The 72,089-nt window shown below is 40.7% G+C and overlaps 1 protein-coding gene across 1 annotated transcript; it reads right to left on the minus strand.

The window, feature by feature from the left end:
• Positions 1-16,989: 16,989 nt before the first annotated feature.
• Positions 16,990-59,333, minus strand: LOC111143263 (SSX family member 2 interacting protein). Its single transcript, XM_022496883.1, has 14 exons — positions 59,268-59,333; positions 39,635-39,766; positions 38,552-38,721; positions 37,868-38,080; positions 35,395-35,505; positions 33,600-33,735; positions 31,648-31,723; positions 31,388-31,565; positions 28,155-28,305; positions 25,832-25,968; positions 25,323-25,496; positions 22,224-22,338; positions 21,761-21,926; positions 16,990-17,840 (listed from the first exon to the last, which is right to left on the minus strand). Exons 2-14 carry the CDS (start codon positions 39,675-39,677, stop codon positions 17,672-17,674), a joined length of 1,839 nt encoding a protein of 612 aa, XP_022352591.1. The 5' UTR covers positions 39,678-39,766; positions 59,268-59,333; the 3' UTR covers positions 16,990-17,671.
• Between the last annotated feature and the right edge of the window lie 12,756 nt (positions 59,334-72,089).

Consider the following 72,089-nt stretch of genomic DNA (forward strand, 5'->3'; position numbering starts at 1 on the left):
TTTTCCCAGACACCCACGACCTGGGTCAAAGTCTCCATTTCAGGACAAGGTAAAACCACTAAAAGCTTTTGCTTTCCCTGGCGAAAATACTTTAACACCAGCTAATGTTAGGTTTGGGGGAAAAGTCATATTTAAGGTTGAGGTTTCCATTACTACTCTGTAATACAGCAGAGCCTGTGCCCAGAAAGCCTTCTGTCTCCCTCACCATCCAGGAAGCTGCCTTGTCATTACGCTGCCCAGCCTCGGGGCTTGGGCAATGCCAGCAGGTTAAGATCCGTGTGGTAAGGGATGGCAGATCAGGCATGCCCTCTCCCACAAACAGCTTTCAACTTCTGGGTGATTTAATGCCCTTTCTGATTGCTTTCAAGAAATGCAATGTTGATTGTTGGTCCCAGTATCTGCTTCAATTCTAGAAAAGGCTAAAAAATTATATATAGCATCCCTTTAATTTTAATTGACTTCTTAAAAAAAGATTTTATTTGAGAGAGAGAGAGAGAGCATGAGTGAGAGAGAGGGGCAGAAGGAGAAGGAAAGGAACAAGCAGTCTCCTCACTGAGCTCAAAGCCAACTTGGGGGCTCGATTCTGGGACCCTGGGATCATGACCTGAGCTGAGGTCAGATGCTTAACTGACTGAGCCATGCAGGTCCTCTTGAATTGATTCTTATTGTCCTTACCCTTCACCTCTGCTTCCACTCCTTGACCCCTCCCCTTCCCCCCAACATCTGCTGCCCCCACCCCTTCTCAACTTAAGCAGTTGGCTAGTATAATCCACTTTCAAAGCACTTATTTCTTGAAATGCGATGATCATAATTTGGAAAACCCTTTAGGTGAAAGAATATGATAACAAGATGCTCAATTCTTTGGGTGGTCACTAGCAAAGTGCCTTCAACTGATAAGAATCTAACTAAAAGGGTCTTCAATTACCTAGAAAGCACTAAAAGTCCAAACCCAACAGAAACAACAAAAGCAATCTAAAATTAAAATAAATGGTGGTTCAAAACCACAATGAGATGCCACCTCACACCGGAGACAATGGCTAAAATTAACAACACAGGAAACAACAGGGATTGGTGAGGACATAGAGAAAGTGGAACCCCCTTACACTGTGTTGATGGGAATGCAAGCCTGCAGCCACTCTGGAAAACAGCATGGAGGGTCCTCAGAAAGTTGAAAATAAAGCTACCCTATGACCCAGCAATGCTCTACTAAGAATTTACCCCAAAGATACAAATGTAGTGATCTGAAGGGGCACGTGCACCCCAAAGCTTATACAATGTCCAGCAGCAATGTCCACAATAACCAAACTATGGAAGAGCCTAGATGTCCATTGACAGATGAATGGATAAAGGAGATGTGGTATATATACACAATGGAATATTACTCAGCCATCAGAAAATGAAATCTTACCAACTGCAATGATGTGGACAGAACTAGAGGGTATTATGCTAAGTGAAGTAAGTCAATCAGAAAAAGACATTATCATATGACTTCACTCACTTGTGGAATTTAAGAGACAAAACAGAGGATCATAGGGGAAGGGAGGAGGAAAATAAAATAAGATGAAATCAGAGTGGGAGACAAACCGTAAGAGACTCCTACCTATGCACATGGAACATTCTCCAGAATAGATCACATCCTGTATCATAAATCAGGTCTCAGCTGCTATCAAAAGACTGGGATCATTCCCTGCATATTTTCAGACCACAATGCTCTGAAGCTAGAACTCAATCATAAGAGGAAATTTGGAAAGAACCCAAATACATGGAGACTAAACAGCATCCTTCTAAAGAATGAATGAGTCGACCAGGAAATTAAAGAAGAATTGAAAAAATTCATGGAAACAAATGATAATGGAAACACAACGGTTCAAAATCTGTGGGACACAGCAAAGGCAGTCCTGAGAGGAAAATATATAGCGATTCAAGCCTTTCTCAAGAAACAAGAAAGGTCTCAAATACGCAACCTAACCCTACACCTAAAGGAGCTGGAGAAAGAACAACAAAGAAAGCCTAAACCCAGCAGGAGAAGAGAAATCATAAAGATCAGAGCAGAAATCAATGAAATAGAACCCAAAAAACAATAGAACAAATCAACGAAACTAGGAGCTGGTTCTTTGAAAGAATTAATAAGAGCGATAAACCCCTGGCCAGACTTATCAAAAAGAAAAGAGAAAGGACCCAAATAAATAAAATCATGAATGAAAGAGGAGAGATCACAACCAACACCAAAGAAATACAAACAATTACAAGAACATATTATGAGCAACACTACGCCAACAAATTTGACAATCTGGAAGAAATGGATACATTCCTAGAGATATATAAACAACCAAAACTGAACCAGGAAGAAATAGAAAACCTGAACAGACCCATAACCAGTAAGGAGTTTGAAACAGTCATCAAAAATCTTCAAACAAACAAAAGCCCAGGGCCAGACAGCTTCCCAGGGGAATTCTACCAAACATTTAAAGAAGAATTAATTTCTATTCTCCTGAAACTGTTCCAAAAAATAGAAATGGAAGGAAAACTTCCACACTCATTTTATGAGGCCAGCATCACCTTGATCCCAAAACCAGACAAGGATCCCATCAAAAAAGAGAATTACAGACCAATATCCTTGATGAACACAGATGCAAAAATTCTCACCAAAATACTAGCCAATAGGATCCAAAAGTACATTAAAAGAATTATTCACCACAACCAAGTGGGATTTATTCCAGGGCTGCAAGGTTGGTTCAACATCCGCAAATCAATCAATGGGATACAATACATTAATAAAAGAAAGAACAAGAACCATATATTACTCTCAATAGATGCTGAAAAAGCATTTGACAAAGTACAGCATCCCTTCCTGATCAAAACTCTTCAAAGTGTAAGGATAGAGGGCACATACCTCAATATTATCAAAGCCATCTATGAAAAACCCACCGCAAATACCATTCTCAATGGAGAAAAACTGAAAGCTTTTCCACTAAGGTCAGGAACACGGCAGGGATATTCGTTATCACCACTGCTATTCAACATAGTACTAGAAGTCCTAGCCTCAGCAATCAGACAACAAAAAGAAATTAAAGGCATCCAAATCGGCAAAGAAGAAGTCAAACTATCACTCTTTGCAGATGATATGTGGAAAACCCAAAAGACTCCACTCCAAATCTGCTAGAACTTGTACGGGAATTCAGTAAAGTGTCAGGATATAAAATCAATGCACAGAAATCAGTTGCATTTCTTTACACCAACAACAAGACAGAAGAAAGAGAAATTAAGGAGTCAATCCCATTTACAATTGCACCCAAAACCATAAGATACCTAGGAATAAACCTAACCAAAGAGGCAAAGAATCTATACTCAGAAAACTATAAAGTACTCATGAAAGAAATTGAGGAAGACACAAAGAAATGGAAAAATGTTCCATGCTCATGGATTGTAAGAACAGATATTGTGAAAATGTCTATGCTACCTAAAGCAATCTACACATTTAATGCAATCCCTATCAAAATCCCATCCATCTTTTTCAAAGAAATGGAACAAATAATCCTAACATTTATATGGAACCAGAAAAGACCTTGAATAGCCAAAGAAATATTGAAAAAGAAAGCCAAAGTTGGTGGCATCACAATTCCAGACTTCAAGTTCTATTACAAAGCTGTCATCATCAAGACAGTATGGTACTGGCACAAAAACAGACACATAGATCAATGGAACAGAATAGAAAGCCCAAAAATAGACCCTCAACTCTATGGCCAACTAATCTTCGACAAAGCAGGAAAGAATGTCCAATGGAAAAAAGACAGCCTCTTCAACAAATGGTGTTGGGAAAATTGGACAGCCACATGCAGAAAAATGAAACTGGACCATTTCCTTACACCACACACAAAAATAGACTCAAAATAGATGAAGGACCTTAATGTGAGAAAGGAATCCATCAAAATCCATGAGAAGAACACAGGTAGCAACCTCTTCGACCTCAGCCGCAGCAACTTCTTCCTAGGAACATCACCAAAGGCAAGGGAAGCAAGGGCAAAAATGAACTACTGGGACTTCATCAAGATCAAAAGCCTTTATGCATAGCAAAGGAAACAGTTAACAAAACCAAAAGACAACTGACAGAATGGGAGAAGATATTTGCAAACGACATATCAGATAAAGGACTAGTATCCAAAATCTATAAAGAGCTTAGCAAATTCAACACCCAAGAACAAATAATCCAATCAAGAAATGGGCAGAGGACATGAACAGACATTTCTGCAAAGAAGACATCCAGATGGCCAACAGACACATGAAAAAGTGCTCCACATCACTGGGCATCAGGGAAATACAAATCAAAACCACAATGAGATACCACCTCACACCAGTCAGAATGGCTAAAATTAACAAGTCAGGATATGACAGATGCTGGCGAGGATGCGGAGAAAGGGGAACCCTCCTACACTGTTGGTGGGAATGCAAGCTGGTGCAACTACTCTGGAAAACAGCATGGAGGTTCCTCAAAAAGTTGAAAATAGAGCTACCTTATGACCCAGCAATTGCGCTACTGGGTATTTACCCTAAACATACAAACATAGTGATCTGAAGGGGCACGTGCCCCCAAATGTTTATAGCAGCAATGTCTACAATAGCCAAACTATGGAAAGAACCTAGATGTCCATCAACAGACGAATGGATAAAGAAGAGGTGGTATATATATACAATGGAATACTATGCAGCCATCAAAAGAAATGAAATCTTGCCATTTGCGATGACTCGGATGGAACTAGAGGATATTATGCTTAGCGAAATAAGGCCATCGAAGAAAGACAACTATTATATGATCTCCCTGATATGAGGAAGTGGAGATGCAATGTGAGGGGTTTGGGGGTCAGGAAAAGAATAAATGAAACAAGATGGGATCGGGAGGGAGACAAACCATAAGAGACAAACTCATAAGAGACAAAACAAACTGAGGGTTGCCGGGGGGAGGGGAGTAGGGAGAGGGTGGTCGGGTTATGGACATTGGGGAGGGTATGTGCTATGGTGAGTGCTGTGAAGTGTGTAAACCTGGCGATTCACAGACCTGTACCCCTGGGGCTAATAACACATTATATGTTTATTAAAAATTTTTAAAAAAAAGAGACTCCTACCTATAGGAAACAAACCGAGGGCTGCTGGATGGGAGGGGGTTAAAGGGACGGGATAACTGGGTGACAGGCATTAAGGAGGGCACGTGATGTTAGGAGCATTGTGGGTTATATCCAACTCTATCTCTGAAACTAAGAATATGCTATATGTTAATTAACTGAATTGAAATAAAATAAAATTTCAAAAATAATAAAATAAATGGTAGTATCCTTGTCTAACTTGGAAAGTTTGGGTACAGAATTAGTGTTGGATCTTAGGATTAGTATAAATTAGGAATTAATATAAATTCAGCCAAACATCTACTATTTCTCATCTCAGTGTACTTGGCAGTGTTCACTGATATTCAACATGATAGCCCGAAAATAGTGTAAGAAAATTTCCTATCAAATAAAGACTCATTTATGGTCCTCATGCTCTAGTAGCTAAGACACAAAAATAGGCAAAATGCAAGCTGCTAACATTTTCACTTTGGAAACATGGAAAATTAAAGAAAGTATGGTAAAATGTTTTAAAAAGTGAAATTTATTTTTTTAAGACTTTTATTTTGAGATCATGTCCTGTTTATGTCAGCCTGTCATGTCTTATACAAACAGTAGTGACAGCAGATGACAGGCTCTTTTTGAATGACCTTACTTGGCAAAATTAAAAGCTGGCACACCATCTCTGTCTCTAAATTTATTTCAGAATTTTATTTGTTGGTGAAATGTCAAAGTCTGGGAATCCCTGGAGTTGGATTAGGCCTTTCCCACAATCTTGGAAGCAAATGAGGTTTTCTATGGATTTCCTGCAATTTGTGCTGTGGGTGGGGGGTGGGGCGGTGAGGGGCGTGTGGGGGTGGGGGGAAGTCTGGTTCTCTATCCTCTCTCACCCTGTGCTGATCATGTTGGCTGGTGCTGAAATAGGTACTCAATAAACGATTTATTGGAAATGGTTGATCACCAGGGAATGGAAAGCTTAAACAGGGCTCTTTGTTTCCTCCACTAATTATCAAAATGTCAAACATTTTAATTTCTTTTAAAGTTGTAGTTTTAAAAATATACGTGTTCTTAATAAATCGGTTAAATATACAAAAGTCCAACCAGACCACCTTTGCAAAGCAGCTTTAAAAGGGAGGCTTGTAGGCTTTGCACACCTGCCCCCCACAAATATCCTGGGAAGACCTGGTTGGGCTCCGTGTTTTTAGAACGGATCACCAACCCCTTTTCTGCTTTTCAGAAACCAGGAAGGAGAGAGGAAGAGACTTGTAGTTGCTACATAACTCTCAAGGACAATAAAGATTCAGGGTTGGTTAGAACCAGCTTTCAAATCGGAACTTGGGTTCTCTGGCCTCCAAAATCAAAGAAAATTTTAAAAATCACTTTTCAAGGATCACAAATTAAAAAAAAAAAAGCCCCTTCCAATAGGTTCTCAGTCCAGAGAGTTTTGATAAAACCATCATCGCGATTCTATTGTTATTTCCCAGACAACGGGAGCATTTTCCAATGAATCGGCCCTTCAAACTGGTAAAAACGTAGGCAGGAGCCAAGTCCTTTAGAGTCGCTAATCACAAAGTCACAACCCTGGGCTCTGTTACTGGCCCCACTCCCCCAGGGCCGCTTGGTGAAGCCGAGACGTGATATTGCCCGATCTCTCCAGGCAAGAGACCTGGAGCAGCCCGCGAGAGAGTCCGCCCTTCGCAGAGGTCAGGGCAGCCTCATGATGCGTGCGATTTAAATATGGTAACAACTCTCCTCCCACGCACAGTTTCCTGTAGAACACTCAGAAAAGAAGAATCGTTCTAATTCTACCACCTACAGATTACCTCCGTTAACGTTTTGATGAATCTTCTTCCAGGCATAGATGAACACATGGACGGCTGGATGGACAGACATACCGAAAGCCACAACGATAGACTTACTACATGGATAGAAGTGCATTTAAGAACCTGTTGCTAGTTATTTATGGAGGGGTGGGTGGGAAGGTGGTGGTGAGGGGAGGCTGGTGTTTTAATGCACACAGACATGACTAGGGTTTGTCACGACTACATATTACTGTGTATGTTTTACTTCCCTAATTTTTTAAATTGCGAAAGCCCAGAGCAGTCCCTCCTAGGAGCAGTGGGGTGCAGTCGCGAGCTCCCCTGGGTGTGCGGTGGCGGCGCGGAGTGAGCCGGCGGGCTTCTGCGCGAGGCTGCAGCGCGCGGGGAGAGGCGCAAGAGCCCGAGGCAGCCCGGCTGCACTGGCGGCTGGAGCTGCACCGTGGGGGGAGGTGGGAGGGGGAAGCTTGGGCCCTGACGGCGGTTACCTGTGCTCGGCGGGGTGAAGTGCGGCGCGCGTCGGCCGGCGGCCACTCCACCCCGAGTCGGCTTTGCTGTGCCGGGTGTCTCGCCTCCGCGCGGGTTCGCCCGCGGCCCGGGCTGTGAGCCGCCAGGGCCAGGACGCGGGGCGGCGGCCCCACGGCGCCCTCTGGCGGGCGGGTGCGGGGCAGACGCGGGCCCGTGGGGCAGAGCGTGGCAGCAGGAGGGGGGCAGGCTAAAGCCAGGATGCGGAGGAACGGGCTCCCGTCGGGAACCTGGACTGGTCTTCTGAGGTTTGGTTTGGTTTGGGGTTTCCATTTTCTCACAGCCTTGCCTGTCCATCCATATTTCCCTCCACTCATGTTGGCTTTTTGTTTGCAACACCAATAATGTTCTGTTCTCCGAAGGAATGCTTATTCATTGTTAAAAAAAAAAAAAATTGAAAGCGCAGAAAATTACAAACTTTAATCTCACCATTCAAAGATAAGCACACGCTAAAGTATTTTTCATCTAGTGTTTTGTTTTTTCCTGTATCCAGCAGTGTCTATTATGGTGAGTGTGAACTTAAACTGAGCAATGCTGTTTGAGAGGTCAGGCCTGGTGTTGAACTGGCCCTGGGAAGAGAAGACAGAAAGGCCAAAGGGCAGAGAGTAAGGGCCTCCTGCCCTTAAAAACCAGGCGTGGCTGCCTCTTGGCTTGATAAACGGGTTAATCTAGCCCCAAGGAAGCTTGTCTTTTTCATCTCAGCTGGGGGGCACATAAGCTAAAGCTGCTGTTTTACAGGGAGCAAGTAGGCGGCAGTGGCCAGTGGGTTGGGGAGGAAAGGAAAATCCTTCTCACTGTTGGCTTTACCTAACTAGAAGTTTCCATGGAGTGTGGTGTGGTTCCAGCTCCTGCCCGGCACCTCCTCCCAGGCTTCTCCCGTTGCTGTTTGACTCATCCTGGGTGGTCTCCTGCCTCTAGGCTGTGAGCTCCGTAGGGCAGGAGTAGGTCTCAGGGCCCATCTCCCACACCTGGCAGAACACTGAAGTCTCTCTTCTTTTTCCTCCACATACACTCACATCACCCAAACAGTGTGCTTGCTTTACAAACACAGCTTCAAGGCAACTCCCACCGCCTTCGAGTCACACTGGGGCCTCCAAGCAAGACTCTCCTTTATGGGAATTTGAAAGTTGTCTCTCTCCTGGGTGTGGCTGGCTGTCGGACTGCAGTAGAGAACCCACGTCAGAGTTACATGCGGCATTGTAGGTGTTTCTCCCTCCCTCTCTGGGTTACTTGGCTGGGGCTGAGGCAGAGAGAGGGCATTGTAGGAGCCCAGTCTGTGGCGGCAAGGATGTTGTGGGGCATGGGGGTACAAGGTCAAATCCTCTGGCCTTCATCTCACCTCGAACTGAAAATCTCGAGATCCATATTGCTCAGCAGTGACTGGTAGCGTTTCCCCCGTGAGAACGCGAAGAAGGGCTGAGTTTCCCCTTGACGTTCTGCCCAGTGAAAATAAAAGCTTCAGGGAGTAAAAGCCACCACCTCCTAGGGGACACTGGGTAAGCTGGCTGGGCCATGCTGGTCTTCTCTCTTCTGGGGAATCAGATAGAAAACCTGTAACACCCAGAGTTAAAGGCCTGGGTTCTTTTTAAAATTTTTATTTTTAGAGAGAGAGGTGGGAAGGGCAGAGGGAGAGATAGAATCTTAAGCAGGCTCCTTCCCCAGTCCGAGGCCCAACGTGGGGCTCGATTCCATGATCCCGAGATCATACCCTGAGCCAAAATCAAGAGACGGACGCTTAACCAACTGAGCCACAAGGCCTGGGTTGTCCTTATGCTACGTACTAGCAATGTTCTTAGAAGTAGATGATCTGACCTCTCCTAATCTGTTTGTTCATCTCTAGCAGGGAATGGTAATGTTAACTAGAGGTTATGTTTCGTGTTTGCTGTTGGGCCCCAAAGAGTCTTGAAGTTACATTTGCAAATTTTCTCAACTTGTTTGATGGTCCTGCATCAATGTTGAAACCTCTGAGCTAGGAGTATGGGCAGCTTGATGGAGGAGACTTTGAACTAGATGATCCTTCTAGTGGCACTGTCTCAATCTTATCAAGGACTGAGCTGGAATCGTCTATTGTGCAGTTGAAAAAACAACAACAACAAGGCTCAGAGAGGTTGAACAGCTTGCCCAAGGGCACACAGCTTGGCCATGACAGGGCCAGGACTGGAGTATAGTCCATAACCAACCCGCCCTTGTACCATCTCTAGCAGGAGATGGGAAAGGAGTGTTTTCTTGGAATTGTTGTGCGGTGTGACACCATCCCCATGCAGGAGACACTGAGAAAGGGGTAGAGGATCTCAGACTCTGCTCTAAATGTTCAGGAGTGGGAGGATGAGCCCATTATTCTTTATACGTTTAGAATCTTTTTAATAATGCTCTTCACATGCCGTAACAGAGCTGATGCTCATATAAGCCACTTGAAGATTCTATACACTGAGACTTCAAAATAGACAACTTAATAGGCTGCTTCTATATTAAATGAGTCACTTGAAATGAAGATTCTTTCTACATTTCTCGGAACTGGTGGGATGATTATCTCTGTAAGACACTGTTGGGAGAGATACTCTGACCTGAACTTTATTTATGAAGACTGAACTTTCTGGTAGGCACACAGCTGCTTTCTTGATCAGTTTCAGAGACTGAGCCCTGAGCTGGGTTAGGACACAGAAGGAATCTGTAAGACTTGGATATTTAATCTTGATCCCACAGAAGATGGCCATCTGATTTTGACTTGGCTGAGCCAATGGTAAGAATGTTTCATCACATACTTTGCCTTATCCTTTTGTTATTACCGCAGACACTGGCTGTTCATAGAGCACACACTCAAACGGAAGAGAATCACATGTCTCCTGGTAGCGTCATTTGATTGTATTATCCCAAAACATCAGACCGACCTCTTTTAGGGGTCAAACTGGACGGCCGGGGCACCCTGCTCTGCCCCTCTCCGCACCCAATTCTCTGCCAGGATGCCTGTGGACAGGGGGTGATAGGTTCTCCAACTTGAACGCAGGAACTGCAAACATTTCAAATGCCGGCTGGGGGACAGGATAAGGTGAAAATACAGTGCCCTGGAAGGACCAACAAACAAACACAAGAAGAAATGAGAATTCTTTTGGAATCCTGTTTGGGATTTTATTTTTGCCTCTTTCAGTAACTCACCTAAAGTAAGAGTTTTCACATTGGGTTTCTTCTCTTTGAAAGAGAAAAAGTTAAGTCCCCAGGTGCGGAGGAGAAAGAGTTTGTTTTTTTTTTTTACCCCCCAGCAAGCGATCCATTGCATCCAGGGCTGACTCTCGTAGGCTGCATCTCCCGTTCCCTGGGCCTGCAGGTTCCAGGAGGAGTTCAGATGCCCAGTACCTGCATCTAGAGCTCCAGCCGCCTTGCAGGACCCCGGGGCCCAGCCCTTCTGCTGCAGGCCCCTCAGACACCCTCCCCACCCGAGTGTCCGCTCTAGCTACTGCAGGTGACAGCCGGCACAGAGGACTCTGCCAACACAGAGATGTCCTAAAGTACTATCCTACCCTGGGGGAGAGAAGAAAACCAGCCTCCTGCAGAAGCCTTGCCAAACAGCCAGGGCTAACTCCATTTTCCCAGATCTTAAACTGAGCCAATTCTGTGATGTGAGGTCAGCCTCTGAAAGCACACTCTGCTTTGGGAGCTGAAGAGAGGACTTCTGCACAGGTGAATGTTTGCAGACAGAGCCCTGTTCTCCCCTCTTCATATCAACAGAACAGAAAGTAGGCTTTAAAGGCGGAATCCTCAGAGCTGCTCCTGTCACCTGCCATCACACCACTGCCCCCATTCTTCTCGCTTTACTGTGCCCTTGCATCTCCTAAAAGGGTAGCCTGCACAGGCAACTTCCAGAAAGTCAACAATAGAATCCCAGTCGCCTGGCTTTGGGGACCTCATTTCAGATCTCTTCCCACTGCCAGGGTCAGCCAGCAATGGGTCAGACTATTTTTCTGAGGAATTCCAGGAGAAAACGTAGGCCAGGAGAAAAGTTTTGGAAGACTCTTCGAACTTCAGTGGGAAGAATATTCTGTGAACTTGAGGTGGAAGTGGTGAACTTGAACCTGGAGGTTGAGAACCATCTCGTTCCAGAGCAAACCAACCAACAGGGGCAGGCAGCGTGGGATCATGTTTACACGTGCCACTGTGTCTCGGGTGGGCAGCGCTGCCCAGTGCTGCGGGCCCTCTTGATCGCAGTCTGGCTGCCCAGGCTAGTGTTTTTTTCCCCCCAATAGGCCTCTGTTATTCTCAAGAGACCTAATGAAGTGCAGTTTGTGGGAAGGGTAATAGGGATATACTTGAATACTTGAATGTGCTCTAAGGAACACCGAAAAAAGGAATTCATTTGCAAGCATTAATACCCTACTGTCACTTATTTCTTGCCACATTAGCTGTGGAGGAGAACCACTGGCCTGGTCTCTAGGACTGGGTTTCTGCTCACATGGGCCTGGAGTCCCGGCAGCCTCCACCGGCCTTGCCAGCCCCTTCTCCTGATGGGAGGGACCCTTTGCCCTGTATTTCCAACCACGGATTTGGCATCGTGTTCTGTTGGGGCACGTCACCAGTGTTTCTTTGGTGGTTTATGAGACAAGCTGCCAAATTCTCCTTTTATCCAAGTTACTTCCAACTGGGTTTCCACCACTTACAGCCAGGGTCAGGCAGAAGTCTGCTGTGATGATGGCATTGGAACTGCCGGTTATACCCTTTGTGGAACAGTCTAGCAGCTGGGATGGTGACCCCAGGCCCAGTCAAGCCCACTCCTGTCACCCCCAAAAGAAGATCTTGAGGCATGTAAAAAGTGAAGATTCAACCTCAGGGACCATAACTAAAGGTTTGTGCTAACACAATCATTTTCATGTATTTGCCCACTGTGATGGTGTTCCTGCCAAGATGGCAGAGCAGAGGAGCTGGGACAGGGCCCTGTGTTGCTTTGCTCCACTGCTACTTAGAACTGCACCACGAGGGGCGTCTGGGGGGCTCAGTCCTTAAGCATCTGCCTTCGGCTCAGGTCAAGATCCCAGGATCCTGGGATTGAGCCCCATGTTGGGCTCCCTACTCAGTGGAGAGCCTGCTTCTTCTTCTCCCTCTGCCTGCTGCTTCCCCGACTTGTGCTCTGTCAAATTAATAAAATCTTAAAACAAAACAAAACTGCACCCCAATGCCCATTTCACCACACAGTGACATTTAAAAATTCTCTTTACTACTTGTGCACAGTGTTTCTGGTCATTGTGACTGTGGTCACAGAGGGAAATGGCACACGAACAGAGTCCAGAGTGAACAAAGACAGGGCATAAAGGTCAGGTTGTCTAGGTATATCTTGGGATTTTTCAGTGGCCCTTAGGTTATGTCCTATGAACTATTTCAATTTAAGATCCTTAATGCCCCAGTCTTGAAAAGATAAATGTTCAATTCTGAATGGGATTATCATGATAACTATTCCCTAAAACAAGACTGAGCCTAGCACCCAGACTGAATGATCAATACCTTTAGTGCAGAAAATTATAGTGGCGAATTATGGATTAAGAACCAAACAATTTCACTTAAAAAGGGATCCCAAAAGGCACCGTAGCGGCCTGGAATAAGCTGGAAATTTAGGGATCAAAAGATTGGGGTTTCAAGCTCCCATTTTACCAGTTATCAGCTGTGTGTCTTAGGTTCTGAGTCTGTTACTAACTCTTTAAAAATAGGAAGGTTAATATTCTGTTATTCAAGGAATCAAAAGAGGATGTGAATGTTGAACATTTTAGTACCTGTAAAACTACCATCTGGACACTTCAGGACTTTTCATGATAATGAAAAGTTTAGAGAAGGTAAAAGAAGGCTTAAATACATTCCTTAAAATATATTCCTTTCCAAAATTAAGAATATTTGACTCTTTTGTAATCAGTGATAAATCCCTCGCACCAGGTAATAGGTTTCGGCGGTTATTTAAGTAAATGACCGAAGGGATGAGCTATCAAACGCACCTGCATCAGGTGCAAACCGTCAAGCGCCCAGCACGTGGCTTCGAGGTCCATACCTCTTAGTCTCAGGGGAGGTTAGGCTGGTTCCGTATGTCTAGGTTCTGGACAAAGCGAGGTGGGTGTAAAGCAGGTCTCCTTCAGTCTGGTCTGTAGAAACACCCAGCACCGCCTGCAGGCTGCGGTTTTCCTGATTTGACAAAGTTGGAGACCCTGTGTTCCGGATGGCTCACGTGAAGATGGAGGAAGACTGCCCCACCCACATCAGCAAGAATTTCATGAGCAAGAGTTGAGTTTTTGTAGAGCCACACTGATTTTGTGGGGTTTCGTTATTGTTGTTTTGTTTTTTTGTAACATGGCCCATTCTGTCTTAAATAGTTTACACAAACAACTAAGCTAGATGGGGCTGGAGATAGGACTCCCACCCTCCAACCCCCCCTGCCAAATTATAAAACAAGGTTCTTACACTCTTGAGAATCTGGTAGTGTATTTATGCCAGTGAAGCAATGTGCTAAATTATTTATTTCTTGTTAACAAATTATCTTTTTACCATGTGTCAAGCATCATACTAGGTACAAATATTTCTGAATCTTAAATATAAGAAGACCGAGGTGGACCTTTACCAGGGACTTATTACTGGCATTTACAGTACTTTCTGAATCCTCTGAATTCACTTATGTGTAAATGTCAAGAACATAAAATCTTGACCAGTCAAGTGAAATAGTTTTTAAATTTATCAAATAATTTATCAATAGTCCACTTCATTTTTGTATCCCTCCTGAAAAATATATTTAGAAAAGAACTAGAATAATCTATTTTAGTTTCCTTAACATGTCCCAAATCTTTGCAAATGCATTTTCTATTAGATAGTAATATATGTTCTTGTGGGGAGAAAAATCTTACACTGCTTTGCAGGACAGTATTTTTTTTATTAAGATTTACTTTTTTGACATTGAGTGAGCACAAGCAGGGAGAGCAACAAAGGGAGAGGGAGAAGCAGGCAGCCCGATTTGGGACTCGATCCCAGGGCCCTGGGATCATGACCTGAGCCGAAGGCAGACGCCTACCCAACTGAGCCACCCAGGCATCCCTGCAGGACAGTATTCTGATCGTAGAAAACAAAATGAAAACGCAGCAAAACAAAATGATAAATTACACAGTACGTTCCATAGGAATCATGTAAAGACTTTAAATGCCCAGCCACATCATTGTCATGTGCAGAAAAATCGCTCCAGGCTCTATTACAAGACCAAATGCCTGAATGGCATGTCCCGTTCTTTGTTCTAGTTTAGGTTTAAATAGCCAGTCTCCCATTCAACTCAGAGGCTCGCAGTGGTAGCGTTTGTGCACCTAACTATCTAGAAACATAGCAGTACGTCCTGACATACAACAGGTACTTCATAAATGCTTAGGAAAACAGTGATACAAATTAAGGACAAATACAGAGAAAAGTGTAATTTACGAGCCTGGGTGACCCATACTTACCTTAAACTCAACCTAGGAACAGACTCTGAAGATCTTACAACAGGGCAATCACACAACGGGCTTGCCGGCTTACACTTTCTGGTCATACACACCTACGACCTCCTAGCACCATCACACAGCACGGAACGTGTTTTCCTACAATAGCCATGTTACTACAAACCTAAACCCAAGTCTGGTAAGCTAAGGTAGGAAACATGGAACTCTTTTGAAATAACAAGTGTTTTAATTATACCATAGGGAAAACAATTGCTGTGGACTATTCTGCAAATCTAAATATGTATTACATTGCTTCTACCAAAAAAACCCAACACCTACTTATTCAGTTAAATTTTAATCTTAATTTTCTGGTATGATGATTCTTCTAAGTTTCTCATCATCATAAATTCAAGATAAAAAATTTTAAGGAGTAGGAAATACAAGTTTTCTCTTAATTTTCATGGCCGCTTTTATCCTTTGGAAATTCAAAATGAAAAAAGGAATTCAAAATGGATGGCATGTAAAAACAAACGAGGTGCAAGGTTGCGGATTTACATGTTGATGAACAAGAAAACGTTTAAGAGTATTAGGAGGACTTGAAAGCTAAGGTTCCCTGTGGTACCATCATTGAATCATGGCTCAACGTAAGACCGCAGCATCGCTGGATTGTTAAGTACACTGCAAATACCCAGAGAAAGGGAAGGAAAGCAAAATCCCAGGAGTTGTAAGTGTGAAGTCAGGAGTTTTCCAACATAGAAACCATTCCCATAATCTGGGAAGTTTAGTGTGACTGGGAATCCCTTTGGAGCTGGAATTTACAGTAAAGCAAAATGGATGCTCCCAGGTCAAACATGCAATTTCTAGCTATCTGTGCAGACTTCTGATCAAAAGTACAATGAACCGGGCTTTTATTTCACTGTATTTTTTTCCCCACACCTTAGATTTCAAAGTAAGTGGGACTTTTCCCTTCCAATATGAGAATGCAACCAACTTAAAAAATGGAAACAGAACAAAAAATAGATGCTCCTTTGTAGAAATCCATTGTCATGGAATGCACTATTCCCTAGAGTGAGACTTACTTCAAACACGAAAGTGTTCTTTTCTGGCAAAGTTTATGAGGGAAACCCCCGACAAAAAAGTTCCTGACAAATGTATCATGGACTATTTTTAAAATTTGATTGCTTTTCTTTGATCATGTGACTGCTCAATCATAAAAAAAAAAAAAAAATTAAAGCTCAGCTGTTTCTTCTTTTGGGATATGGTATGATCTTGGAAATTTTATGTCATTTCTAATATTTAATACTGTGAAGAAGTGACCGTGCATCACACTGAAGGTCGTGAGTGACTGCTTTGCCTTTAAGGGCCAGCTTTTTGAGACTATAAATGTGGTTATCGAGTTACAGGCAGTTTCACTAATGTCTTGTCTGATACTCAGTGATAGTCTCTCAGCCCTGAAAAAAATGGCTGCTGCTACACGAACTCCTATATAGTGGGTGGAGGACAAAAATAAGACCATTTTTCATATGCTGACTTTAAATAGAACAGCCCTACAGGGTGCGTTATGTCTGTGGCTGACTACTCACTAGAGAATGGGAAGGCAGGTGAGCCCTGCAGGCTCGAGCCGGGCTGATCTGTGCAGGCTTCTATGCGCACACAGGGCTCGGCGCCGAATCTCTGCGGTCCAATTTCTGGGAACGAGCCCGGGCCTACAAGTATCGTCGTCACTAACAACATGCAGAAACACGCAAGCAGTTCTGAAAGCGAGAGGACTCAAGTTTGTCCAGAGTGGTAGGATGTATTTAGACAAAATTGGGTGCTTTTCACATTGTCAGATTTATCATGAGCAGCACATACCCCAAATTATACCAAGCCCGAGGTTGTGGTTGCGGGACTGGTCCTTATGTAGTAAAGAAAATATCCCCATTCAGGTACCTTAAATATCTTCTCTCACCCCAAATATCTTAAAACAATATTCTTTGTTTTATCCGAGGTACTTTTATTGTCTTGCTTCTCCTACCTATCATCAGAAGTTCTTCGAAAAATTATAATATCCAAAATATATAAAAGTCTGCTGCTCTAGAGATCTCAAAAATGTAATGTTAGTGATAATTATCTAAAGAAGTCAGCTTCATGGAACAGCTTTTGAGTATTTATTGCTCAGATGCATTCAAAAAATTCCTAAACATAATGTGGCAATGGCTCTAACACATCTGTAAACAGAATACCACTAAAAAAATTTTATTGGCATGAAATACTATAATTATGGATGTGTAAAATTTTTAAATCTTAAAGCCTCTTAACATAATCATGTATATCTATGTACAAAACATAAATTTCACTTTATTTAAAACATATGAAAGAGGAAATTTCAAATCACACTAAACATAATAAATATAGAACTTGCTTTGTTAAAAATCTACAGTGTACATTCAAGTAAAGGCTAAACTTCCAATGCCAACTACATATGAGACAAAATTAAACATTTACAATAATCGGTTTCCTAAAAGTGCTATTTTTTAATACCTATAAGAGGAAACTCATTCTAGTGCTTCTGTTCCCATCCAAACATATACATTCCTCTATTCACAGAACCAGATGCTTCTGTTACTAAAAATACATATCCAAAGCTTTTATATCCTTTTAAATAGATTCAACATTTTAGCTCTTTGGGGGAGGAACAGGAAAGTCCAAACAAACACCTCAGACCATCTTAAATTATCAGAGACGACGGACTTTATGACACACCCTGTTTCAGCTGAGATATGCAATCTGGTGAACGTGTTTGTGAGAACAAGCCCAGGCTGCACGTCTAAGGTAAGTCATCTTTTTCTACATGGGAGTTCGTGTGGGTCAAGGAGCAGCCACTGTAGCAACCTTCCTGTGATCCAGGGGCCGTGCTCCATTTCTGACTTGTAACTTCTCCTCCAACCTGATTTGGTTTAGTTTCCTCAGGAGTTATGTTCAGTACACTAATGGAGCTGTTGGGAAAAGAAAGATAGATCTTAATAATCATCTCCTCCTTCTTTTATACTTAAGCTCTGCCTGAAGGTCTAAATTCCAACTGCCCCTTGTCCTATGCTGAGTAAAATCTGAGGACACACAGATTAGGAACAAAGAAGTGTTTCAAAACGTCCTAATTTATCACTTTTAGCCTATCTATCTACCTTTTTATCTGTTTACCCAACTACTTACTTATTTCTTTGGTCTACTCTGAAGTTCTCTACATAGCTGAGGCCTAAGATAGAACATGCAGAATTTGAAAGCTCATATATCCTTATGTCCCCGTCTTCCTGCCACTATTTAATAATCTTTTTGTTTTATTCCTCACACATCCATTTGCTCATGCAAGCTTTCCTCCACCCAGCCATTACCCTGCACAGCTATTTAACGAGTGCTGACACAAGCAATAAGGAGTTGAGACTCTAAAGTCAGAGGGTTTAGGCTCATCCCCGCTGGCCTGTTCAGCTCACTAGTCATTGTTTCTTCAGCTTCCTCAGTTGTAAGATGGAAATAATAATAGCATCTACCTCATAGGGGCAGGTGGAACTGAGTTAACACACATTAAGCACTTACACCAATGCTCAGTTGTGTCTGGGGGTAACAATCTCAGTGTCTGAACACAGACACAGCTGCTACCCTTCAATGACACAATCTGAGAGGTATTCTGCGACCAACCTCAAAACAAAAAATCTGGCATGCCTGGGTGGCTCAGTTGGTTAAGAATCTGCCTTCAGCTCAGGTCATGATCCCAGGTCTTGGGATGGAGCCTCAGGGCAGGCTCCCTGCTCGGTGGGGAATCTACTTTTCCCTCTGTCCCTGCACACCACCCCCTTCACCCATTCTCTCTCTCAAATAAAAAATAAAATCTTTTTAAAAAATTTGCCTAAATGAAAAAAAATCTGCCTAAATGACTACTTTCAGATCTAAGGAGTTAAGTCAACAAATGAAACATTTTTACCAACTAAATATCCTATATAATTTTTTCCACAAATGTACATTTTTTCCCCTAACTATGCATTTTTTGTAACTTTGGCTTACTAACTCAAACTCAATGTGCCAATCCTTAAAAAAAAAAAAAAAAAAAAAATTGTTTTAATTCTAAAAATCGAAACCCAAAACAATTAAAAATTTTGCTTATGCTTATTTGCCAGTACTTAAAAGAAAAAAAGAACTTGCTTATAATTCAGCCCTGGGAAACTCTGCCATCTCAGACAAAATGAGCTCAATGATCAACTAAATTTTCTCTGTAATTTCGTACCTGAATTACTTTGTGTAAAATTTTCCATTCTACAGTGAAGAAGCAATGAGGTTGTTGATGTAGAAATTAGCTATAAATACTCCTATCATTTTGTTATAATCTTATTACAAAACCAGATCCAAGGTGCTTCAAGAGCAAGGAGTCCAAATTTACCAAATAACAAAATTTTGAGAACTATGTCAAGCTCCACAGCTTCTCTCCTGATAACTAGTAACTCAATTCTGTGTTTTATCTTCAGAGGCCAATGACCATGAACATGAATAGCTCAGTGGAGTTTCTTTATGCTTAAAATTCTGTTTCTAGGTGGCACCTGGGTGGCTCAGTGGTGAAGCATCTGCCTTCAGCCCAGGTCATGATCCCAGGGTCCTGGGATCAAGCCCCGCACCCACCGGGCTTCCTACTCAGCAGGAAGCCTACTTCTCTCTCTCCTACTCCCCCTGCTTGTGTCCCCTCTCTCCCTGTCTCTCTCTGTGTCAAATAAATAAATAAAAATCATAAGAAAAAATTGTTTCTATGTCAGGGATGTTGTTTAGCCCTCAGAATACATGAAGGAGAAAAGCACTTTTATAATCCATATATGTTTACATGTATTTTTATTTTCATAGCCTGCTACTGAAGGCTGATAATGGACCAAGTACTGTTTTAAGTGCTCTAAATGTATCATCACTGAAATCTCCTAACACCCTGTGATGTAGGTACTAAATGCTGGACTTAACTTTATTAGCACAAAATAATGTCCTAAAGGATTATTAATGCAAATATTTATTAACTAAAAATAATTAGATTAAAAAGTAAGAATTGTAGAGACATAAAAATAATCGAGGCAACTGCTATGTGCTCTCTCGGATACAGAACGCATTAGCTGAAAACGGTAACTAGAATCTGTGTTATTTATACAGGTGGTTCTGATTGGTCAAATCTGGGAGTTTAATAACATTCTGTATAAGACAATACTGACCTTACATTATTTTTTGATTGTAAATCAAACTTTCACTCCCCAAACTCACCCATTAGTCAATCTGTTGGCTCTAACTGCAAAATATATTCCAAATCTCATCATGTCTGCCTTCATGTTACAACCCTTGCCTAAACTGTGACCATCTCATTGCGACTCCCCAGACGCCTCCTAACTGTGTTTCCTGGCTTGTAGCATGGGCTCCTACAGTCTTTTTCCCACATAAGAAAACAGTCACCTTTTCAAACAGATTTTTTTTTTCACTTTCCTGTTTACCCATCTCCAATGCTTTTCCTGTTGCCCTCAGAACAATAATCCGACCCTACAAATACAGACTAAAATACTTCACAAATGAGAAGTCAAGTATGTGCATGTGTGTGGGGGCAGCAGAATGGGGTTATGGATGAACAACATGGTCACAAGTTGATAATTGTTGAAGCTGGGTGATGGGTACACAGGGCATCATGACTTTATTCTCTCTACACCTGTAGATACCTGAACTTCTACATAATAAAGCTGGTATCCTCATCTACTCACCCAGGGCCTTACAGGATGTGACGCCTGCCCACCCTCCACCATCCCTCTCCCCTCTTGGTCTTGCTCACTAACACCACTCGTCCTCCACAAACACACCAGTGTTCTGCCTCAGGTGGAACACTTGCCTGGAGGACTCTTCCCACGCTCTTTCTGGCCCCTCAATATTTAGGGTCCTACTCTTTTTACAAGTCAACAATATATACAGGGTCTTATTCTTTTTAAGCTTCATATTTTCATTCTGAAATTCTTGGTCCACGGGCTAATGGGCTTCTTCAACACTTAGGTCCAGACTAGCCTCTCACAACCATAGGTCAAGCATACCAGAGCTCCAAACCCTGCTCTCTAGGGAACCTGCCAAACACACCGGCCCTCATGCTACCATCTCCCACTTTGGTTAAGAGAAGAGATCACCACCACACTTTCCAAGGTATCCTTTTGCTCTTTTCTATTCCTCTCTCACTAGGAATGTTCTATGTGCTTAGCTAATTAACCTTGGAATAGGCTCTGAGGCAAAATGTTGATTTTACACCTTATAAGGTGATTTAACAACTTGACACAGAGAAAAATACCAAAATGTATCAGTTAATAGAGATACATGGGTTAAAAAAAAAAAAAAAGAAAGAAATATATGGGTTTCCTGGGGTTCGGGAACAACTTTTTGTGACCCTGTCATCCTTGAGCACAGATTTTTACCAGTCACTATGAGGACATTTTTCTCAGTTCTTTGCCCTTCAACACCAATAAAATGGGAATAGCAAAAGAAATTTTAAAATATATATTCTACAAAGATGATGAAAATATCCTTCTATTTAATAAAATTAAAGAATTCAAAATACTAAGTGATTCCTGTAAATAAGACTGTTTTTTAAATTGTACTTTGGATGTGAAATGAAAGGAATAACATCATATGATCTCGCTCCCAGCAGAATGGGACCAGGTCTACCTTGCTCACTACTGTCTTCCCAGCACCTAACAAGTGTCCTTACACAATGGCCACCCAATAAATACTTGCACAACAAATGATCAACCTACTAAATCCTCTCCAAAGCCACTACCATTGCTAACACCACGGAAGTGCCAACTTGCCCTCAGCAGTGCAACTCCAGCAGTGGGACAGAAACATGCAAACATCACCTACAGACCAGTACCTATGCTCAGACGCACAGGAACGTGTCTGGCAAAAGTCTGAAGTAGAAGGAGAAGCGGGAAGAGACTTAGTAAGTTTGGATGCGCAAACCAGAGATCCGTTAGACACGCCGTGAGGCTTCTTCTGCCGTGGCCTCGAGTGCACTGTTAGACTATCCCGATCAGAAGCTGTAAAGAGAGAAAAGAACATAGGAAGTGTGTATGGTGAGGTATCAACAAGGTGAAGGGTACTAACTATGATGATCTTCTGCAGGGGGTGAGGTCTGGGGTAGAACAAGTTAAGGTGGGTGGCCCCTTCTAGCCCTTGACTCCGGTTGAGCTAATCTCGCCATCTCTTCTGCATATTCCATAAACATTTAAGGATCTAGTTTTAAAAATATTTGGTGATCTCCAAAGTTGCCTATTAATAATGGACAGTATCTATTTACATGCATTTTCTGATTAAAGAGTTAATGAAGTACTCACTTCCTGAGAAGGCACTGAAAAGTTTCATATTTTCTGAGTTCTGGTGGTCAAAGGTAGTCATATTTAAAAACTGTTGCTTTAACCAACTGGCTCTTTCTTCTTCAAATGCCTTTCTCTATCATAACAAGCAAACCAAAGAAATATTGATCAATATTTCAACATTCACATTGTTGGCATTTCCCATGACTTCTGTAGTTGTTGGTGTTTGCTTTCTGGCTATCATACAGATTTTGTAAGTCAAATGAATTAACCTAGAAAACTAAGAAAAATTTTATTTAAGTAAATTATATTTAAGAAAGAAAAAATCACCCATTTCACCTAATAAACAACTCATCACTATTTTCACATGTTTTGAGTAAACTCAAATGGACAATCCAAAAACAAAAATCATAGCATATTAGCTAAACTCCTGAACATACAGAACATTATAAATATAGAATTACAAACAACAGAAAAATATCCACTGCAAATGAATCCCTTGAGAAAAAGGAGCTGTAACTTTACCAGGCATTGCTCTGAGCCTCTACATCTACCAGCGTCGGCAGCCATCACCACTAAACCACAAGAGGGCACCTGTCAGACCTTCCCCTTTCCAACAGTTGATAATCCTAAACTCTCCCTCAGCCCTCAGGTCGCTCACGCTTCCTTCCCATCCTTCCCTGGCCCCAATGGCCCCAGTGCCCAGAGGCAGACAGGTTCTCCTACAGAGAGCTGGGAACAGGACACCAAGTAACCAGAGTATCTCTTGGAACAGGCTGGGAGACAGAGACCCAGAAATAGGTTCCCTGAAGTTAGGAGAAAATGCTGGTGCAAATTTTCTGAGAAAGTTAGCTATTGATGAGACAGATTTTCACAGCTGTGGAGGACTTCCATGCTAGTTACTTTAAACAGAACATAGTCTTTCATTCCTAAATTCAATACAAAATCATGCATCACCAGACATTTGAAGAAAACTAAGAGCATGAGAGAAAAATAGCCAAAATAAAGAGACTTGACCAGAGATAAGATAGTTCAAGAGGCCCTTTTAAAAAAATTCTGGTACAAATGATAAGATTTATGAACATCTGTAAAATAATATAGTGCTATATAAAGAAAAGCAAAAAATGAGGACACAAGAAAAAAGACAAATCTAAAATAAAAACTCTGTGGATGAAGGGAAGAGTTAAAAGTGAGAAAATAATCCCTGAATTCAGAACATAAAGTTAATCTATAGATATAGTCGGAGGCCAATCATTTGCCTAGTAAAAGCATTCCAGAATGCAAGAAAAGTTAGAGAAGGAAAAAATACAGAACTAAAGAAAATATCCCTAAATGGAAGAAATACAGTGTCTTGAGGTTGAAAAGGAGCTACACCTAGATATATCCTAGTAAAATTTTGGAACTTTAAGAAGATAAAAAGATGGAGAAAAGAAGGAGAGAAGGCAAAAACAAAGCAGGATATCCACAAAGTACTGTATAAGTAGGCTATATAATAACCAGGCTTCTCACTAGTAAAACCAAACAGCCGAAGAAAGGGAATAACTCAAAGTTTTGAGAGAAAAAGTTGGAAACTAAATTCTGTATCCAGCCAAACCAATCATATGAATTTGTTTTTGGATATTCTAGAATTCAGTATACTTTTCACTCACACAATACTTACGAAAAAAATTACTCAAGAAGGTAATATAGCAAATTGAAAAAGGAACCCAAGAAAGAAGATAACATGAGACATAAGCTGAATGTGAGTCAGGAAATCATAAAGGTACAAAGAAAGTCAAGGGATTCACTACACAGGGATATATGAAAGATTCTCTTCCAGGCAGCAGTCTTAATAACACGGAATATTTTCCATGTGGCCAAATGTATTACTAGGTTAGAGAATGAACATTTACAGAATCACGATGTTGTCAGTCTTCTTTCAAGTGTTAAGTCTCAATCTTGCCCAAAGTACTTACACCTGTATTACTTCACAGGCTAACACTTGACAATGAAAAAGAAAAGCACAGACAAAAACTGGGAAGGAGAGGGACAAGAGAAGTGGAACAAGGATGACTCCAAGAATTTCAGCTTTCATTGAGGGGATAAACGGACACTGTCTCAAGAGGAGCAAACATGAAATGGAAACATTAAATATAATATTTAAAGAAAAAAAAAGTCAACCATAAGAAACTGTTTTTAAAAAGGTTAAAAAATAATATGATGAAGAAGTCATATATATATATATATATATATATATATATATATGACTTCTTCATCATATTATTAACCTCACCTAAATTATTCACCTAAATTATTAACCTCACCTAACTATATATATATATTTATAAATATATAAATTTAAAAATTATAAATATATGTATATAGTTAGGTGAGGAACAGTGTAGATGGGAGGTATGATAAGGATAGAAATTCTTTATCTTTCACAGCAGGGGAATCAACAGACTGTTATCAAGGGGAAAAGGCTGAAGTATATTAAAGTTAAAATTGTACTTCCCAGAAGAATTACAAGTTAGTTGTTACCTCTGAGGAATGAAACTGGCGGTAAGAATGGGTGATATTTTTTCACTTTGTGGCTTTTTATACGGGTTTCTATTTTTGAAACCATGTTCAACACATTACTTCTATAATTTTTGAAAGGGAAATATGTAGGTTAACACATTGTTCAGTTAAAAAGCGAGCTGTAGAAGGGGTATGCACATATCACTGGGGTGGGGAGGAGAGCTTCCATTCATACTCCCCTCCCCCACTTCCTAAACAACAAACAGGCTCTCAGTCGCACTGTCTTTTGATGCTGTAGCTACTGACAGTGGCCAGATCACAAGTGTCCAAGAGAGATCTCCTGTGGGAAGCTGAACACTCACTAGTAGAAAGCCCACCCAAAGGGGATAATGGGTGCTTATGGTTTCCTAAAAAGAAAAGTTTCAATTCCCAAATCTGGTAAAGGCAGAAGTAGTTCACGTGCTTACAATCCCTTCCAGTTATAAGATCACTGGTAAAATACTTGCAAAAAACAAACACCGGATAGCAAAGGAACAACCAAAGGCAGAACTTGGATGCAGTCTGCTGCGCCTCCCTAGAACTCCCCAAAGCTCTGCAAGGAAAGCTACTTGTTGAAAATACCTCTAGGCCGAGGCGAATAGCCGCTTCTGTAAAGCTTCGTCTTTCCTTCTCAAAATTCTTTTTTTGCTCTTTAAACAGGGACCACTCCTCCTTGAGGCGCTCCTTCTCTTCCAGCAAGTAACAGTCGCGTAGCAGGGAGGTGGTGTCGTCGTCACACGCCGTAGCGAGCTGCTGCTATTAAATTTGGAAACATATTAAGTTCCAGGGGGTCCCTGCAACGCTCCCCGTTAAAATTGGAGCAAGGGAAGCAGGCTCAAACTTTCAGGGAAGGACAGAAATGATGAAAAACCAGAAAGGCAAGCAAGGATTCTCATTTTCCAGCTGGCGAAGTCCCGCCTCAGGAACAGCGTGCGTTGTTACCTGTGAGCAAGCCAAGAACTGAGCTGAGAGCAGAAAAAAGACCAACGCTACAGATCTTCTGAGACGCAGGAGCAACAATCTAGCAAGGCTCAGTTAAAATCCTGACCGCTCTCACAGGAAAACAGCTTGAAAAGGCAACTCACACCAACCTGTAAAAGCTGCTGCTGAGTTTTAATCATTTCTTTACACTGCTGAATTTCTAACTCGAGTTTTTCAGTTTCTTGTTCGTGGTCTTGTCGTGAGATGACGTCTTCATCGTTAAAACCTTCTAGGTGTACCTTCGAAACTAACATAAAACCAGTCATTTGATATAGGTTTTTACACCACTCAGTTTATGGTGTTTTCTGAATTATAGTTAAAAATCAAGGCTCTCAGAACTTCTCTTTCTGGACTCTCATAGGTTTTCCTAAAAGGTACTTATTCCCTTTGCCCTTTAAAAATGTCATAAGCTGGGCACCTGGGTGGCTCAGTGGGTTAAAGCCTCTGCCTTCGGCTCGGGTCGTGGTCCCAGTATCCTGGGATGGAGCCCCACATCGGGCTCTCTGCTCTGCAGGGAGCCTGCTTCCACCTCTCTCTCTATCTGTCTGCCTCTCTGCCTACTTGCGATCTCTGTCTGTCAAATAAATAAATAAAATCTTTGAAAAAAAAAATGTCATAAGCTATAATAATACAACTAAATTTATAGTATTTTAGCACTATGAAAAAATTTAAAAAGCAAAGCAACTTATTATAAGGGATTCATGACAACTACAAATTCGTACTATTTTTGGACTAAAATGATATCTTTACTAATAGTTCTATTATGAACATTTAATCTGTAATCCCTATTTACCCAAGACTATGTCCTAATTAAAACTGGACAACCTAAAAGCATCTGGCTTCAGCTCAGGTCATGACCCAGAGTCCAGGGATCGAGCCCTGCATTGGGCTCCCTGGTCAGCAGGGAGTCTGCTTGTCCCTCTGTCCCTCACCCTGCTAGCGCACGCTCGCGCACTCTCTCTCTCTCTCTCACTTGCTTGCTCTCTCTCTCAAATAAATAAAATCTTAAAATAATGGACAATCGATATTCACAAAAGAGAAAAATAATTAACAAATCCATAAACTACTTTGGACTCTTCTTCAAAGATCAATGCAGTGCTACAAAGCTTGCAAATTCCTATTCAACAAAGACTAAACAGACTTGCCATTTACTAAGAGATGGTGATTGACATCAATAAAATCTCATGTAAATTAATTTTGGCACAAAATTTTGCTGATTACTCTTTACTACTGAAGACAACTGACAGTGATTTTATGACTTCTGACACTTAGAATAACTTTTCTTTCAACAGACTTCATTTACTGAGCAGAAACTTTTTCTTGATTTAAAAGCATGCAAACTTTAACAAATATAAAGAATACATTCATCAGTGTAAATCTATACTATCTGCAGTGACAGGGAATGGTGTCTAAAATACAGTGTTAAATGAAAAAAGCAGTGTAGAAAAAATATGTAATGTTTAATTTCTGTTTATATATATATATATATATATATATATATATATATATATTTTAAAGATTTTATTTATTTATTTTACAGAGAGAGAGCGCAAGTGCATGTGCATGAGCAGTGGAAGGGGCAGAGAGAGAGAATCTCAAGCATTCCCCACTGAGTGCGGAGCCCCACATGGGGCTCAATCCCACAACCTTGAGATCATGACCTAAGCTGAAACCAAGAGTCAGAAGCTGAGCCACCCAGGCACCCCAGTTTTTTATATATTTTTAAATAAATATTTTGTGGGTGCCTGGGTAGCTCGGTCAGTTAAGTATCTGCCTTTGGCTCAGGTCATGATCCCAGGGTCCTGGAATCAAGTCCAACATTGGGCTCCCTACTCAGTGGGGAGTCTGTTTCTCCCCCTGCCTGCTGCTCCCCCTGCTTGTGCTCTCTATCAAATGAAGAAATAAAATCTTCAAAAAATATATATTTTGTAAATGCCTACAGAAAAATCCAGAAAGATAAGCACCAAACTGTTAAGTGTCATGAACAAGAAACAGAAACCTGAATATTCTACTTCATATACTTCCTAATTGATATTTTATATTAAACATCTATTATTCTGAAAGTAACTTAAAAATAAATTAGTAGGAACCAGGAGTATGCAAGTATCTAGGAATAATAAGCAAAAGGCTCATATTTATACCATATCACGAATAATAATTCTTAATTTCCAAGATCGGTAAGAGACTCAATTCACTTATTCAATTGTACGTTGCACTCAGAATTGATGGTTCAGAGAAAGATTCACTGAGGGGAAAGTATTTCTCAGTGAGGTTCAAACCTCACCTCCAGAAGTAGATAGAAGCTTGATTATCAAACCATCAAACTGAGCTCCAGTACTTCAGGGTCTGAGCCCCTGACGTGACTTTCCAAGTGACTGAAATTAAGAACCGAGTGTCACAACTCACTTTGCAGGCACCAAGACAGTAAGTTACCTTGGTTATCAAGTTTTTCTACATGACTTTTCAAAATTCTCCACTGTTTTCTGATGCTGTTGGTAAGCTGCTCTCTCACAGTCTCACAGGAAAGGTCCCACAAGCTTTCCCTACTCAGTTCCCCAGCATCTTCTTCAGCATCAGAGATAACCTACGAGCAAGAGAGATTGAGAAGGAAAGACTAGTATCTTAAAATGGCTCCAGATACTCAGGCAGTAGTAATCAAACTGATTATCAGAGATACCCATCAAAATCATTTCTGTGCTGTCTCTTATGCATATGTGACCTAATATTAAAGACAGAAATTCTCCAATTCAGGCCTCATCATATATGACTTTGAATCCAAATATAGTTAGTGACAAGAGTCACGGAGCTGTGTGAGGAAGAGTTATTCCCTACTTGTCCAGTGTTATGTTAGAGCTCTCATATGCTAATTAATTCCCAAATCATGTTACAATGTGGGAAAAATGATGCTTAGAGAAGTAGAGATACTGCCCATTTATCATATAGCCAAGAGGTAGAACTGAGATCTGAAGTTAGATCAACTTATCTCCCATCCTAGTCTGTTTAAAAAAATAAACCAGTGAGGTTATCTACAAAATAAAAGCAACTGTGAATCCTATTTTTCTTATATAATTTAAAAAAATAAAACTAGAGATTCTTTTTCTTTTTACTCTACCAAGACACTAAATCATAGGAAAATACAGCAAACCACTGACAAAGAATCATACAGAATCAAAGCAGGATAAAGAACATAGGCAAACAGTACTAACATATATTATGTCAAAATAATCTGCAGCTACATAAATAAAAATATGTATTATACACACACACACACACACACACACACACACACACACACACACATCTGCATAATAATCTGCAAAGTCCTAAATTTGTTGTTAACATCCAGGAAAGTGGACAGAGATATACTTCCTTAATATGAACAATAAAATATCTTGCTGGGGAAAAAAGAAAACAGACCAAAGATGAAAGAAATGCTGATCAGACTGTTCCCACAGGCAGGTACGGCAGGAATGAGGGAGCACCTCAGCGGGGAGAACTGTATCAAAGGCTGCCAGAGGTCAAGGTCTCCCAGGGGAAGCAGGTTGGAGCTACTAAGTAGCCTCTGGAGCCACTTGCCAGGAATTCTTCCAAGGAGCCACACCTTCTGTGTGTTAAAGCATGCCAGAATACTATAATTCCATTATTTAAAAAAATGAACACAATTGCTTCACACTGCCCAGACTGAATCAAACTGAAACCACACACTGAAAATAAAAAATTAACTTGAATTTTGGCTATATGTTAAGGCTATACTTAAGCACAATAATAAATTAATGAAACCTCAAGGCTACCTAGGCATTCTAAGGTTAATCTTATTCCTCTTGCTGTAACAGCTCCAAAATCCGTAAAAGAAAAGAAGGAATAGAATTAAATTGCAAGAGAAAAAAGTTCTAGAAAAGCAGATCTTTTAAAAACAAGAAATCTACTTAAGAGATTATTGCGTCTCCAAAGGTAAACATCTGAATTTTTAAGAATTATACGCGAGACTCCCCACTGGCTGTGGTGGCAAGGAGAGGGGAATTGAAACATCTGAGAAAGGTCTCCTTGAGTTACTCTTTACTTGCGCTGAATACACAGTGGTAATGTTAGTAAAGGTGGGGCCAAAAACTACAGACGCTGCGGGAGAAATGGGAACTGCTCACTCAGGAGAGGGCTTTGTGCACGTACACAACAAAAAGTGACAGACTTTGACAGAAAAGGCAGAGGTCAAGCAGGTCCTGGACTGGGAGTTTCAAAGACATTCAGGTAATGTTTTTTTTTTTTTTTTTTAAAAAGAAGGAAAAAAGAGGTAGAAGGTAGGATGTGCTTAATAATTAGTGATACCACAAGGTAAATAATCCCCTCATACAGGTTTATAAAACAAGTTCTGATGACTTGCTGATAATTAGCAGTTCCCATCAACTTTATTTTTAGATTTTAGTCACTTGCCTGACTCTAGAATTTAAACATGTAAAGCGATTAAGTTAAAAGAAATTTTCCCCATTACATGATTTGTTTTCAGACCTCCACACATATTACTCCCCTTGTGTCACACACTTCTACCCCCAAACTTTAGGAGCCAATTCAAAGGTCACTCTTGTCTGTGAGGCCTTCCTTGATTGCCACACTTCCTCTGCTCAGCACATTTGTATCACCCTGTTACAGCTCCTAAGATGTGTAACCATTACTTTGGCCTATGCCCCATCTCCCCAAAAGAGTTTCTTGAATGATGCAATGGACGGAATGTTCATGTTCCTCAAATTCATGGTGAAATTCTAAGGCCCAATATGCGGGTATTCAGAGGTGGGGCCTTCAGGAAGTGAGGAGGTCATGAAAAGTCATGTCCTCATGCATGGGATGAGGGCCCCTAAAAAGGGACTCCGGTGAGCTCCTCTTTCCAGCATGGAAGTGGGGGGAGGGGGTACAAAGAGCTGGCAATGTGCAACCAGGAGGACATACTCTCCCCAGACATTGACCCTACTAGTATCCCGAGTTTGAACCTCCCAGCTCCAGAACGGTAAAAAATAATTTTCTGTTGTTCTTAACCACCCAGTCTGTGGTAGTTTGTTGTAACAGTCCCAAATGAGACAAAGGAAGGAGTCGAAATTCCTTTTTGCTTTTTCTTTCCGGGCACCAGAACATAAAGTTCATTCTGCAAATTTCTGGACTGAATGATGAGTTGGTTCCCAAAGTTAATAAATATTTCATTCCGAAAGTCAAGCCTGGTTAAAGTACACAATACCTAAACTATTTAAAGGATACTCAGCGTAGTGGTTAAAAACATGAACTCTGGGGTGAGACAAACTTGGATTTAAATCCTAGCTCTGTCACCTGTGATACTTGGCTAATGAGATGACTGCGCCTCAGTTTCCTCAGCTATAAAATGGGGATAAATATGATATGCAAAACATTGAATTAGAAAAATGAAATGAGACATGTTCATGAAGTGCTTATCACAGTGTGTGGCACAGAGTAAGTCCCTAGAAGGTCACTCACATCATTTCCCAAGCCATGTCCAGAGACACACAGGGACATTCTGTTGTCGTCATCACAGTGACTAGCGGTAGCAGAGCAATGAGCATTCTGTCCAAAATACCAAGGATGTCCCCAATGGGAATACCTAGCTACTGTCTGAATTGTTTGACTTAGCAATCCGAAACTCTATTAGAGAGGAAAGAGCCACTTACAGTTCCTGTACTATCATCTGCTCTTTCTCTAGGTTTCTGCTTTTGGGGAGAAAGAAGAGAAATCATTTCCTTTTTCATTTGCTGAAGAACCTTCTTAAGTTCAGCATTTTCCATTAGGATTTGTTTCTGACGATATTCATAATCATTCAAGAGAATTTTATACATTTCATCTTCATTCCTGAGGAAGAAACTGTCAGTATGAAAATGCAGTTATAGAAAGGACACACTAATGAAATATATCAATTTAAATTGGACCTTACCTGGCCTCAGTTTTACCCGTCCTCCAGGAGCCTCTTTTTCCATCAGCTCGCCCCACATAATTTAAAACTTCCATAGCTACAAACATGAACATGCAAAACAAAACCAATTCTTACCATACATATGTTTAAGTGTATAAAACCTTAACACACTCTATACAGACTGAACACACAGGTCAACCTGGTATAGATTAGGATTTGGGCTCAAACAGCCCGGACGTCAAGTTCCAGTTCTCCATCCTTGAGAAGCACTAAGATCTTGACCAGTTATTTAACTACGAAGCCTGTTTCTTCATCAATACAGAGGGAATAATGAAAGTATCTACCCAAGAGTTGTTGTGAAGAGTAAAAGAAGTTGTTACAACACTTAACAAAGTGATTGGTAAGTATTATTTTATTATCATTATTCACTTTATCATTGGGGTTGGCAAACTATGGTCTGCAGGCCAGCTGCCTGATTTTCTAGATACATTTTATTAGCACACTGCCAGACCATGTGTTAATACAGTTTTACGCTACAAGTGCAAGGGTGAACAGCTGTGACCAAAGACTATAGACTCCACAAACCTGAACATGTTTACTATGAGAATCTTTACAGAAAAAGTCTGCCAAGCCCTGTGTTGTCATCATCAAAGGAGTCAAGGTCCCTGTGTATTACTTTCTCTTCTGTCTGGCGGGGGGATGGAAGCAGTTGGCATCAGAAGGAAGTAAGAAGACAGTAAGTTACTGTAATTTTAGACTTGATAAAATCATTATGAAACTGTCACTTCCAGTTAGGTTTGGACTAGGAAACAGTCAGACTCCCATAAAATAAGGGCTCTGTTACCAGTCACATCTTTAAGAAACTTCTCTAATCAGGTGTTACATTTTATAGTTCCAGCATTTCCTCCTGCTCTGTATTTAATTCATGAATGAACATGAGGTTAACCAACGAAGTTTAAATTTGATTACCTAAAGATTTTCCAATGCTGTCTTAACTGCTTATTATGCTTTCATTTTTCAGTGATTTTTATAAAATAAGCTAGCCGAGTGAGTGCGAGAGCTCTGCTCCACTAGATCCCTGGGATGCCACCAGCACCGAGCCACCTGCTGACAGCAGACGCGGCCCACCACAGGACAGCCTGAGACATCTGCTCATCAGCTGTTTTGTCAGCAAGTCCCACCAAGCTCAGCTTCGGAAACCACAGTTCAGGGAATTACCATACGCTGTGGCTTAGAACACGACCTACAGTCCACCTGGAAACCACTGTCTGATAAATCAGTGCCTGGATTTCCTGTGCCGTATCTTCCCAGGCCAGCAAAACTGTATCTGCGCAGCGATAGTCGTGCGTGCGTGTGTGTGCATGCTTGTGTGCACGCGTGCATGTGCACATAGTTCTACTTTTCCACCTATGTGATTCCCCTGAAATTATGCACATACTTGGATGAAGTTGCAAATTCATTTTCAAAAGAGTAACACTAGAAAAAAGTTCACCTTAAGCACAACCATAAGCATAACATTCACAGTCCATCGTTCAGACTAGATGCTCCAAAAATGCACAGCAACACTTATTTAAAGGAACTGATGTAAATGATTTGGTCTGATAAATAATTTTATGAAGTTAATTCTAAAATCACACTTGTTTTGACACTCAGACACTCATCTTGAGTTTTCATATGATCAGTTCTTTGTTATGGAAGATCAGAATATCCTCTGGCTTAGTTTTTCCACTGTGGAACTACAACTGTCATATTTTTAAAAAAATTGTAATTATATGCAACAAAGGAAGCAAAGCAAAATTATTATTTTTGCTAGTGTGCTGCCTCGATTTCTAGTTTATATGGATACACACCATCTACAAACAACTGCATAAAGCATAAAAATAATACTTCATGAGTTATCATGCTCCATCTATTCATTTATTTTTTAGCATATTAGCTTTATTCTCCTTTATCTTAACCAGTTGGTTTCTTACCTATTTTTTTATCCTTCTTGTTCATAACAAGTTGATGTAGACGTTCCTTTAATTTATTATATTCACGTTCTTTTCTCTTCATATCATGATTATACTGAGTAGCTCGACTTGCAATGATATTTTGTAATTTTTGTACCTGGAAAAAAGCATTTTCGATCAAATGAACCCCTTTATGATTGATAACCCCATGTACGATTTGTAAATTCAAAAAAGAGAAGACCTAGCATTCACCTCCTCATAAAATAATTTTAGGATTATTCTTCCTTCCCAATAACCACTGGAAATCAATTTTTAAAGTATCATTAGGTGAATCACATGAAGTCTTTACTTCTTAATTCTGAAATTTGTAGAGCTGCTAACTTCCTAAATTATTTTTCTACCATTTATTGTGCTATGTTAGTCACCATAAAATACATCATTAGTTTTTGATGCAGTGTTCCAAAAGTCATTGTTTATGTACAACACCCAGTGCTTTTTATGCTACGTACAGACTCTGCTCATTTAGAAACCAGAAACGCTTACAGAAGTATTAAAGTGATTAAAGCTTCGTCTGAAACAAGAATTAACCTGATTATCTGCAGTGACTTTCTTATACTGTATAACTGACTTGACTCACGTGATTCCTTGTTAATCTGTGACAAACTAGCCCTAGCACATCACAGCACATAAGGAGGTTTGTTTTTAATCTGACCATGAACAGTTCTCAAATTAGAGTAAATCCAAACAGCAGACAGAATCCGGCTCAAACACTTGCTGAGTACCTACTACGCGTCCGGCCCTGCAGCTCGGTGTTTAGATCTACTGCGGCTTCTCAGGAAGCCCTAGATAGGAAGTGTGTTCTATTCTATACAAACATTTTTAATCTCTGCTGGAGATGATGTTTAACTCAATTCCTACTAAAGATTAACTATATTCAAATCACTTATGTGTAATCTGCAGATCTAGTCAAAATTTTCAGTGAAACAACCCAAGGAAATGCATAAGCAACCTTGCAGTTTAAGATACTTCACTATCCACTAACTGCATTACTTAACAGTCAAAATATGACAAAACAATCTGCCTAAATCACTATAAAATCATGAAAGAAATAAGCTCCCCTAAAAGTCCTTAATTATAGTTTAAAAAAAAAAAACATTGAAAATAAATATTGTGTTTTTATAGTTATTACATGGCCAGGGTCAAAGTGCAGAGCGGTAAGAACATAATGATTTCTTCTTATATACATTAAAAAATGGTAATTTCAAATGCATTAACTCTGTAGATCCAAATACTAAGTAGTCACTGTAGCAGAAATGAAATTAAAATCATGATGTCGATAACAATCAGAAATAAGATTTGTAATGTGAATTGCTTTTTTAAAAAAAATAGTAACTCTGGTGCCCATTTAGTCAAGTAATTAATAGCTTGACTGGATGAACAATGGCAGTATTTAATACAGAGACAGAAGAGGCATGCTGGATATTAAGTATAGATATGGCAGAGAATAAAAGATCTGCATTTAAAGCACCCTAGTGCCTAAGAAAAAGTTGTAATGCACCAGAGTCCAGGACGAACAGCAGAGGACACTGGCTGTCACAAGCTATGGACCAATATACTAAACTCTGTGAATCCAGTTGGGAGCCAGGGAGAGCTCCTGAGCTCAGTTAAATACGCTGCAATGCTGTACACAGAGGTGCACCGTACCAGTCTGACAAAGGATGAATTAATGTTCTTGTTTTAAAGTGGGGTATGGTCATGTCAAATCCAAAAGGAAAAAAAAAAATCACTTAAACTTCTTCAATAACTGACAACCCACCTCATCTTTTTCATTTTTCAGTAGCTGATGCAAATTCCGGTTCTTGCACTGCAACTGTCTGTCTCTCTCCTGAAGCCCAATCATTTCTCTCCTGCAGGTTTCCAGTTGCTCCTAAAACATCCACATGCAACTGTGATTAAAACTAACATAGGACTTGGAACAAATAAATTCTTCAAAGATTAGTAAAAACAACGTACACATACTAGGATTTGTTAGCTAGAACTGCAGTTTAATGGCCCACAAAATGTTCACTTAAAACAATATAAGACAATACTATAAGGTTATAAATTTACTTAAGTTTAAATGTCATATGGTAATTTCTTAAAATACCAACATTTCTTATATATATATACATGAGTTTCAAAGTGCATCCCTTGAAAGGCAATCTTCACTTATTCCAGTGATGCTGCCACTGGACATTTTTTAAATCTCCTTTTCGGACTCTTTAGCACTTCTACGGTACATTCTTTGAGAAAGAATCAAAGTGATGTGGAGCTTCTTTAGGAGGCTCTTTAGGAAGACGTGGAGCAAAGTGGGAACCCTTCAGGTCAGAAAGGGTGGGACTCCAGCACAACATTCGTTCTCCCTTGCAAGTGCTAACCTCTGAAGATTTTTTTTCCAGAAGGGAATGGCAGCATTGCTGGAATCAGTACAAGATAAGATGTTCATTTTGAATTCATTCCACACATTTCCTGAGGAAATGTGCCAAGTTCTGCATGAGGCCACTGGGATATTTTTAAAATCCTCTTATCTTTATAAAATATAAAAGCCACTCAAGTTATGGCATAACTGACCACAAATAACAACTTGCACAATACCTATAACAATGGGCCTCAAGAAGAGTTAGGAATTTGTGAAATTTAGGAACACACCTCTGATAACTCCAAAGTTACCAGAATTTTTGGCACCTTCTTCTTCAGAGTGTTTATGACTTCCTATCATGCCAGACCATTTGGAATGACTAAACTTAGAGGCACTGGGCCAGTTGCTATGTCCCATATATGTCAAATCAGATTCACTTTGAGTGATCATCAACGCTTTACTTGAACTCCCCATCAGCCCTGCAAATCTACACACCCCCCTACTATATCACTTATCTCATACTATCATCCCTTATAAACCTGAGACAGATACTGGGCCGGTCTCCTAAATTCATGACTCTCTTATTCCCCAAATTCAGTTTTTTCATAAAACTCTACCCATTTTACCTCCCACGTTTGCTTCATATTTCACTTTTACCATCTCCACTGGTACTACCTTAGTTCAAGTCCAAAACCTCTCTGGCTCTGGCAGCTGCTAAGGCCTGCTAACAGCTGTCCTTTCCACCAAGACTTCTGGGCTCCCCACCTCTGTCCCAAATACAAATCTGCCCCTTCCCCATAGTTTCTCCACCATACTGCCAGGCTGATATCTACCTGATACCGATGATGCCTTCTTCTCACTTACATTCCTTGGTGCCTTGGCATTTCTGCACGGTGCCTCACATCCTCGGATGCCTGGGGCCCAGTGTCACCTCTGTCATTCATCATCATCATCATACACTTCAGCCCCTACAGAGCTACTGACTATTCCCTGAAAGTCAAATGCTCTTTCCTACCTCTATGCTTTCTACAGGTTATATACCCTCTGCCTAAAACACCTTCTCCAAACAGTAGCAAATGTGTACTTACTCCTCCAACCAGAGATCAAATGTGAACTCTCTGTGAAGCCTCCCCTCACCTCCCACACCAAGAACAACTAATGAAGCAAATAATTATGGTTCAATGTATCTCCTTCCACCATGCTACAATCTCCTTGGGAGCAAGGACAGGGTTCACTCCTCTGTGAAACCCAGTGTGCCGGGCGCAAAAATACTCAATAAATTTTGCTCAATGAATTGAATGAATCGTATACTAGATCCAGAAGCTCTTCAAGGACAGATCAGCAACTTTTACCACTGAACAAACATTTCTGTCCAGAGAAAAATACCGGATTTTGGCTCAGGTCAAATTAAAAGAAAAGAATTAGAAGATTTCCTGGAAAACATTCTATACTCTGGGCTGTCCTAATAAGCAACCACTCCTCAGAGGAAAGGTTAAACAGGTCGGGATTACCAGTATCACTGTGTAATTATTCACTAGCTACTTAAAAAACATTTGGCCAAGGTTACCTATGTATAAAAGTTTTAATGCAGAATTACAGCCTTCAAGTGCTTACAACTCTGAATCAGTCTAATTCATAAGACCTTCCCTAGGTCTCTCTGATTAAGATTAAAGTATTATCCGTAACTCACAGCCTTTTTATAACCTTGGAGGCCACTAACTACCCCCTCCAGCTCACCACAGATCCCTCCCTCAGGAATGACCTCTATCCTTCAGGCATTGTAGGATGTATGTATAAAAACCCAAAAATGTTAAAGAGAAAACAGTTATCACTTGGCTTAGCTTATGAGACATTTGGCTTATTGAAATATAGGTCAACATGCAAGTTCTACCTTAAGTTTTGCATAGCAGTTCTGCAGATGGTCCATATCACTTCCCAGTTTCAGATTTTGTGTTTCTACATTTTCCTGAGCTAGAAGATTCTTCCGCTGAAGTACAAGTAGCTCATTCATACAATTTAAAACAGCAACTATATTTAATTCTCTCTTTGTGTCTTTACCTTTGGATTCTTCATATAATGAAGGAAAACCGAAAGTCGTCAATTCCTGGTAGGAGAAAATGTTTTCTTCAAAGTTGGTTACCAAATGACTTAGTATAGAAACAAAAGACAGAAATCTTTTCTCAGAAATAATGAAAACTATCCTAAGTTAAGAAAACTGTAAATATCCCAAAGGACAAAAAACTGAGAGAACTGAGAGAGGCTCTTTTTAGCCTCTGCTCTACAAGTGCCTGTGTCCTGGGCAAGGAACTTAGTGTATCAGTAAAATAAGGGAAAGAGTCCAGGGGAGAAGTCTCTAGGACAATGTGGAGGCCAACCTGCTCCTGACAAACACGTTTACCATGTATTCACATGGAACGCTCACCACAGTTCTTTGCCTATCTGATATGTTGTAAGTCCCAGGCCAAGTCATAACAATATACGTGTGCTTGACAAGTGTTTTTCTCATAACTTTGATATGTTTTGTTATATAACATGATTTATGCTATTGCTTCTCACACACAAAATTTTTTTTTACCTGATCAAGATACGAAATACTTTGTTCAATATTCTCTTCTGTGCAGAAGGCACTGAAAAAACTGTGCACATTTTTTGATAAAGGTATTGAAGAACATAGCACTTGCTGTGAATATAAACTTGATGGAGACATCTTTGTTTCTGAGGTATATTGACAGATATTTTTGCTTTCTGAAAGAATAAAAGGCATTTACTTAAACAACTTAAAAAAACATGCAAAGCAAACTACCTCCATTACCAAAGATTTTGAATTATATAAATATTTTTAAGAATTTTCAAATTAAGGCAAAACTGTTCTTTGTATGAAAACTACATACAGTTGACCCTTGAACAACACAAGGGTTAGGGGCACCAACCCCTCATGCAGCAGAAAAGCTGTGTGCTACTGATGACTTCCACAAAACTGCACAGCTAACAGCCTACTGATGACAAGAAGCCTTTCCAGTAACAGCTGATTCACACATATTTTGCATGTTATATGCACTACATTAGTATATTCTTACAATAAAGCGAGCTGGGGAAAAAAGTTACTAAGAAAGTCATAAGAGAAAATACATTTACAGTATTATATTACATTTATCGAAAAAAAATCCATGTATAAGTGGACCCACACATTTCAAACCCATGTTATCCAAGAGTCAACTGAACTTTTTTCCAAGAAGATACGAGAGTGCCCTTAGTAGGCATGTTAAACTACAATATACTACTTTAATTTATAGTATTTCAGACTTATAAAAATAACAAATAAGAATCACCTGAGTCAAAGGTTATATATTAAAGGAACAAATTACAGCAACATATTGAAGTAGCCAATAAATTTATTTCAAACACATAAACATTCTTCTCCAAAATAATAACAATCAAACCATCATCTATCAAAGGCACTGAACCCCACTAATTATGGCACAATTCTTAGCTTTCCCAGATAAATTTTCTGAAGATAAAAGTTAGATATTTTACAACTATTTATGTCTCTCTCTAGTCACATCTTCAATACTTGTGGTAATTATTTTACGGTTTCATTTAAAAATTCACCTCTACAATTAAAATTACTTTAGTTTACACTCCTTTTAGGCTCCATTACCTGAAGATAGATGTGGGTCTGTAACAGTCATCCACTCTCCCATAGCAGTCACCAGAGCCAGGCTACCTGAGGAACCAGTTCAGCAGTGAAACATTCAGTCCAGCTGCTGTCACCCTTCTATGTAGGCATCTCCTTAAAAAACAAATTGTAAAACAGTAGCATTTAACCAAAAATATAAAAGCAAATACAAAATCAATGGGTAAAAAGGATTTTGCATTATTTATTTCCATACCCTCCCATACAGAACATGGTAGAGCTCATTATAACCGTGTGTGTGTGTGTGTGTGTGTGTGTGTGGAGTGTTTAAGAATCAGGAGTAAAGGGTTATCAAGTTCTACCAAGGTATTCACATTACTTCATATGCAAAGTACACAGTACATGATTTGACTCACTATGTAAATCTAAGGTACAACATGGTACTAAACATGGTACTAAAAAAGATTTCAATATATCCTCGATAATAAAGTACAAACTATTTCTACAGATAAGAGGATGAAAAACTTCTTGGCTAGCATTTTCATTTTTTGTTTTTACTAACTATATCAGCAAAAAAATTTTTTTAATTTATTATAGAAAAAAGCACATTTCCATACACTGCTCTCCAGATAGATCACATCAATTCATACCACTACCAGAAATTTGGCAATATGTATCACATCTTACAAACAAAATATATTTTGACCCAGAAATACCACTTTAAAAATCTTATCCTAACAAAAAAATGATTTGTACTTGCTTTGGCAACACATCCACTAAAATCAGAACAATACAGAGAAGATCAGCATGGCCCTGCACAAGGATGATGACATGCAAATTCCTGAAGCGTACCCTGAAACTAATATTGCACTGTTACATTAACTAACTGGAATTTAAATAAAACCTTAGAAAAGAAAAAAAATGATTTGTACAGGGGTGCCTGGGTGGCTCAGTAGGTTAAGCCTCCTGCCTTTGGCTCAGGTCATGATCTCAGGTACTGGGATCAGGCTGCATCGGGCTCTCTCCTCAGCAGGGAATCTGCTTCTCCCTCTCTCTGGCTGCCTCTCTGCCTACTTGTGATCTCTCTGTCAAAAAAATAAATAAAATCTTTAAAAAAAATGATTTGTACAAGGATCCATCTACACGTTGCTCTTGATAATGTCAAAAAACTGGAACTAGCTTACATGCTCCACAGGAGCCTAGTTAAATAAATGACACATTTATACAACAGATCACCTTTAAACACAACCATGTGGAATTAGGGTGGTTAACTGATACATATGAATGAAGTGGACCAAGTCTAAGAACCTTTCATGGAACCATTTCACACAAATTTTTAGCCTACCGTCACGTTTCTACTTTTTTAGAGAGAAAATGGAAGAAATAAATATTTCTCCATCATAAAAAAATTCAAATGAAATTATAAATGGCAACTGGGAACTGATTTCAAGGTTAGGGATAGAAGGAGGACTGAAGGCTACAGGCAAACTGGAGAGCACTGGTGCCACCACTTTGGACACCTGCTTCTCAGCTACAATACATTATTATGGCCATATAATATTTGGCCATATAATGGCCAAAAGAGAAAGCAGATCGTGTGTTGCTATCTTTCCATCATTCAAGGGATGTTGGAATTCTGGATTTTTATGTGAAATCTTGCAACTCGTAAATGTGAGGAGCTACTTAAAAAGTTTATGCAAGGTACACTATGGGAAGGGGACGCAGCTGGAAGGAGGATGTGAGAGAGCCTTTTGCATCTTGAGCTCAGAGAAGGCTGCACAAGCCACCATATTGTACACTTAAGATCTGGGCACTTGACTGGATGTAAGTTATATTTCTAATGGCTATATTTTTTTAAAAAAGACTTTATCTATTTATTTGACACAGAGAGAGAGAGTACGCACAAGTAGGGGAAGCAGCAGGGACAGGGAGAGGGAGAAGCAGGCTCTCCACTAAGCAGGGAGCCTGACGTGGGACTGGATCCCAGGGCCCTAGAATCATGACCTGAGCCTAAGGGAGCCACTTAACCGACTAAGCCATTCAGGAGCCCCTAATGACAACATTTTTTAATAAGCCAAGTAAAATGAGTCTTTAGGCGAGATTTGGACTGTGAATCAGAGTTCACAACCCCTATTCTGAATATTTAAGATTGTGGAGAAATAGGGGTGTCTGGGTGGCTCAGTCAGATAAGCGTCTGCCTTCAGCTCAGTTCATGAGCCCAGAGGTCAGGACCCGCATCACATCATCAGGCTCCCTGCTCTGAGGTGGGGGAATCGGCTACTCGCCCTCCGTCTGCTCCTCACCCTCTCCCACCCCCGGCTCATGCTGTCGCTTGCTCCCTCTCTCAAATAAATAAATCTTTTTTTAAGAGATTATGTAGAAATATTCATAATGGAATGCTGAAGTGAGATGAAAATTTTCATTCATTCGATAGATTTTTAAATGTGCTGCTACATGACAGGCACACTCTTTTAGGCACAGGGGAGGCCCTGCCCTCAAGTTCACATTCTAGTGGGGGGTGGAAATAGATAACAAAGCAATAAATTAACATAACAGAGAGTGATGGGAACTATAAAGAAAACAAAATACAGTAACATGAGAGAGTACTGGAGTGGGATATTCAGATTCACCAAGGAAGGCTGCACCGGGACGCGGACATTTGATAATATACAGTCAGCCACAAGATGATCGATGACCACCAGAGCAGCTCAGGTAGAGGAAACAGCAGGTACAAAGACCCAGAATGGAAACGAACTTGGTAAGTATGAAAACCATAAAGGCGGCCAGTGCCTTTGGAGCACAGTACACAAGGATAGACGGTAGGAAGCTGAATTTTCTCTAAGTTGCGATGAAAAGCTAGTGAAGGACTTTAGGCAGGAAAGCCAACAGGATCTTCTTTAGGGTGTGAGAAAGATCCCCTTCAGCTACTCTACCCTCTACCCTCTGCATATATTTATTACAGGTGGGCAACAGTGGGAGGCTGGAAGATATTGGACCACTGCAATAGTTCAGGCAAGAAGGCCAGTTTTCACTACAGCTCGATCAGAAGCAGACACAGGTGGATAAATCAGGGATGGGTTCTGGAGATAGAACCTTCAGAACTTGGAAGATGGAATGAAATATGGGCAAAAGAGAAATCAAAGATGCCTCCTAGGTCGCAGAGTGGCCTGCCACATACACTAGTGCAAATGCTGCTGTGTGGTGTATTATATGTTAGTGTCACACACATACAGGGGGGTACCCGGTCTGGCATGGACTCTTGATATTTTTCTACTCTTGTGCCTTGTTGAGAGTACCCTGAACTCTTCCCCCTGTCCTTATATGGGTGCCTTCAGCCACAGGAGGAACAGGATAAAGATTGAGTCTGTACCAAGAAATGACAACAATTTTACTTTTTGCTTCCAGAGATAGCAGGCATAAACAAAATGGGATCTACAGGACAATAAACCCCTCCACTCTAACCCAGCTCTACTTTGGCTAAGTTACTCAACCTTTCCAAGCCCTAGTTTCCTCACTGGTGAACTGCCATAGTAATAACTTTCACTTCAGTTTCCCCAGAGGATTAAGTGAGATCATACACATAAAAAAGTATTCAGCACACGGCCTGGCATATGGGACACACGGAATGAGTGTCAGTTGGTTGTCTTCATCACCACCATCACCACCATCATCTGGATACAGATCTGTTTGGTTTAAATGACAGAATTCCAAAACCTGCAACAAAAGGCTCTTAATAAAAGCGAGCACCTTAGAAAATGTGGAGACAGATATACTCATAAAAACACGTTAGGCCATGGGATTAATTCTTTGTATTCATTAGGTTGAGGGGAGGGATGGGATTAGAAGAAAATACAAATAGGCACTTTTCCAAGACCGTCTTGTTCCTGTTTTTTTAAAAATAAGACACAACACTGCCTTAAGTGCCTTTTCTCCTCATACAGAAAGATCAACCACCAAAATGTCTACTATACATCCATCCTTTAAAGTTGTAATTTCAGTCAGTTATTCTTCCTCTCTGAATTCAGCTCTCCTGCATCTACAGGTTTAGGCAGTGAATTATTCCCTGCCCTGTTAATTAGAATAACAAAAAACAAACAAACAAAAACAACAACCAACTCTGAAATATTCAGGTCTAGTCAAATGTTCATAATGAAAACCAAAACTCCACTTTGAAGCACTACAAAACAAAGAAGTCACCAACAGTGTATGATTTCACAAAATCTTAACAGTTTCTACGTATTCTCTTCTGTTCAATGATGCACCAAATAACACACCAGGAGGCTTGTGATAATACAAGCCAAAACCGAGAGACTAATTTAAGCAAGTTTCTCTATTCTAGCTCAAGCACAAATTTCACTGTTGAAGGTTACAAACTATTTTATAAAGATATTATAATCAATACGAATTTCAAAAGCAAAAAGAAAAAGGTAACAGAAGCATCTCTGCTTTGCATAAGCCTAATACTGTCACAATGCATTTCAACCTGAGAGCTACAAAAGCAGCCAAGAAGGACTCCGTTAAAGCTGAGTGCTGGAGCACACAGTGAAGTTCCACACTGTAGATGAATCAAGTCAGAGCGAAGCATTCGACAGTGGACCATGCGCACTGATGACGAGTCATACAAGAACGAACCTGGTTTTAACTAGCATTTTTATTATAGGTTTCATTAAAGAAGAAGAAAGGGAAGAAGCTGACAGTAAATCACATTTTGGTTCAAGTAACCCCCATTTCTCTGTCTACATCATTGGTTAGGGAAGCCACCCAGATTCTAAGACAGGTCACCTTCATGAGTGAATTTTATGAGCAAAACCAGAAGATTAAACAATTTGGCCACCCTGTAAAAGTCATTTTATTCATCTGAGATTGTTGAGGAATAACCCTGAAATAATTTAAAGAAAAAAAAACTATAAAGTAATCCATAAGAATTCGTCCTCCTAATCTTTTAGTCAGACACACCTGCATTTATTCCTCCCTAGAGGATAACATGTACAGAGGCACCTAATAAACTTCCTTGATCCCAAGAATTTCTCAATGTACATTCCAGTCAGTCAGACTACATAACAGAAAATCTTACTAATTGCAGTAACCCTGCAATAACTCCAGTAAAAATGCTATCTTACTATTTTCTGAGGAACTACTTCGGTTTCCCTAACGTGTTGCCATATTTCGGGTGTAAATAAGCAAGGGCACTGTGGTCTTTCCTGGATAAAATGATTACGCAGACCTTAAGAATTATCTAACAGCATTTTCTAGGTTAGAATCCTGACAGAAAATTAGGAAGTAGTGAGACATTTGAACTTAATATAATTATACCCTTTCTGAAATGAAGATTTTAATAAGTTTCATAAATCTACCATTCTTCATGTCAAAAAACTTTCTTTCATATATATTTTCCTATATTATAGACAGAAAACTCGGGCTCAGAGACACTAACAGGACTGCCTGAGGCCACCATTTCTAATCGGTTGTGAAGCCTGGACATCGATCTGTCTTCAAAAATGCTTTTATCACTCCATCACCTCATAACTTATCTACACTGCATGTAAACCTCTATTTAAAAGAATACAAAAGATTTCTATCAAGCTTCTTTAAAAGAATGAGTCCCTCATCGGGCTCTCTGCTTGGCAGGGAGCCTGCTTCCCTTCCTCTCTCTCTGCCTGCCTCTCTGCCTACTTGTTATCTCTGTCAAATAAATAAATAAAATCTTTAAAATAAATAAATAAATAAAAGAATGAGTCCCACAGTTCACCTGAAATTATTCCACTCAGAGCATACAATCCTTAAAGGGACTTGCCTACTAAAATTGAGGCATACTTATAAACTTCTCTGCTATGCCACAAACAACAGCTTTTTTCTCACTCAGAAACACTATGCTTTGAAAAAGTTTAAAAACAATTCTCAGAAAGGAGATCAGTTCTATAGAAAGTTTAGTGAGGGTGAATAACTCATCTTCCCATTTTAAAACAACATCAAAACTCAAAAGTTTACAGATGTTCAGTAAAAATATTTGTGGTTCAGGTTAATCACACCTTTTTTTCCCCCCATCAGAAAAGTTCCTTGGGGGGCGCCTGGGTGGCTCAGTGGTTAAAGCCTCTGCCTTCGGCTCGGGTCATGATCCCAGGGTCCTGGGATCGAGCCTCGCATCGGGCTCTCTGCTCAGCAGGGAGCCTGCCTCCTCCTCCTCTCTCTCTCTCTGCCTGTCTCTCTGCCTACTTGTGATCTGTCAAATAAATTAAAAAAAATTTTAAAAATAAAAAAAAAAAAAAAGAAAAGTTCTTGGCCGGTTGGTTATCCCTCTTCCTTTTATCCAAAAGACCCGGGGGGGGGGGGGTGTCTCAATATACAATAATCACTTGTAAAATCTGGGGGTAGGCAGCCTCTGAGATGGCTCCCAACTATTCCTGTTAACTGGTGTACACACGTTAGGGTGCCTCTGCTCCCTGGCTGTGGGCTGGATTTAGTGGCTAGCTTCTAACAAATAGAATACAGCAAGAGGTCACAGGATTTCTCTCCCAAATTTAGGTGATTAAAAGGCATGGCTTCCTTTTGGGATCACTTATCACCCATTGTCTCTCAGATCCCTCTTTCTGTCATACTGTGAGCAGCCCCATGAGAAGTTGGTGGGGCAAGGTTAATGGATGTCTCCAGACAACAGTCTGTGAGGACCTGGAGCCTGCCCAGAGCCACAGAGTGAGTTTAGAAGTATTCTTTCTCCTGGAGTTAGACCTTAATGGCTGCCACCTTGGCCAACACCTCAACCACCACCTAGTGAGAGCTCCTCAGCTACAGGCACCTAGACAAGCCACACCCAGATTCTTGATTGACAGAAACTGGAAAATAAATATTGGTGTTTCAAACTGCAAAGTTTTGGAGTAATTTATTATGCAACAATAGATAACTAATACAAGATTTTAAAAATATATACACATTTCTGAGTCCCTTCCATAATTTACCTGTCTTTAGCTGAAACGTAACTAAAGTGACATCATATACTACAACAATCAGCTTTATTACAATATCATTCAGTAGTACAATTAATCACTCTATATTATTACAGGTGGGTGCCTCCCTCACTAGTTTATGAAATTCTACAGGAAGTTATGGGCTTTCCTACAGGGTAGGGATCTTTGTTGAAACAAACAGTGCCTGAAACAAAGCAGGTGCTCAGTAAATGTTTATAAAATGAACTGCGTCCCACATATGGCCCACCCACTTCCAGCCTACGCTTTCCTCTTTCTCCTAACCCAAATCTAACACTTCTTCCAAGCCCAGAACCACCACCACCATCATTCCCTCCACACAGGTTCTCTTGCTTCTCTACTAATTTGTTTCATCGCTCCTAGACTCTCATGTACTGCACATTTCACACTCCTGTATTCCCTCCACTAATCTTAACAGAGCAAGACTCAATAACTCAGGCAAATCAAAATGTTCACTCCAGCAAGCACCGGCAGATAAAGGAAAACAGCAATGGAAAAGAGGCAGAAGATGTGAGTCCTTAAAAGGAAAGTATTACTCTCTTCATCTTCCAAATCTCTAACACATCTACCAACTGAGAGAGAGCCCAGCAGAAACATAAGCAGTGTCTTGATTATAAGATTTCCTTCACACAGTACAATATTTTAAGTATTCTTTTCAAGTTCATTTGATATTCAAACTTGAGAAGGCGCAACTGCCTACCTAATCAGAAGTCTAAAATTTCAATCAAGTGTCAGGAAATAAAAGATTTTCATTATACAGGAAAGCAGTAATAGTATACCATCTAGGTTTCTAAATATTGTACAGGACTTGTTACCTATTAAACGTTTGGGTAAAATCTCACAAAGTGAGAGTTACCAAATTATTAGGCTAAGAAAATAAAATCATTAAAACAAAATCTTTAAGTAGTGTTCTATCTTACAAATGCTGTCATAAAAATTAAAAATTGTTATCAGCATATTTTAAATAGATGTTATTACTCTCAAAAAGCAAATATGTGATTTAAAAATTAATACCACCATCTATATGTCTGTTCATAGGAGAATACAGATTTTAATTCCATTAAATATACTGCTGTTGCCTTACACAAAACCATTCAGGTGTGCACATCAGTGTAGAAACATACTAATTCAACTTCTGAGAAAATGCACCTTTTACAAATTTAAAATCCAAATGAATTCACTGGAGTGGCAGAATTTAATAGTGTACTTTCCCACAGAAACAAATTCCTCATAACTTAAAATTGAATAAATATTTGCATGGCTGAAACTCAAAACTCGGGTGTTCCCTTCACCACCTGCCCCTCTTGGCTGAGTCTGTGGCTCCAGGGACTGACACCCAGGAGTACAGCGTGCACGGAGCTGGGCTCACAGCGTGACCAGGTATCCTCACCTGGAAAATGGGATGACACCATCTTCTCTGGAGGGTGGCTGTGGGGATGTAACGAGGTCACAGGTGAAAACTAAGCACCATAGACCTGGCCGAGAGGGAACTGATGGAACAAACAAGTGCCAGCCGCTGTTCTCAAGCTCTACGTGCATTATAAAGCCAATCCTCACAACAATCCTACATTACCTCCTTTTCACAGTTAAGAAAATCAAGGCACAGAGAGGCTAGCCGCCTCCTCCCCAGACTCGAGGGCCCATCCTCTTCACCAGCACACGCTGCTGCTGCTGCTGCTGCTGCTGCTGCTTCCGTGGATGAGAGGCCCGGGAAGCAGTACTCCTCCCCCCGGATCCTTAAGGCCACCATTCCCTAACCGGTACCTCCAGCTGGGCCAGGACTGCTGGAGATGGCATGAAGATACAAATTATGGGAAATACTGCGTGTGCACCCTTTTGGGTTGAGGCATACAATCCCGCTGAAGCTCCAGGCCAGAATCTGCCATTAGAAAGCCACCCTCTTCGTAGCTTTGGGAGCTCTATTTTAAGCTTCCAACACACACACTGGAACCCACCATTGCTGCAGTATGAGAACCAGTATGCTATCACAGTTAAAAGCACATGGTTAAAAGTCAGACCACCTGGTTTCAAACCCCAGTTCCACCACCCACAAATGAAGTGGACCTGAACGATTTCTGGCCTTCATTTTCCTCATTTGCAAAAGGAGAGTAAAAACAGTCTTTAGTCTCAAAGGATTATCATATGGCTAAGTAACACACTGAGTTTTAAAATTTATTTGATAACGTTATTAAATAGGTTTATGCATCCACAGGGCTTAACATAGGGTCTTGGGTACATGGCAAGTGCTCAATAAATGTTAGCTATTACTAGATAGTTTAGTAACTTGGAAAGATTTCATGATATTTGTTAATTTAAAAAGTCACAGAATGATTATCTAACATGACCTTATTTGGTCATTAAAAAAACCCCCAAATTATAGAAGTATATACATATAGGTATAAATTCTGCTCTATAAACATAGAACTTTATATAAGAACAGAAAAAAAACAGAAAACAAAACCAACCTGTTGAAAAAAAAAGAACTTTATCTCTTTATATACTAACCCAAACACACAGATAACCATGGGTAATCCTTACTTTTTTGTGTCTCCCAAATTTTCTATAAGTGAATGTGCTTATCTTAAAATGAGGGGGAAAACACCCATGTTTTTAAAAGGCAATTACCGTGATAAGCAGCTGCAATGGGTGTGAATAGCATCACTCTCAACCACCAAAATTAACAGTAGAATGGCATAACTAACAAAAAGTATGAAATATTTATTTCCAGATTAATCAATCAATCTGCAGCTCTGTTGGGCAAAAATTGGTTAGAAAGAATACGAATGTCCTAGAGCTACTAAGATACCCAATTATTAAAGGGCAACAGAACAGTGGTCAGTAATGTTTAGCAGAGGTCAGGAATTGGTAGTTTTAGATGGCAATCTAGTAGTCTACAAAAATTTGCAATCTGTAAACCTTTCCACTAATCAATTATACTTTTGGGCGTCTATTACTACATATTCCATCATACAAATAAGCAAGCAAATCATAATGGCAAGGAACTGGAGACAATCTAAATGTCACCCACAAAAAGTCAAAAGCCAATATGGATAGTAGAGCCAAAAGATGGGCTACTTTGGGATTATTAAGGCAGATCTGCATGTACAGAAAGAAAAAAAACAAGTTATGGATAATAAGAATTATATGATCACCATTTTCCTTGAAAATCAAACTATCTAAATACTACCTAAATTTAGGAGAAAGGTCTAGAAAAGTTACAAACTATTACTGATATGACAATCCTGTGGCATGAGATGGTTGGGTATAGGGAGGGGTGGACCTTACCTACATTCACTTCTTCAATAGTACATTTTGATATAGCTGGAGTGTTTTAGGGGCATGGATTACTTTGTAAAATTCTTAGAGGCAGTGGATTCATGCAGAATTAATGAGATACTGTGTGTGGAAATACTCCTACCTCAATCCCAGATGGTAGCACCCTTACCCTTTAGTGGAAATAACTTGGACAAATGATAAATTCTTTCCACCAATGAATTAACACTTCCAGCACCATTCCCACATATTCATGCATACAAGTCTTCACATTGAGGCCCTGCTTTGTCGGAGCATAATCTGTGGGGATCTAGCCCATCAGGGAAGACTTGCCCCACCTCCCCACCCCGAACCCCAATGGCTGTGAAGAGGAAAGATAGAAAGAATACTGGCAAACATGGCAAAGGGGAACTGTTCCTCTGGTTTAATTTTAATCTAAACTTGGTAGGAGAAAAGAGGGGAGAGACTGACTTTGATTTATAACTATTGAGATTCTTTTCAAAAAATAATGTTCTTACTCTGCCAACCTTCCATGACTCAAGCAACTGATCGGTGTATTTCTCTCCTTCAAGAGAGCAGCTGATGAAGTCACAGAGGTGTGTACCTAGAGTTATGCCACACCACCTGAGATTTCTTTGTACACTGACTTCTCTTGCTAATCTTTTCATCTGTTTTGGTTGTGGCTCCCCAAATGATTTGTTAGTTGTCGTTTTTTGTTTGTCTTTCACGGCACTGTCACATCAGAGAAGACGCAGAGGATGGGGAAAGAGCATGAGTCCAGGTGTCAGGGGCTAAGGTTCCCAGGGCCACTTCTAGCATTTCCTGAGCAACCCTGAGCTGCTCACCATTTCTCTCGTTTTCAGTTTCCACATCTGTAAAATAAGGAGGTTGAACTAGATGATCGTTAGGGAATTTCTGCCTATTATCTATGTTTTTTACATTTTCATGGGACTTCATATGGAATTGAGTAGAGCTATTCATATCAAAATGTCTTCTTTACAGTGTTATAACAATGTGCACACCTGGTCTTCACAACCATTTGTTCAACAAACTAGATACTACCAAATCCTAATAACAATTTATTAAGCATAAACCATTTACAAGGAACAATTTAAAGCATTTTACGTGTATTAACTCATTTACTCTCACAATAGCCCAAAGAGTTATCCACCCCATTACAGAGGACAAAACTGAGAACCAGAGAGCTTTCTTGCCTGAGGTCACACAGCTAGAATGTGACAAAGCCAAGATTCCAACACATTTAACTATTATACCCTACTGTCTTTATTGTAGGAGTTGAGGGAATATATAGTACGGGAGCTGCTTTTCAAACTGAACACACACACAGGTACTCACTTTTCTACCAAGTCACCTTGAGATGAAATTACAATCAAATCATCCTTATTCCAAATGAGTGACAGGGATGTGAACTACGTAAGAGCAGACAAAACATTAGATATTATAGCAATTCAAAAAAATTATTTTTGAAAAATCTAGTGAATAGAGACGTCAAATTGCCAGGCTTTCCCCGAACTGCCATTCCCTTCTATTTGTGCTTCCAGGTAGATCTCCCTGTACTGAAACTTCTCTTCCACCAACTAAACTGAGCTCCTGGCCAACAGGCCTGGTATCGTACTGTTTGTACTCTGCTTTGCCATGAACTATCATAAATGACCCATGGTAGGATCCAGTAAAACATTCGCTGAACAAATGTCCACTAAGTTCAATGACGTATTAGTTTTAGTGTGAGGTATACTCCTTTAATACTGTGATAGACAAGAATCCACACTTAAGCCATGCTGCACCTTGGAATGGTGTTCAATTCAGTCTTGATTGGTGCTAGGGAAGCAGCAAGGTGGCCTTGTATATCAATCAAGAGCATGACAGTTTAGAGATGGTCCACCACTTTCAAATTCTTCCAATATATATGTAAGAAAGCATCATATTCTTACAAGAGGATTAAGAACAAAAAAGAAGCACTGTTTTAACATCTATTTTACTTTGTAAGGTTGAAAGTAGCCAATAAGATCAAGTAAAAAGGGCACCTGGGTGGCTCAGTGGGTTAAACCTCTGCCTTTGGCTCAGGTCATGATCTCAGGGTCCTGGGATCGAGCCCCATATCAGGCTCTCTGCTCAGCAGGGAGCCTGCTTCACCCTCTCTTTTTGCCTGCCTCTCTGCCTACTTGTGATCTCTGTCAATAAATAAATAAAATCTTTAAAAAAATCAAGTAAAAAAAGTTACCATTCATTGATATTTTATTCCTAAATGTATTAAAGACAACTGGAATAACAATAATAACAACAACAAAACCTACCATAATTCATGAATTTGTAATACTGTAATCATGTATCTGTAGTAGCTTTTTCAAGAACTCAGCTCAAATTTAGTCATCGGTTACAGTTCTCAAATCGTGGTCCTAGGACTAGTGGCATCAGTATAGCACCTAGAAATTTTCAAAAATGCAAATTCTCCAGGCACCTGGGTGGCTCAGTCAGTCAAGCTTCTGACTTCAACTCGGGTCATGATCTCAAATAAAATGTCTCTCTCAAACAACATCTTTTAAAAAAAATGCAAATTCTCAAGTCCCACTCTAGGTCTAAAGATTCAGAACCTCTGGGAGTGGAACCTACAAATCAGTGTTCTAACAGAACCTCCATGGGATTCTGATGCATCAAACTTGAGATCATGGTTCTACTCTACAGAATGTGCTTCAGAAGAAGTTAGAATTCTACTTAAGCAGTTTAGAATATGGAATGCCAAAAGAATTCTTACTTAAGGGTGCTGCAGAATGGATTTCAGGAATAATGCAAAAGTGTTCCAGAATACTCGGTGGAGGTTGAACATAATAGTTCTAGAGAGTGTCTGGCTAAGGCTTACTAAACCTCAGTGGGTGGGAGAACCTATGAAAAACAAATTCAGCAGGTGAGATTGATATATCCTATTCACACACTCTACAACCCAGCAAGTCCACATCTAGCTACAAATCTCAGAGAGACTCTTGCACCTATGTGCCAAGAGGCAGGAACATCAACAGTGGCATCCTCACAGGAGCCAAGGAGCACAAGAGCATGACCTTGGAAGCAACGCGAACACCCCTCCACAGGAGGATGAGTAAACTGTGGCACATATGCAAAATGGAATCTCATGCCACAATCAGAAACTGCAGTGACACATAATCTAGAGGACTGTCAGCAAATACTAAGTGGATGAATTTCAGCATTATAGTAAGTGAAAAAATGCCTCAGAAGACAGGGCATGTGACATAGACGTTAATCGTGAATGTGTTTGGAAAACTCAGAGATGCAGTAAAGCTGTTTTAAAAGATACCAAGGGAATGATGGCTGTAAGATTCAGTAAACAGGGGGTGCCTGGGTGGCTTAGGAAGTTGAGTGACTGACTCTTGATTTTGGCTCAGGTTTTGATCTCAGCAACATACAAACAAGCCTTGCATCCAGCTCTGGGCTCAGCAGAGTCTGCTTGTCCCTCTGCTTCTGCTCCTTCCCCAACTCACACTCTGCCTCTCTCTCTCTCCTCTCTCTCAAATAAATAAATCAATCTTAAAAAAAAAAAAAAAGATTCAGTAAACAGTTGCCTCAGGTGAGACAAGTAGGGCAAAGGGCTGGATGGGCCCAATGGTCATAGAGAGATTACTGTCAAGGTCCTACTTATGGTAGGTAGTACTTAGTATTAAAACTAAGTAAACAGATCAGTTACGAAAATATGTCCTAAGCCAAGCCATATAAACTAATTCTTTGTACCGGAAAGTCCTTTCTTTCTTTCTTTCTTTCTTTTTTTTAATATAGGGGTGCCTGGGTGCCTCAGTTGGTTAAGCATCTGATTCTTGATCTCAACTCAGGTCTGATCTCAGGGTCATGAGTTCAAGCCCTGCACTGGGCTCCAAGTGGAGCCTACATTTAAAAAACAAAATAAAAATTAAAGGACCACCAGGGTGGTTCAGTCAGCTAAGCAGCTGCCTTTGGCTCAGGTCATGATCTCAGGGTCCCAGGACTGAGCCCCACAACGGGCTCCCTGCTTGGCAGGGAATCTGCTTCTTCCTCTTCCTCTACCCCTAAACCCCCATTCAGGTGTGCATGCATGAATGCAAGTGTGTGTGCACTCTGTCTCATAATCTTTTAAAAAATAAAAAATAAATTAAAAAAAATATATATATATACACTGTTCCTCAAATATGTCAAACGCTTCTAAATTTTACCCAGTCCTGGCTATGACACACTAAGAGCTCTGGGTCCTCAGCCTGACAACCGCCAAGGCAGGGGCTAACCTGTTTGGGGTCACAGAATCCAAAGCCAGTGACTCTCCCATCTTAAAAGTACAAGAACAAGCAGTTTCGGCTATAGTTTCAGAGCACCTATGGAGCCATTCAGATCTACATGGGATCCATCGACAAGGAGTGAAGACTTGAAACTCCTGCACTAGTTAATTACAAGAAACTGGGGGCGGGGCAGCACTCAACTTTCAGTTGATGTGGGTCATCAGCTATGCCATCCTTACAATGGCCCCAGAAAGGAGGACATAGAGCACCATTTTATTGATGGAAGAATCAGACTCAGAGAGATTAAGTAACTTGTCTACTTATAAACATGGGGGCGGAAATAAAAACCTAGCTTTTAATAATGTGGAAGCTAAGAATAAAAACTAGCTATTTATGATTCCAAAGCCTCACAGATCCTGTCCTCCTCTTGATTCTCACCAAGTATCCCAAGTAAATGATATAAATTCTCTGGGCCCAACTCTTCATTATAAAATAACACAGCTGATGATGGGTTGCATTTATTGACGATTTCTAGGATGTCTTCTTGAGTTTATATTTTAGATCTTACATGCAAGGATATTTCTAGAACTTGAATACAGAATAAAAGATTAATGTTGAAGATGACAACCTGTAGATAGGAAAGTACAGACAAGCAAATAATCTACTGGCAAAGGACCAACAAACTCAAGACTGGGATCCTCATAACATAGACTAACTCTCAGATAAAGAGCAGATACAATGCCTGGTACCCATCTTGGATTGTAGGTAGCTACTGGCCACTTGTTAAATTCTATACCTGATTTTAAATTCATCTATAGTGCTATGATTTCTTTAGAGTAATACACTTCCAGCAATCTCCTCCCAACTTGATGTTTCCAAAACATTAAGGTTCCATTTTCAGCAGCCCTGGCACAAAAATATTATACCTAACTAGGCAATTAATGGTCAGGGCCTGGCTGATAGTCTTAGCCATGACAATGAGAATTGTGAAGGTCAGGTAAATACTTCAGAAGTTGGACTGACAAACATGATGACAAGTATACAAAAGGGAGGCTTGTGCTCGCTTCAGCAGCACGTATACAAAAGGGAGGCATTCATTCTCTCATGTAAAAGTCAGTCTTTGGTAGTAGACAGAGAACAAAGTCACTTAGATAAAGAGAACAGAGGAGTAAGTTTAATAAAATCGGGTTTGGTTAAGTATGTGATGATAATGAGCTCAGTGTAGAACTTACTGGGTTTAGAGATATCCTCATAAGATATTTAAATGGAGATAAAACTCTAGGGCTTGGAGATCAAAAGACGTCAGGACAGAATTACGGAGTCATCAATATGTAGTGGGTAGGTGAATCCATACAGAAAAAAGTGGCAAAAAAAAAAAAAAAAAAAAGAAAGAAAAGAAAAAGAAAAAAGAGGCAGCAGAAAGAACCCCAAAGAACATCAACATGTAGCAGGTGAGTCAAAGGGACCTAGATACAAGAGATAAAAGCTGGGGTGGGTTTTAGGAAAGCCACAGGAAAAAAATTTTTTTAAAGAGGATGGGGTGATGAACAGCAGCAAATGCCATGAAAGAGCAAGATCTAAATAGAAAAATATGGTGGATTTGGCCATTAGTGACTTTATGACAAAGCTGAGCAGTAGAAATGAAAATCAGATTTTAGAAAAGTGATCAGCAAATAAGGAGACAATAAATCATTTGCTCACGAAGCTTCATTTCACAGAATGTGAAAACAGACTTCTATAAATGTAGAAAAGTTTTATTAGATGCTCACATATTCACTAGCAACTCAAAAAAAAAAATCTGTCCTTGAGTTAGTTCCTATTCAATTATAGCATTTTTATATCAAATATAAATAATATTAAATACCTGATAAATTTATTTTTCCAGGCACCATTCTGGATATTAACATATTTTCTTATTTAATCACAACCCTAAGAAATAGATATTATTATTCCTAATTTACAAATGAAACTAAGGCACAGAGAAAATAAGCTCCAAGGGTAACCTAAGACTGCATAGCTAATAGTATGATAGTCAAAACCAAAGTCTGACTCAGCAGAGTTAGAGGGAGGGAGGGCAATGTGGGAAGCAAGAGTTAACAGATGAGAACTGTAAATATTACTGGCTAACTGGCTGTAGTTTAATTTCTACTTAAACTCTCTTGAAAGAGAGTTTGTGGCTTCTCTCATCTCAGAATCCTACACTGCTGGAATCTTTTTTTCCCCATGGCCCTTAGGACACTAAGATTCTGTACTGCATTATAATTTTTATTAGCTCTTAACACATTGCAAGCTGCTTGAAAATGGAACCGTATCTTTTTTATTTTTGTATCCCTATTCCCCCAATCTTAAAAGTAAAACATACTCAGTAAAACTTGGTTGTATGAATAATCATTTCTGCCTTCCTCAAGTTTCTGTGGGCTTCAATGAAATACCTTTCAAGTATTTAATTGCTGAGTTGGACGGATGTCTCCTAGATGCTACTTAGACTGTGTTCAGAACATTTTCAGATCATTCAAATCACCAATTTTGGTGCAAATACCCTTCTAAAAATCAAATGTACCTTCCCTGGATCATTTATCATGTAAAGGTTCCCTAGCACCTACCGGTCAAAGGTCATAGTCCTGTTCTCTCACCTTATCACTCACACCCCGCATCTGCCTCCAAGGACCGATCCACCAGTACTTCCTTAACCGTCTACTCGTGTATTCGGCAGAACCCAACACCATGCACTCACCAGGTGAACTCCTTCTCTTCTGTCAAGACACAGCTGAAATTTCCCTTCCTAAAGCCTTGTCATATTTGCAATTTTCATTTTCTATTTTTGCTCTCTCTCCCTTACTGCACTGTTAATTTCCTAAAAACAAACTCCTCAAGGCAACACTCATGTTTCCCCTCTTCAGGCCTGGCAAGAAGCAGCTCTGAAAGCGTTTATTAAAGCATGATTCAGTACTTCTGCTGGTACCATGTATACTGTTGACCCACTACCAAAAGTAAAGATTTCAGGTTGTTTTCCAGTAGCAATAATGAATGGTGCACTTCTCTATTCTAGCTCATCTCATTAACTTGTGAATTCATTACCAGCAAATCATAATCACCATCACCAAAGACACGAAAAAAGCCCTCAGAGAATCAAAATCCTTGGTGTCCTGAGCAAACAGTCAAACCAGTAAGACATATTCACAACTATTGTAAAAGATACACCCCCCCCAATCACTTAAAACACTTTGGAATGTCTCCAATTTAAGGATGGGAAATCAATTAAAATCACACAACTCTGGGTCAGTATCTTTCAACCTTTTAATCTGTAGGTGCATACTACCCAGAAGACTCAAATGTCTACTTTAATGAAACCCGTGTCATATCCAGCTTTGCCAAAGAGCAACTAGGTCAGGTTTTTTGAGAACCCAAGAATATCATCTTTGTGGTGGCCTTCAGGCTTTTGACAAATCATCTGAACAGGGAACACTGTAGTTTCTCATACAGCGCCTCAGCATGTCTGGAAGGGAATGTGCTTTAACAAGTCTTGTCACAAGGCACGATGTGTTATGAGGAGTTCTTCACATTTCATCTTACAATAACAGTCTCTGCAGTTATCTTCAAGCTGCTGCACCCATGTTACTTAATCCTGGGGCTTTTTTATCTTCATGGCACAGATGGGGAAAGAGAGGGAAGGAAGGGATAAAATGACTTAGCTGAAGAGGCCCCACCTCCCCCAAAGAGCCTTCATTTTAACCACCCGCTGCTAATCCTCTTTTCAAAGAACCATTTTGTTTGAGGAGCTTTCACTGACAGCAAGCACAACAGAGGGTCAGCCTGGTCATTAGCTTTTACTTGTTTAGTGTGAATGAACAACCTAAGCTCCCCAGGTCTCTGTGTTATGACAGCTCTGGGAGAAGAGTTTTGATGGATTAACTTTTGCGGACTGAATCCAAGTTCTTAAATCTACCTCTAACTTCTTCTAAATTTCAAGACAGCTTGACTTAAAGTTTAACTCTAACGACATTTTTGTTTCTCTCCAGATCGCTCCTCCTGTTCAAATTTTATTCAGTCTCTTAAATGTGTCAAATCACACCTACCTTTCAGTTCTGGATCAAGGCTACCAGAATTTTCTCCCAAGCCACGCAATGTTCCAAGGCATCCATCATTCACAACCAACTCCAGAGACAGACTCCTAATCTGTGTTGTCAGGGAAGCCCAACAATCTCAAACTGCAGGTAGCTTCCACTTACACTTCTGATCCACTCTTGGAGGACTGCCTCTTCTAATCCTCTCCCCATGACTCTCCCCACCCCCAGAGGGAGATCTCAATTCTCAACGATTCAACAAGAACTGCATCGGCGTTGCAAGATGACATTTTGGCAATCACAACTATGGACCTTGGAATGAGGTAACAATCTAAAGATCCCCCCATTACATGTGCTAAGCACAAATTATTTAGCTGATTCCATTTCCTGGGCCCAAGTGACTTGCAAAACGGCGACCAGCATAGGCTCAAAAGCGGGCAGAGAGCTCACAATTCGGTTTACCGTTCTTGACTATAAAATTCTATACCAAAATATTTTCACACTTGCCTGCCATTCAGATGATGTAAGCTCTTCCCCTTGACTTTTAACTAGATCTCTTCCCCTGCAGCGGCCACGGGCCACTCAGTAACTCATTCTAAGGACTGCCTCTTGCGGCTCGCCCCAACAAATCCCGAAGCCGGCAAACTCCGCAGCCTCCGCGAGCGACACACCGCAGCCCCAAACAGGCCACCCCCTCCTCCCCCACGTCCCCGCGTCGCTCGTCATCCCACACCAGGCGCCACCCTCTCTCCATCCCAGAGAAGGTTTTGGGCTCCCCGGTCCAAGCCCTCCCGCGGGCGCAGTGTGGCAACCGCCTGCGGGAGCGGACCCGAGCTGGCACCTACCTCCCACCTCCTCCTCCAGGCACTGCCGGGGACAAGGCTCGCCCGCCTCCTCCAACGGCCCCAACGGCCGCGCCGAGAAGCGCGGCGCCGAGCCAGGTGCCGGCGCTCACCTCCGCGCCCGCCCTCCGGCTCCCCGCCGGCGCCCGACCCAGACTTCGCCGGCGCCCCCGCCCCTCTTCGGGCGGGCGCGTCACAATCCCCGTCGCGGGGGGAGCGCTCACCGTCACGGCCCCCGAGAGCGGCAGGGACTCACCGCTCGCGGTCCTAGACCGGCTCGCGCAGCCGCGAGGGCCCGCACAGGCGCGGCGGCACGCAGCGCCCCGCGCCTGCGGCCCCGCCTCCGCCTCGGGCTCCCGCCTTCCCCGCCCCCGGCCCGGCTTCGCTCCGCCCCTCGCGGCCACCCCCTGCCTCGGCAGGTTCGCAAGGTTCCCACCCCGCCCCCGCGCCGCCGGCGCCGCAGGCCCAGCCGCCTCCCATTGGCTCCGCCAGTTGCTAGGCGATGAACAACCGCGGCCTGCATTGGCCCCCGGAGTCTCCTCCCCCGCTTCCAAAAAAACCTAGAGAAAAAGAAAACCTTATCCCCAGAGCCGGAGCGGGATGCGGGCGCAGCTGCGGCTGCGGCACCTGTTACGCCCTGTGATTCACCCGGCCGGGTCCTGCTCCCCGCCCCCTCCTTACGCGGGCAGAGCTGGGGCCCCTGGGCTCCGTGGGGGAAGCGAGTCGTGGTTGCTTCAAGGCGCGTATTCCGAGCCTCAGTGAACCCCAGCACCCACCCGAGAAGTAAAAGTGAGGCTCCCAGAAGACCCACGTGCGCTGGCAAAAGTGGAGAAATAAACCAAACAACAGCTGGCACCCAGAATTAGGTCAGGCCCAGGGGAAGGGAGCGTCAGGCGTCGGGGATTGTGGTTGCAAACAACCCAACCCAGGTTAAGTTAGATGTAAAATTAGGGCAAAGAAACGGACCTGGGCAGAAGAGAGCGAGAATACGAACAGATGGCCCTCGTGAACTACAAGTTGATGCAGAAATGTCCCACACCCACTCGGCAAAATATGTGCAGAGAGAATGAATGCCTGTGCGACACCGGTAGACAGGGTCAGATCCGCTCCTCCCCTATTCCATGTCAGCCTAAAATTCTCCAGGGAGGAAAAGGGGCCAGAGAAAAGAAGGGGATCAGATGGTGAAATCGCAGGCATACGAGTTGAGTTATAAACACAAAGATGTGCTCTGATGGATTTTGTTTTTCGTGAAGCCAGTGAATTTACTCAAGAGGGGAGAAAACAGGTTTGGTATTTTAAGGAGGCTCCTGAGAGCACTTTGAAACCTAAATAGTATGAGACAAAAACAAGAAATATGAACACTGAGGAACAAGGGACGGAGTAGTGCTCCCACCTCCCCTGCCCCCAGTGTCCACGCACTGACCCCCAATCCTGGATGAAAGACTGAGACAAGAAAATGAGCGCGCTGTGGTGACAACTTCCGAGCACAACGAAATCCTCTTTGCTTTTGGCCTAAGCCATCAGGAGGCTGGCTAGATGCTGGTAAGCATAGGTGAAGGACGCCCAAAGAGCCTGTTAGGGTCCATCTTCCTAACGAACGCTATGAGCCCAGGGCTAATGGGGAAGAGGAAACCAATCACTACCAGTGATTACCTAACCCACTAACCTAGGATACTGATGCGGGCGGAAGGGAGTTACTCCTGCTCCCAAAAGGGGTTTTGAAATGTCCACTGTCCGCCTGCAAAATTCCACACCTCTTCCCATCTTAGGAAACAGCTTAATGTCACGTCACAGTTTTTTCTTGACATAACAAGGCTTCATTTTGACCATCCTCCCTCCCCCCACCCCCACAATGAAAAAGGGAGTGCTCACTCTTCGGTAGAAGAGTTGAGATCAATCAATTCAGTAAGTAGCGCCTGGCACACACTTTTGTGACCTAACCACTAACAGAGCTGGATTCTAAGAACGTTTGGGTAAGGCTGAGGTGAGCTCTGGAAAGTTCCGACCCGCCCCCACCCCCAAGGATGTATCTGATCTGTCTGAATAAAATAGCAGTTTTCAATTTTTTGGTTTCAGGAAACCCTTTCTTTTCCTAAAAATGATTGAGGGCCTCAAGAAGCTTTTGTTTATATGGGTTACATCTATTGATATTTACACTATTAGAAATTTTTAAAATTTAAGATGTTTACTTAAAAAAATAAAAATTACATCTTAATATAAATGGCACATTTTTATGGAAAATAACTAGTTTCCTCCAATACAGTGAAGAGCATCATGATTTTAAAAATTTGTAGATTTCTTTAATGTCCGGTCTAATGGAAGGTCGTTTGATTTTTATATCCACTGAATTCAGTCTGTTGTACTATTTCAGGCCTCTACACTCATAAGGGAATGGCAGTAAAAAGGACAAATAACATTTTAGCCTTATAATTAAAATTGATTTGACTGCACTCTCCCTGAAAGGGAGTTGGTAATGTCCCCTGCCTCAGGGTTCCTAAGATTGTACTTTGAGAACCACTGGTCTAAACCTGTCTTGATGCTCTGTCCCTGTTTGCTGACCACCAGTTTGTTTCTTCTTTTTTTTTTTTTAAGATTTTATTAGACACACAGAGAGAGAGATCACAAGTAGGCAGAGAGGCAGGCAGAGAGAGAGGGGGGAAAACAGGCTCCCTGCTGAGCAGAGAGCCTGATGCGAGACTCAATCCCAGAACCCTGAGATCATGATCACCTGAGCTGAAGGCAGAGGCTTCACCCACTGAGCCACCCAGGTGCCCCCTGACCACCAGTTTAGAAGCTGAGCATATGACTTAATTCTGGGGAGTATATAATATGAAGTGGGAGGATATTAGACTTTGGGGGAAGAGTTTTATCCCTGAGAACCTAAAAGTCTTTTCTTCACCTCTTGCTTTGGCCATCCTCCAGTGAGCAAAACATGTTTGGAGCTGTTGTGGTACATTCCACAATAGTAAGAGAAAAGAAAGAAAAATACAGGAAAAGCAACCCAGAACCCAGACACCACTGAGTGGCTGGTTAACCTATCCTGTCTCTGCCTATCTCCTCCAGACTGCTCACATGCTTGTTCACTGATGTATCCCCAGTGCCCAAAACAATACCTGGCACTTAGTGGTTGGTGCTCAGTACTTATCTGGTAAATGAGGAAACATAACTTCAAATGAATGGTTTTTCATTTCAAAGTAATCACCCTGGTGGGCTGTATATATGACCTAGTCCATTGATGCTGCTCAAAAGGTATCACATCAGTAGGCACTGAATTTGTTGAAACGAATTCTTTCTTTAAGAATCAATCTGAGTTTTGGAACAATCCAAAAGTTATCCTGAGCCAAATCTAATGAACACATTCTGGAGCCATGTTAAAGTGCCAAACGTGTGTTTTCCCAATGAAGTTACTACATTTGGATAGATAGAGAAAGGTCAAAAAACAAGATGTGTTTGATTTTCTAAGACAATAAACTGACTCTGAACATAATTTCAAAGAGGAAGAGTTCTAAAAATGTACACCAGTAACGTTGCAGAAAAAGTATGTGTGTATATATATGTGTATATATATGTATATATATACATAAATATATTTTTAAAATATTTATAAAACATATATACATATATATATATGTTTGTGTGTGTATGTATGTGTATGAACGAATCTCTTCCAAACTGTCTTCAGACTTCTTGCCCCTACTACATCAGAGTCTTTCAAAAATGAAAATCAGATCGTTTATTCCCCCCACCCCCAATAAAAACCTTCAATGACCTCTCATTGTACTTAGCATGAAATTAAACTCCCTACCCAATCGTACACACATGATCTGGCCCCCATCCCCCTCTTGGAAATCTCACTCTGGCACACAAAGTTCCAGAGATGCAGCAGTCCCCTTCTCGGTCCTCTGGCCCCTTTGAACCTACCATTCAGTCCACCTGGGAGGCTCTTCCCACAAAGGTTTAAACTCTGATTCTTTTTCATCATTCAGACCCCACTTCCATATATAAGGTAATCTTTCCAGGCTTGATTCTATTTGTCGACTTGTTTCCTTATTTGTGGTCTGTCTCCTCCCACAAGAATGGAAGCCCCATGAAGACAGAGACTTTGGGTGTGCTTGTCTCCATAGCCTCAGCCCCTCCGTGCCCGCACGGAAGGGTTGCTGACCAAACTAGTAATTGTGAGATTGGGAGGGAGCGAGATAGGAGGGAAGGAACATCTGCTTTACATTTCATTAGCTTCTGTTATACACAAATCTTTACAAGCATGACTTCCTGTAATTTTAAAATATTTTCATTCTGCTGAAATAAATAGCCTCTGATTTTAGTACATGTATTAATAACCCACTCCCTATTTACTCATATGTGTGCCTTAGAAACCAGTGTTTCACATAGCACAGGAAAAGTTTAGGTCCCACAGCTTCTCCTGATGTGTATATTCAAATCTGGAGAGTAATGGACCAATTTATAAAGGCTTCTGTGGCAATTCATACCATCTGGATGACTTCAATAACCGCAACAATTTCTGGATGGAGATGAGAATGTTTCTTGTCAGAGCCTGTATGCTGTAACAGATGAGGCGATGGGCTGAGTCACTTCTCCTTAATGGCAACACTTTTATTAATTCTGTGTTCTGGCCAGGACCATCTTTCCAGGAGTGGCACAATGGATAAACAAGGTCTTACTGGAAATTGTACTAATAACTCTCTTATTCATGGCCTTATTTTATTTACAAGATCAATTTAAGGCTGTTTGTAATTAACTGCATAATAGGTTTAGGATGGATTTCAAGACCCAAGAGACTTCAGAGTCCTCCCTGTGGGCTGGGGTGGTGAGGGAGTACTCCACAGAGACAAGGAGCTGGAGTATGGCCTTGGGGCCATCTTCCCTCCCCTAGCCTGGCAAAAGGCAGAGACCAGACCACCAGCTCTGCTTTCTGACTTCTAAAAGTTGGCGTTCCACTTGGCTAGACAGGGCGCCCCCCGCTAGCTGACTGACTCTCTGCCATCGTGCTGCATTTCCAAAGATGATTCACTTCTAGCCAGTCCCTCTGGATTTGGGCCAGCAGTCATCCAGCTTAAAATGACAGTCCTGAGCCACTTACAAAGTGTTACTGGGTTTGCAGAAAAACCGACCACTGCCGTTCCCTTTTCCTTTCATCTCCACCGAGGTGAAGATTTCAAAACAAAACTATCCCTCCACATGACCTGCCCCACTCCACCGTGCCACCCACGAACACCCAGAACAGTAGACAATGGCCTGATCACCTTCCAGGCATCCCATTCTTAGTGCTTTAGATTGTTGTCTGGTCTGCTGAATGTTTTTGCTCTCGTATTTCTCTTTTTCGTAAGGTTTCTTTCTGAGCAAGAATGCCAGATGAATTTTATTAAGTTCTCACACTTTGGTTTCCAACTCTCCACTTGTCCCCAGATTGATTTGTTAATTTTAAAATATAAGGTGCAAAACTCAACCATGAATAAATCACTCGAGCAATCATAAGATACTATCATAGAAAGGTGGTAAGGTATCAACCAGAGTAGTTCTCAAACCCTGCCTTTCCAGGAGAGAAGCATACCTCCCTTTGTAAATGCAGCAAACACACATGTAACACACACACACACACACACACACACACACACACACACTGGGCCATCATTATGAGCATTTTGAACATGGAGAGGGACTGTCCTGAATTCTGACGTAAAACAGAGCATGTTAACACAAGTCATTGACACAAACTCATCTCCCTTAGTATCCGGTGTTAGTAAGTATATGATTTTTATATTTTTACTGAAAACTTATGGGGTCTCATCACACAATGTATAACACTTCACTTTTTAAAAACTCGCCAATCAATAAAGAAGATGTGACATAGATAGATAGATATAGATATAAATATATAAATATATAGACACATATATACTGGATTATTACTCAGCCATAAAAAATCTTGCCATTTGCAACAACAAAGATGAATCTAGAGAGTAAGATATTAACTGAAAGTCAGAGAAAGACAAACGCCAATGATTTCACACCCATATAGAATTTAAGACACAAAACAAAGTAAAAAAGAGACAAACCAAAAAACAGACTCTCAACTATAGGAGACAAACTGATGGTTACCAGAAGAAGGGGGCTGGAGGGATGGGAGAAATGGTGAAGGGGATTTATGAGTACGTCTGCTGTGATGAGCACTGAGTAATGTATAGAATTGTCGAATCACTGTATTGTACACCTGAAACTAATATACCACTGTATGTTAACTATATTGGAATTTTTAAAATGATAAAACACAGAAATTAAAAGTTACCAATCATACATCTCTACCATTGGGTGTCATCTTCAGCCACCTTGTTTTTGCTCACCACCACCATCCCCCACCCCTGACCCCTCCAGTACATACAGAAACACATGCATAAAACTAACCTTGCTGACTACAGTGACTTCTAAACCTTTCTCCAAGCAATTTGGCTCATTCTACTCTTCTAAATTTGCCAATTTAAACCCAGAGCACTGATCAGTCAACAAAAGACCCTCCAAGGACGGGGGGAGGGGGGTGGTGTATAAATGACCCCAACTCCTTTTTAGTTATACTGAAACCTATTTAAAAACCACAGAGCACAAAAATCCAGCATTAAATTGAATAGTTATAACTGATTTAATTCTGCCCCAACACACCCTTTTATTTCACATAGTCCTAGTCTCTCTCCACTTGAAATTTTCCTCAATGGTTCAATGAATATTTATTGAATGATTACCATGTGCCAAGCATTGAGGGATATAAGGTCTCTGCTCACAACAGGAACTCAGAATCTCCCAGGAAGACAGAACAGTCACAGTCTAAGTATTTTAGGGAAGAAGTAGAGTGTAGCCAACGTTCTTGAGTCAGACTTCTTGGGCTGAAAGACTAGCCCAGCTGCCTGGGTCCATGTTGACCCTACTGAGCTCCCAAACCATCCTGAGGCTTCCTTTCCCATGGACATTCAGTTTAGTAAACAATAAATGCTTTGTGGTCACTGCTGGTTAGGTTGTTACTTGCAGCCAAAAACATCCTATCTGATAGTACTCGAATAAAGTGACCAGAGGGTATGATAGTCAAGTCTCACAAGTGGAAATAGTCAAGTGAGCCAAAAAGTGAAAAATGAAGAATAGGGATTATTAACAAAGGAGTGATTGAGTAGAATAATTAAAGAAGTGGGTAAAATGTGGAATGGTTTCTATAATTTGAGTTATATGTATATATCTAGGATATCATTCTTTTTTTAAATTATATTTTCTTTCTTTACTAATTTAACTAGGCCAGAAACCACAGAAAAATTAAAGCATATTTCAATACAGCTTTTCACAAAATGGTTTGCTATTCTGAAATTTTTAGACTATACCACCGTTTTCTTCCTAGTAGTTGCTTTATAGGTTATAGATATTTTTCAGAAAAAGTCATGTGTAAATTATTCATTCAGAAATCAAATCATATTCTAAAGGTTCTAGTGAAACCAGGTGTTTCAAAGAAAACTATGATAAATCTTTTTGTAGGCAAATGACATCTTTATAGAATAAATGATCTCTTTATTATGATACATTCTATAAGATGATATTTTAATACGTTGGATAGTCTTAGAAGGCTTTTACTTATTATCATTTAAAACCCAGTCTTGGGGACCCTGGGTGGCTCAGTCACTTAAGTGTCTGCCTTCGGCTCAGGTCAAGATCTCCCCCATGTTGGGGGGGGTCCCTGATCAGTAGGGAGTCTGCTTCTCCCTCTTCCTCTGCCCTTCCTCCTACTCATGTTCTCTCTCTCCCTAATAAATAAAATCTTTAAAAAATAAAAATAATAACCTAGACTTTTATATAACTATTTTAATGAAGAGTTTTTTCTAATAAGAATCATAATACCAGGGGCGCCTGGGTGGTTCAGGAGGTTAAGCCTCTGCCTTTGGCTCAGGTCATGATCTCAGGGTCCTGGGATCGAGCCCCACATTGGGTTCTCTGCTCAGCGGGGAGCCTGCTTTCCCCCTTTCTCTGCCTGCCTCTCTGCCTACTTGTGATCTCTCTGTCAAATAAATAAATAAAAAAAAAAAGAATCATAATACCAAAGGCTGAGTGTTGCAATCAACAAAATACTTCACATCTTTTTATTCTTTTTATTTATTTATTCATAAATTAATTCTTATTTATTTTATTCTATTTTATATTACTTTTAAACTTCTTTTTGATTTCATTATTTATATCTTGCTAGGCAAAGTTTCCTCTCCTGAAGTCTCAGTGAAGAAGAAATCTGGAGACTTGGTTCCTGATGGATTTTATTTCCTGCTTTAGAAACCACTATCAATGATGTCATCAAATAATTGCTCAAGCTGAAATATTGTGGAATAGAATCCACTATATGCTGGGTAAACTGCCCACATCAAATTTCAGATTTGAAAAACTCCGATATCAATTAAAATATGGTATTGATTTAAAGTAACAGCTTAAGACAGAGAATCACATGTGAATCTGCCTGTCCCTTTAAAAAGAAAAGCAATTGCATTTTGGTTGCTGAGCTCTCTTGGATTTATTTTATCTTAGCAGCTGTTCCTGAAGTCGATGTTATTCAAATGAGGGGTTTCAAGCTCTTTGTTGTGTTTTTCAACTTATGGTATATGCTATGAAACATAAAACCCAAATTTAGAATGGGGTGGGGAGGGGACAATTAGAAATACCAAAGAAATAAAATAATATCAGAAAAAAACCCTCTAATTTTTATCTAACAAAGATAAAACTGATGAACATGATCTGCCGGAGGCCCCAGTGACAGTAGCAAAGCAAAACCCCCAAACCTCTAAGCACCAAAAGTTGGAGGATATATTTAGTAATAAGTATATGTGCAGGGGGGAGGGGTGGTGTCCTAGATGGAAATAATGGAACTTTTCTGTGCTTACAGAAGAGGAGGAGAGAATATATCAAATGCTTTTCATTCCACGATGCAAATAAACATACTATACATTTTGCCTAACGTAAGGCTGCTCTTTGACCGTGGAAGAACAACTTTACAACTCATCCACTTTTTTTTTCATTTATTTTTGTTGCCCTTGTGTTTGGAAGGGCAGCGCAGCCTGACGGTTAAGAGTGTAAACCCTGGGCGAGAATATTCGCTCTGCCATATATTTGCTGTGGAAACTTCCCTTTTCACTAATGTACCAACTACCCCTGTTCACTTCAGTAATAGCGAAATAGTAAATTTTAACTTCCTCAGGAGTCATTGCCCTCACTTTCATGTCATATTTAATCATTTCCTAGTATTAAGGCTGATGATGTACTGAGTGGTTACTACTGGTCAAGCATTCTAAGTGCCTTGCATATGAATTGATTTAATCCTCACGACAACCCTATGTGGCAGGTATCATTATTGCCTTTATTTCTAAGTCAGGATTTAAGCAGTGTGAGGTTAAATAATTTGTGCAAAATCACACAGAAGTTACCTTTCAGAACTGGGGCTCACAGGGCCCTTTCCCTTAACCACCCTGTCATTACCAACCTCTTAGGACCGCCTTCATCTCTGGTGCTGCCCATTCATTTTTGTTCAAATGCCTGCTGATTGGTGAAGAGTAATTTTTGAACTAGGGTGACTACCCTCCGCCCATGTACATGGGGCTCTCCAAGTGGTACAGAGCATGGGTATATTTTGAAGAGAATTCCACAGCCTCAATTTCTACAATTTCCTAAAATGTATCTGCCTGAGAACAGGTTTGCGGTCTCTTTTCCACCCCCTTTCCACAACTGCCATTTTTCTACTTAGCAAAAGAAAGTCATTCTCACAGATCCCACTCCTTCCTTTGGTGCTTTGACCAGGTGTAAAAAACACGGAAAATTAGAAGCCTGTGTTAGTCCTGAGAACGAGATGACTATGATGAGTGGTGAACTGTTTCCTGACAGAGCTTTAAAAATAATTCAAATGATAGATCATCACGTGACTTTTGGCACATAATGGAAAATTCAAAGAATTGAGTAACACCACCACTACAGCAAATTCCTCCCATTTCCATCTACTTATTTCTGTGAACAAAACACCTCAGCATTTCTATCCATACAGTGTCAAATGCATGAAAAGAATCAGAGCAGATCTCAGTAATACACTCAGAATATAAATAATTTTCAAACACAAATCCCCTGGAAAAGAAAAGGCCCCTTCCATTTCAGTCACACATACATTTCCAATAAGTTCTTATATTTTATATCTCAAGGTAGTTATCAATTTTTAATATAGCCACCATTTGATCAATTGTGTACGACGAATAATCTTAGTGATAACTCCATCCAGAGACATTTTTAACACCTAGAACCTGGAATCACATGGAATAAAATTATGCAAATATGTAGTTAAAATGTCCACTCTACACAGAATGAGGTAATGATCGATAAAAATGTTTCAAGCATGAAAATACATAATGAAATGCCATTCTGTGGGGAAATTAGAAATGAGTTCAAGAAGAAGGAAAAATATAAATTTTCTGACTGTTTTGAAGAAGGGCTAGTTTATATATAAGTGAGTAATGTTGGGTAACAACTTCTGTGGGATTTAAATTCTTTGGGATACATAGAAAAAGACCTAACAACTTTATTTTAAAACCTCAAGAGTTGCAATACACTAGAAATCACACCCATTGGGAAGTTATGATGAAAAATCATAAGTGGCAACATAAAAACATGGAAGGGATACAAGTTCTTTTCAAAATTCATTTAGGGAGGTGTGTAAGCACAAAGTTTGAAGACCAGTGAACATGAAGTCCCAGAAGATCTTCCTCGGCCAATTAAAATCTAGCCCAGGTAATCACTAACCTACCATTTAACCATAAAAACATGACTTCTGTGTAAAATAAAATAAAATTGGTCACTGCTTTCATGCCCTGGAGAGTCCGCAAGTAAATGCTGACAAATGAGAACTGAATATACCACTTTGAGTGGACGTGGGCACTTTTCCCTATGCTGTTCTTTCATCCCTACAGACACTGTGTATAGCTATGCCTACCACACTGTGTGTTTGAGGAAAATGTAACATAAAACACAGCTTTTAAAACCACATCTAAGATAAAGAGTTGTACTACAAGATTTTCCTGGGAGTTCTGTCAATATAAGCCTGTTCTATGAGCTACTTAGGTTATATGATTTCTTTTTTTTTTTTAAGATTTTATTTATTTACTTGAGTGAGAGAGAGCATGAGTGGGGCTGAAGCAGAGGGAGAGGGACAAACAAGACCCCTTGCTGAGCCCAGAGCCCAACCCAGGGCTCCATCCCACAACCTTAAGATCCCTACCTGAGCCGAATCCAAGAGTCAGACAACCAAACAACGGAGTCACCCAGGCACTCCAGGTTTTATGATTTCTAAAGTCAAATTTATGAGGTATCTAGGTTATATGGTTCTGAAGCCAAATTAGGACCCATAACCTGATACATAAAAGTGTCCTTTGGAGGTTAAACCAGCAGTTTACTACTGAAAATCAGAAATTTCCTGAAAATCCAGGGCCTCGGGTCAAATATGTAGAAACCATTCACACCATATTGGCTATCTAGAGTGTAAGTCTTATAATTTATTCTAGGGCTAAAATTAGACTCCAGAGAACTTCGATTCTTAGTTTTATTCTGCTGCCAATCCTTAATAAATAACATCTCTGGGCCTGATTTCATCATTTGTAAAAATAACCAGGATTATTTCCACATCTTTTGTTTCCCTTTTGCACAGAAATTCTATTCATTCTTTAATTTGACAAACTTTTACCAAGCACCTGTTATGTACCAAAGCTTAGAGGTAAGGGGCCAGAGAGTCAAAAATGATTAAGACTGAGTCCCTTTCTTGCAGGAGCTTCTAGGCTATGATAGTATGAAGTCTGCTTACTTCTTTGCAATTATTATAATATAGAATGATAAACCCTGTGCTCGAGGAACATGGAAAGCACAGTGATAGCTCAATGGAGGGAAGTGTCCAGTTGGGGAAGATTTGAGAGAAGAGGAAACAGTGACATATATCTTTTTTTTCATCCATTTGACGCTTTAAGTTTTTTCTTACATTTCATTACTTTTAAAGATGAGGCAATGCATTCATATGGCATAAAATCCAAAAGGTGCAAAGGGGCATGTTATGAAAGGTTTCCCTTGTACTTCCTACCCCCACCCCACCACGATGCCCAGTTTCCCTCCGCAGAATAACCAGGGTGGCCATTTTCTTGTATACTGTTTCAAAGATTTGAATTCTATTTTAAAAGAATGAATATAAAGATAATCAAGTGAGAAAGGGGGGCTGAACATTGCAGACAAAGAAAACAGCCTGAGCCTGTGGGAGACTTGGGCTCCATGAGGCTGCAGGATAGAACAAGGGTCAGCTCACTGAGGGCCATTCCCCTCAAGATGTTCGGATCTTATCTTGAAGCATTTAGAGCAGCCCTCAGTGGGGTCACAACAGAGAGAGTGCCTGATTAAATGAGTGACTTAGAAAGAACACTCTGGCAGAGATGGTAGAGAATGCATTAGAGAGAGGCAAGGTCAGCAAGAAAAACCCATTAGGAGGCAACCATAATAACGCAAGGAAGAAGTAATGAGGACTTAAGTCAGGACAGAATCAGTGGGGATAAGAAGCGGCCCAATGCCAGCTGTTAAGGAAGAAGGATGGACAGCTTATTGGATCAGCTGGATTCCAATGAATTTAATTCTTGTTTTCTCCTCATCTAAGAGTTGCCTGAGTCAAGTTCTGAGGATAATTAGAATTAATTATCCCCTCACTTTAAGCTGCCACCAGGGTACCCCGTCTTGTCTACATGTTTATCTTGGTGACCTCAAGAAGCCCAAGTTTCCCAAGTTAAATTCACCGCTCAAATCATAATCCCTACATGGCTCTGTCATCAGAAAAGTGCCCTATACCCACTCTCTTCTCTGACCAGGCCCTTCACCTTCTGGCTCAGAGGGAAACCTGGCTTTTCCCCGAGGACGCTGAATTCCCTGCAGCCCTCACGCATGGCAGCCATTTCCTTTCGCACACCATGTACCAACCGGGCCAGAAGGTGGTACAGGTCCTCTTCTTTCTT

Source organism: Enhydra lutris, unplaced genomic scaffold (genome assembly GCF_002288905.1).
Source record: "Enhydra lutris kenyoni isolate GAN:26980312 unplaced genomic scaffold, ASM228890v2 scaffoldscaffold9, whole genome shotgun sequence".
In the NCBI taxonomy this organism is placed as follows: domain Eukaryota; kingdom Metazoa; phylum Chordata; class Mammalia; order Carnivora; family Mustelidae; genus Enhydra; species Enhydra lutris.

Coding starts and splice junctions, on each gene's coding strand:
- LOC111143263 (XM_022496883.1), bottom strand. CDS start 39,677: ATGGGAGAGTGGATGACTGTTACAGACCCACATCTATCTTCAG. Junction 38,081..38,551: donor GTATTTCGTATCTTGATCAG/GTAAAAAAAAAT, acceptor TTCTCCTACCAG/GAATTGACGACTTTCGGTTT. Junction 22,339..25,322: donor CTATTCGCCTCGGCCTAGAG/GTATTTTCAACA, acceptor TTGTTATGATAG/AGAAAGGCATTTGAAGAAGA.